The sequence below is a fragment of the Crotalus tigris genome, unplaced genomic scaffold, assembly GCF_016545835.1.
Source record: "Crotalus tigris isolate CLP2741 ecotype Arizona unplaced genomic scaffold, ASM1654583v1 scf7180000017975.10810073628:1450386, whole genome shotgun sequence".
Taxonomy (NCBI): Eukaryota; Metazoa; Chordata; class Lepidosauria; order Squamata; family Viperidae; genus Crotalus; species Crotalus tigris.
Window position 1 is genome coordinate 191,950 of NW_024096754.1, and position 69,572 is coordinate 261,521.

Sequence of the window (69,572 nt, forward strand, 5' to 3'; positions counted from 1 at the left end):
GAATAGAATGTAGAATAGAATAGAAAACAGAATAGAGAATAGAACAGAATTACAGAACAGAGAATAGAATAGAATAGAATAAGAATAATGAAGACTAGAATAGACTAGACTAGACTAGACTAGAATAGAATAGGAATAATGAAGAATAGAATAAAATAATAGAATAGAATAGAAGAGAAGAGAATAATAGAAGAGAATAGAATAATAGAAGAGAATAGAAATACAGAATAGAATAGAAATAGAATAGAATAGGAATAATGAAGAATAGAATAGAATAGAATAGAATAGAATAGAATAGGAATAATGAAGAATAGAATAGAATAATAGAATAGAATAGAAGAATAGAATAGAATAGAAATACAGAAAGGAAATACAGAATAGAATAGGAATAGAACAGAATAGGAATAATGAAGAATAGAAGAGAATAATAGAATAGAACAGAATAATAGAATAGGAATAGGAATATGGAGTAGAACAGAACAGAATAACAGAGTTGGAAGAGACCTTAAAAGTCATCTAGTCCAACCCCTGAGTGTCAGCTTCAGCTCACATTCAGCCAAGTGCATCTCTTACCCCAATCGCTCCTTGCTCTCCTCGGGAGTCAGCTGGTCAAAGGTCTTGGCCTCGTCCGCCCCCAGGAACGCATCATGGTCGTAGTCAAAGTTCTGGCCGTCGTCGTGGACCTTGTCGCTCAGCTGAGCATCGTGGTGGACACGCTCCTTCTTCTCGGTGGGTTTGCCCTGAGCGCAGAGGGCCCACAGGGCCAGGTACCCCACAACTTGCTGAACGCCCAGCACCATGGCTCAGGCCCTGTGGGATTCAAACAGCAGGAATGGAGTGGGAGGATTTGGGGCCCACGAAGGCGGTGGCTCAAACGGACGAGGAGAGATGTTCCCCCGTCCCCAAAGGCCGGAACCGAAGGTCACCTGGCAATATTGAAGACATCGTAAGAACCAGGACGGACCAAAGTTAATATCTAAGTCGGAGGGTCCAAAACCAGGGCCACTTTTAAGGAGTTGTGGACTTCAACTCCCAGAATTCCCCAGCCAGCCATGGGGAATTTGGGGAGTTGATTCCACCCATCCCAAGGCATGTTGGCTGGGGGATTCTGGGAGTTGAAGTCTACCCATCTCAAAAGCATGCAGTCTGGGGAATTCTGGGTGCTGAAGACCGGCCATCTTAAAGCAGGCTGGCTGGGGAATTCTGGGAGTTGAAGCCCAGCCATCTTAACGCAAACTGGCTGGGGAATTCTAGGAATTGAAGTCCACCCATCTCAAAGCATGCAGTCTGAGGAATTCTGGGAGTTGATTCCACCCATCTCAAAGCATGCCGGATGAGGAATTCTGGGAGCTGAAGTCCACCCATCTCAAAGCATGCCAGATGGGGAATTCTGGAATTATCCAAGGACTTCCACGCATTTCCCCAGATCCGGACCACGCTGTTCGCATTCCAGCCTACGGATCTATTTATACCCTCTCCGATCCTTTGAGATTTCTGCAGGGATCTCTTTTTTTCCCGCAGAAGCCAACTTATATATTTCCACCAGCCCCTCAGGACAAGGGACAGCCCCCCCAACACACACCCACAAACACACAGCCACAATGCCCAAAGAAAACCTTGGACAATTGACGTTTTGCTGCCCAACGGATCCCAAATTGTGACTGCAAATGTCACAGATCTTTCCGAAGACCTTTGAGGACCGTGGATTGTTGTCGTTCCACGCTGTGCTATTTTCGGGATCCCAGATCCAGCTGCTACCATCAAGATAGGTCAAGATGAGAGAAAGGGGAGGGAGATCTGTCCCTGGAACAGCCCCTTTTATAGGATCCTCCAGCAAAGGTCCTAGGACTTTGGTTTGTTTAATACAGGTGGTCCTCAACTTACGACAGCAACCGAGCCCAGAATTTATGTTGCTGCAGTGAGAAATTTGTTAGGTGAGTTTTCCCCCCATTTTATGATCTGGCTTGCCACGGTTGTTAAATGAATCCTTGCAGCTGTTAAGTTCGTCACATGGTCGTTAAGTGAATCCGGCTCTCCCCTTTCACTTTGCTTGTCCAAAGGTCACAAAAAGGGGATCACGTGACCACGGGGGGCGGGGGGGGAAATACCGCAACGGCCATGCGAAAAACGGTCCTGTCCCTTTTTTCAGTGCCGTTGTAACTTCGAACGGTCACTAAACAAAACTTTTGTAAGTCGAGGACCACCTGTGTAGTCCTGTTCATCTCAAGACCTATGACAAACCTGGGTAGCGCCAAACGATAAAAATGCAGAAAGCAACACACATACACACACAAAAAACCAACACAAAAGCCGTGAAAACCAGTAAAACCGTCAGATGGGCAGCTCACGAAGTTAAAAGAGGTTGAAAACAGTACAAAATTGTGTAATCCACGACTTACAACGGTCCATTTAGCGACTGAAGTTACAAGGGCACTCAAAAAAGTGACATGTCCATTTTCCACATTTACAACCTTTGCAATGGTCATGTGATCATAACTCATAGGTTTGACAACTGGCATGTATTTATGACAATTGCAGCGTCCCGGGGCCATGTGATTTATTTATTTTTGTCATATTTATGAAGTGTATATCATAGGTGGTGACCCTTTGAGAGCTGAATGCAACGAATTTTCATTTTAATGTATGCCAATTATTGTACAAAGTGACAATAAAGTTATTATTCTATTCTATTCTAGTCCCTAGTTTCTAATTATTCTATTCATTCCCTATTTTCTATTCTATTCTATTCATTCCATATTTTTATTCTATTCTATTCATTCCCTATTTTCTATTCTATTCATTCCATATTTTTATTCTATTCTATTCATTCCATATTTTCTATTCTATTCATTCCATATTTTTTATTCTATTCTATTCATTCCATATTTTCTATTCTATTCTATTCATTCCATATTTTTTATTCTATTCTATTCATTCCATATTTTCTATTCTATTCTATTCATTCCCTATTTTCTATTCTATTCATTCCATATTTTTATTCTATTCTATTCATTCCATATTTTCTATTCTATTCTATTCATTCCATGTTTTCTATTCTATTCTATTCATTCCATATTTTCTATTCTATTCTATTCATTCCATGTTTTCTATTCTATTCATTCCATGTTTTCTATTCTATTCATTCCATATTTTCTATTTTCTATTCTATTCATTCCATATTTTCTATTCTATTCATTCCATATTTTCTATTCTATTCTATTCATTCCATATTTTCTATTCTATTCATTCCATATTTTCTATTCTATTCATTCCATATTTTCTATTCTATTCTATTCATTCCATATTTTCTATTCTATTCTATTCATTCCATATTTTCTATTCTATTCTATTCATTCCATATTTTCTATTCTATTCATTCCATATTTTCTATTCTATTCATTCCATGTTTTCTATTCTATTCATTCCATGTTTTCTATTCTATTCTATTCATTCCATATTTTCTATTCTATTCATTCCATATTTTCTATTCTATTCATTCCATATTTTCTATTCTATTCTATTCATTCCATATTTTCTATTCTATTCTATTCATTCCATATTTTCTATTCTATTCATTCCATATTTTCTATTCTATTCATTCCATGTTTTCTATTCTATTCTATTCATTCCATATTTTCTATTCTGTTCATTCCCTATTTTCTATTCTATTCTATTCATTCCATGTTTTCTATTCTATACTATTCATTCCATATTTTCTATTTTATTCATTCCATATTTTCTATTCTATTCTATTCATTCCATGTTTTCTATTCTATTCTATTCATTCCATGTTTTCTATTCTATTCTATTCATTCCATATTTTCTATTCTATTCAGTCCATATTTTCTATTCTATTCTATTCATTCCATGTTTTCTATTCTATTCAGTCCATATTTTCTATTCTATTCATTCCATATTTTCTATTCTATTTGTTCTCTATTTTGTATTCCATTCTATTCTCTAGTTTCTATTTTATTCATTCCATATTTTCTATTCTATTCATTCCCTAGTTTCTATTCTATATTCTATTCTATAAAATAAAATAAAGAACATAATCAACAGAGAGCAGCATCCACGTTGCTCAAGGCGCAACCACTAAGCAAGCTTTCCACCAAGGACACAGGTGGTTAGAAATGTGAATGGATTTTATTACGGTGAGTTATTGAACCCAGGCCCTGCCTGAGAATTCGTGGAAAGGAAGCCACCATTAAGCCGGGCATTTGATCCATGGACCTGGGGATGGCATCTTGTTCACTCATTAACAAGAGGCACAAACTGGGAACAGATAAGGAATTATCTTTACTTCCGCAACAGCTGGGGAAGAGCTGAACATTCAGCCCGTATTCCCGAATATACAGGCAGTCCTCAAATTACATGCGTTCGTTTAGTGACCGTTCACACGACACGGGAAAAAGTGACCAATGACCGGTTCTCACACACTTACGACCGTTGCAGCAGCCGATGGGCACACGTTTAAAATTCAGACACTTGGCAAGTGTTTATTTGTGACAGTCGCAGTGTCCTGGGGTCCTGTCCCCTTTTGCCACCTTCCAACAAGCAAAATCAACGGGGGAAACCAGATTCACTTCACAACCCTGTGACTAACTGAACAGCTGCAGTGTTTTACTTAACGACTGTAAAAGAAAGGTCGTAAAATGGGGCAAAACTCACTTAGCAGCTGTCCTGTTTAGCACAGGAAATCTGGGCTCAGTTGTGGTGATATATGCAGGACAACTGTCTATAATAAAACATTTTGGTTTCCTTTTTTGTGGTGAGGCGCCACTAACCAGCCTGGGAAGGTAGAATCAGGTGAGCCCGGCTGGGGGATTCTGGGAGTTGAAGTCCACAAGCCTTTAAAAAGTTGCCAAGTTTGGAGAGACCCCTCCCTCCCAACCTACACAAACACACAGCTGTAAAACAGAAGCTCTGCTTCCCCCAGGGAACAAGCCAGTTCTGGCTGACCATGGGCACAATCTGGCCAGTAGGGCTTGTTGGGGAATTCTGGGAGTTGAAGTCCACAAGTCTTAATGTTACCTTTTTATAAGCGTAAAATAAAAGCTCGCCTTGAGAACGGGGCTCATACTGGTTCCGGCTGACCACAGGGACAATTGGACCTAAGGGGGGGGGTCCATGCTGGCCTCCCTCTGAGCAGGGATCAGGGCAAACCCCCCACCCCCCCACCCCCCCCACCCCAAAAAAGGTCCAACTTCCTTCTGGGGAAAGCAGATCCACTCCCAATGTCAGTCACAGCTGGAGAGGACGCAAGAGGCTACTCAGGACCCTCATCTTTGCCCCCAGGCCGGGCTAAGGCTGTCCTCAGATTCAGGGGTCAGCAGGCCCTCCTGGGACCCCTCCCCAAACCTTTCCCGGCATGCCCCACTAGGGGGGGACCTCCCAGAAGACCCCAGATGTGACCCCCCCCTTCCGGCTGCTATGGAACCCTCAGGTTCAGCTCGACCCTCTTTGGCTCCACCTGATCTGGAGCGGACGCAAAGGAGACCCCTCGCCGAGGGAGATCAACTCCCCACCCCCCCAGACCCCTCCCCAAATGGACAGGGGGGGTCCACCTCTCCATCACACACCCCCCGCCCCGCAGCCTGGCTGTCCCCTTCTGCCTAACCTTTCCAACCGGCTCTTTCCAAACAGGAAGGCTGCGGGCCACCCACCCACCCCCCACTCTCACCCCGCCCGCTGGGGACGATGGGGCCGGGAGTCCAGGCAGCCGGAGAGACTTCGCAGCTGGAACCCGGCCAGGCTGGTGAGTTGGCCGAGGGAGGGAGGGAGGGAAGGAAGCGCTGCCCGAGAGAGCCCTGCTGCCTGAACGGGCTGGGAGAGGAGGGATGGGGGAGGACTACAATGCCCATGCGCCGCAGCCGCGGGCGGGGAGCATGGGAGGTGTAGTACCCCCCCCCCGTCCTCAAGGCCGGGACAAGAGAGCGGGGGCTGTCTCCTTCGTTCCTCCCCCGGCTCCACTAAGCCGAAATCGCTGCCCGGTGCCCCCCCCCCGGTCCCCGCTTACCGTCCGCGGCAACGACGGAGAAGAAACGGCAGCGCGACTCGCCGGCGGACGACGGAGGAGAAGGGGGAGGAGCCGCGCAGGCGCAGCGACGCCCGCGGGCGCCCACGTGACGGCGGCCCAGGCCAACGCGGGCGAGCGCCGACGTCAGCCACGGCCGTCCGATTGGCTGCCAGAGGACCGAGGGTCCCGCCCCTCCCGGGAGCGGAGTATAAAAGAGCGATCGCTGGCCACGGCCCCGCAGTTGCCGCCGTGGCAGCGGCGCGGAAGCGGGGTGGGGTCACGCTTGGTGGGTGGGAGGAGTTTTGTGGCGCGGACGTGGGGAGACGATCTGAGGAAGCGCCGCGTAGCCATCCCGCCTCCGTCATGGGAATGAACACCTGGAGGAGTAGCTGATGTGAGACCCTCTAGCGGGCTAGCCCAGTCCCTGTTGTGATGCGCGTAGATTGTGTGGTTGTGTTGCGGGACTACTCTACAGGGGCTTTTTAGGTGTCCTGACGCCCTTCTGCAGCTAGACTAGTGTGCTTCCCTCCCTCTGTGCATCTAGGATGCCCTCGGGGGTGCATTTTTTTAGTTTTTTAGAGAACTATAACAAAGTTGCTGAGACTCTAGAACAGTAGTTCTCAACCTTTTTAATGCCGCGACCCCCAACCGGTTGTAAGTCGAGGACTACTCAACCGGTCGTAAGTCGAGGGCTACTCAAGTGGTGCAGCCCCGTTTGCAGAATGGGACTTTTGGCGGGCTCAGCAGGGCAGAGACAGCCTGGACAGTTCCTATTGGCTTTGGAAAGCCAATAGAATTAGACTCTATTCAAGAGAGTCTCTTCTATTGGCTTTCAAAAGCCAATAGAATAAAAGGGAGTAGCACAGCTAAGGAAAAGGGGGAAAAAATGGTGGACTGCGTTGTTTGGCAACCCCCGTGAAATGGTCGTTCGACCCCAAATGGGGTCCTGACCCACAGGTGGAGAACTGCTGCTCTAGAAAGAGTACAGAGAAGAGCAACAAAGATGATCAGGGGACTGGAGGCTAAAGCATATAAGGAGCAGTTGCTGGAATTGGGCATGTCTAGTTTAAGGAAGAGAAGGATGATAGCAGTGTTCCAATATCTCAGGGGCTGCCCCAAAGAAGAGGGAGTCAAGCTATTCTCCAAAGCGCCTGAAGGCAGAACAAGACGCAACGGATGGAAACTAATCAAGGAGAGAAGCAACCTGGAACTAAGGAGAAATTTCCTGACAGTGAGGACAATTAACCGGTGGAACAACCTGCCTCCAGAAGCGGTGGAGGCTCCACCACCACCACTGGAAGTTTTTAAGAGGAGACTGGACAGCCATTTTTCCTGAAATGGTGTAGGGTTTCCTGCCTGAGCGGGGGGGGGGTTGGACTAGATGACCTCCAAGGTCCCTTCCAACTTTTTTATTATTATTACCCCCAAACTACACCCATAATACAATTTAAAATAAAACCTGTAAGTTATCAAAGTGAACTGAACATAATACAGATCGTCCTTGACTTATGACAGCTCATTAAGTGACCATTCACAGTTATGACACTGAGAAAGGTGACTTAGGACCATTTTTCACACAACCGTTGCAACAACCACGTAGTCACACATGATCAAAATTCAGATGCTCTGCAACCGATTCACATTTATGACGGTTGCAGTGTTCCAAGGAGGAGACTCCCTGTATTTAGCAAAAAAATAAAAATGTACGAAGTATAATTGACAGATAAAAGGGGAACCTATTGAACCCAGGTCCATGGGTAAATCGTTTTACCGGAAGCTCAGCAAGGGCAGAGGTAAATATCAAAAGATTATATAATTTTTTTTTAACCATAATTACTGGGGTACCAATACTACGATACTGTATACTTCGTTTGATTGGTCAGTTGGTCTCAGAGCAAGAGCACCAGCCGTAATAAAATAGAATAAAATGAGAAATTGAAGTAAGATAAAATAGCTCCTTGGGGATTAAATGGGATAAAATATAGTAGGTAAGATAAAGTAAAGATAAAAGAAGATGGAGGAGGAGGAGAAAAGGAGCAGGAGCAAGAGAAGCAAGAAGGGAGAGGGGAGGAGCAGGAGAAAAAAGGCAGGAGGGAGAAGAGAAGAGGAGGAGCAGGAGTGAAGGGAAGGGAGGAGGAAGAGAAAGGAGAGCAGGAGCTAGGGGGAGGAGCAGGAAGAGCAGGAGAAAAGAGGAGAAAGGGGAGAGGAGGAAGAAGAGGATGAGCAGGAGCGAAAAGGGACGGGAGAAGGAGGAGAAGATGAGAGCGAGGGGGAGGATCAAGAAGAGCAGGAGAAAAGGGGAGAGGAGGAAGAGGAGGAGCAGGAGCGAAAAGGGACAGGAGGAGAAGAGAGCAAGAGGGGGAAGAGCAGGAGAGGGGAGGAGGAGCAGGTGAAAGGAGGAGCAGGAGCGAGAGGGGAGGAGAAAGAAGAAGACGAAAAGGAGGAGAAAAGGAGGAGAGGCAGGAGCAAGAGGGGAGGGAGGGAGGAGCAGGAAGAGCAGGAGAAAAAATGAGTGGGAGAAAGAGGAGAGGGAAGGAGGAGCAAGAGGGGAGGAGGAGGAGGAGGAAGAATCAAGCACCAGCAGATGAGCATCAGTCCCGGCCTTGGAAGCAACTGGGGAGCAACTGGGAAGAATCAATCACCAGCAGACGGAGGGCCCTGAGCGCGAATGGCGGGCGGGGGGGGGGCGACTTTGAGGCCACAAGAGACCCTGAGTTCTAAATATAAGTAATTAAACGGCCTTACGTCCCGTTTCTCCATGCAGCTCAGTGCTGCATTCCCTCAGAACTCAAGATTCTCCCACCCTTCTCACCCGGAGCTCAGCCTGGGACGTTCACCCACCAGTGTGTTTCCCATTTCGTGCTCAGCCGCTAAGCTGTCCGCCTCTCTTTCAGCCCGACATATATTTTAGCCCAGGCAGTCATAACGGGACCTGAAACTTTCCCTTTTCTGCACTTCACAGGTCGGGACCCCTTCCGTTCACATCGACAACATCCTTCCCCTTTCTCTTAGTTTCATGCCCAAAGATATTTGAGTTTTTTTTTACTTTCACGCTAAACGGCTAATTATTGCTCTTGGTCATCTGCATGCTTCTCTCCTGGATTGGTTTCCATCCGTTGCTTCTTGTCCTGCCTTCGGGCGCTTTGGAGAATAGCTTGACTCCCTCTTCTTTATGGCAGCCCCTGAGATACTGGAAGACTGCTATCCTGTCCCCCCTCGTCCTTCTCTTCCTTAAACTAGACATCCCCAATTCCAGCAGCCGTTTCTCATATGTTTTAGCCTCCAGTCCCCTGATCCTCTTTGTTCCTCTTCTCTGCACTCTTTCTAGAGCAGTGGTTCTCAACCTTTTTAATGCCGTACCCCCCAACCGGTCGTAAGTCGAGGACTACTCAACTGGTGCAGCACCGTTTGCAGACTGGGGCTTTTGGCGGGCTCAGCAGGGCAGAGACAGCCTGGACAATTCCGATTGGCTTTGGAAAGCCAATAGAATTAGACTCTATTCAAGAGAGTCTATTCTATTGGCTTTCAAAAGCCAATAAAAGAAAAGGGAGTAGCACAGCGAAGGAAAAGGGGGAAAAAATGGCGGACTGCGTTGTTTGGCGACCCCCGTAAGATGGCTGCTCGACCCCAAATGGGGTCCCGACCCACAGGTGGAGAACCACTGTTCTAGAGTCTCAGCATCTTTTTTTACATCGTGGTGACCAAAACTGGATGCAGCGTTTCAAGTGTGGCCTTACCAAGGCCTTGTAAAGTGGTATTAACCCTTCACGTAATCGTGATTCTATCCCTCTGTTAACACGGCCCAGGATTGCATTGGCCTTTTCGGCTGCTGGCCGATCACCAGGAGACGGTGAGTTCTAGTCCTGCCTTAGACGTGAAAGCAGGTTGTGTGACTCTGGGCCAATCACCAGGAGACGGTGAATTCTACTCCCGCCTTAGGCATGAAAACTGGTTGGCTGGCTTCGGGCCAATCCCTCTCTCTGAGCCCAGCACACCTGGCAAGATTGTTGTTTGGGGGGGGGGAAGCAGCAGGAGAGTGTAAGGGGTATCTTCACCCTCTTGAGCTACTTATAAAAAATAACAAGGGCAGCAGGATAACAATCTAATAAATAAACATTAGCACACCCATGTTCAGGGGTAGGCAACCTTGGCTCTTTTATGACTCATGGACTTCAACCCTCTGCCCACGTTCCTTCTCCCAGCCCTCCCATCTTCCGTTTTGACCAATCAAAAGCATCACCCAAAGCTCCTGATTTCTTTCGGTTCCTCTTCCAGTTCTGCTTCCGGACTTTGTGGCCGTTTCCTCCGCTTCGCCCACATCAACCAGATTTTCTTTTTCTGGCTCTTAAACCCCCAAGTTGGTGGGGATTATTTACTTTCCCCCCCCCAGAAACGGGAGGGCAACAGGAACCAGCCTTTTTCATTTCATCTTGCCTACGAAGAACGAAATACAGGCAGTCCTCGCTTTACGACGACTCGTTTAGTGACCGTCCGAAGTTACAACGGCGCTCAAAAAAAGGAACCTATGACTGTTTTTAACGACCGATGCAGCGTCCCCACGGGATCAACATTCACAGGCTGGGCAACCGGTTCGTATTTATGACGGTCGCAGTCTCCCGCCGGGGTCACGTGATCCCCCTGTTGCGACCTTACGACAAGTCAAGTCAACGGGGAAGCCAGATTCACTTAACAACCGTGTTGCTAATTTAACCCCTGCAGCGATTCACTTAACAACATCAAAATAAAGTCGTCAACTGGGGCAAAACTCACTTAACAATTTCTCACTTAACAACACAAACAGTTTCGTGGGAATTGAGAGCGCAACTGGACAGCCATTTGTCTAAAATAGTATAGGATTTCCTGCCTGAGCAGGGAGTTGGACTAGATGACCACCAAGGTCCCTTCCAACTCTATTATTATTATTATTAACTCCAGGTTGTTCTGCTCAGACCAGAATTCTGTCTTCACAGAATGGCAGTACCACGTGCCACTCTTAATTTTCCTATCTCTATGGGCCATGCTGGGTGGCACATGGATCAAGAGGAAACTAGCCACTTCGCTCTTTGCTTTCTGATTGGTGGGCCTCTCCTCACTCAAATCTCACTGGCCCGTAGGCATTGCTGCATGCCACCAATCGCATGGAGGGCGGAGCTGGGTGGGAGGAAGGGAAGGCGTGGCCAGCCCTTAAAGGGCCAGGCACCCTGGCAGTGATTGATGTACGAATTTATCAAGGGCTCGGCTCCAAGTGATTATAAGCATTGTACAAAATGCCACAGCAGACGCAAAGCCCTAGAATAACATATCTGTGTTTGTGTTACAAAATGTCATTGAACAACTGCAGTTGTTCAATTAGTAACACGGCTCCCCCCCCCCTTAACTTTGCTTGTGTCAGAAGATCACAGAAAGGGGATCACGTGACCCCGGGACACTGCGACCGTCATAAATATGAGTCAGTGGCCAAGTATCCGAATGTAAATCACCTGACCGCGGGGATGCTTCAACGGTCATAAGTGTGGAAAACGGTCCTAAGTCACTTTTTAAAGTGCCGTTGTAACTTTGAACAGTCCCTAAACAGTTCTAAGTCTAAGACTACCTGCATTTATTACGTTGTTGTTTTTTTTAGAAATGTTTTATTGATTTTTTTACAGTGACAATCCTTAGTGCCTAGTGTACAGCATGTATTTTAAAAAAAAAACAATAATTTAACAGTCAATAATAATTAATTTTTGTAATTCCATAATTTATATATTAATAGTGTATTTCTTTGATCTTCCCTTTTCCCAATAATATACTCCTTCTTCAACCTTAAACAAATATCATTCTTAATATTTTCAGTGCATACATGGTTAAATATAAACATTTTTTATGTTTGTACATATAACATCCACGTATGACATTTTTTCTTATCAACGTGTTATTTTTCTAAAAATCATCTTATTAGTTCACCATATATCCTATTCTTATCTAAGCTTAATTTCCCCTTAATATTCAAACCATTCTTATCCGTCATAATTTGCTCAATATTAATCCTCTAAATATCCAGGTTTTCCATTTAGATACACCATCCCACTGTTTTCCGTTGTAAAAATACGTTGTAAAAATACCATGCTGCTTATCTGTCTTATGACATCTACCTATAACATCTTCTCTGATCAATTTATGTTTCACTTATATTTGTAAAAGTTAATCTGTTAAATCACTATATATCTTATTTTCCAACTTCTTATTTAAGCTTAATTTCCCTAGTGCTTCAGTCACTTAGTCCTGATTCTCTTCAGCCTAATTCACCTTTAAATTTCAAACTTTTCATTCACATACATCAGTGTTTCTCAACCTTGACAATTTTAAGGCATGTGGACTTCAATTTAAGGCATTGCTGGCTGTGGAATTCTGGGAGTTGAAGTTCACATGCCTTAAAATTGTCAAGGTTGAGAAACACTGACATACATCATCCCAATATTTTTACATTTCTACCCCTCTTTCATTCTGTCAGGAGGGGTAGAAAACTGAGTTTCTAAGGGCTGCTGATGTCTTCTCCTTTTGACAGGTAGCCATCCAATCGGTAAAGCTTCTCCCTCCCTAAATTCGCAAGGAGCAACATAATTCAGCTCAGATTTATCAACGTTTCAAAGATCGAAATGAAGGTGGTTTCCGGTCAGCTTCCGCTTTTGCAAGAATTTGCCGGTCCTTCTACTCTCCTAAGAGATCTCTTAGTGGTCTCCCATCCCAACCACCAACCATCTCCGTTTTTTCTGCTTAGTTTTGGGGATCCGGCCGTGCCGGTTCTGTGTTGCCTCCCGAGGTCATATTCAGCTCCTTGGGACATCACAGCCGCCGTGTGGATTTTCCTTGTTTTCATGTTGTCTCGTTCTCGTTTGCTTTTTTTCCATTTTCCAATGCAGCCCACCGATTCGGGGGCCAAACCGGCTCCTGTTTTTTTGAGCTTTTTTTTTTTCAAAATCGGCCCGACAAAGTCTGATCCTTTTACATCCCACAATCTCATGCAGCCAAAGGTGAGAATTAAAACCTCAAAGATCGGCCTGTTTCATTCAGTCCAGGAAGTGTGATCTCGGTTGTGGAAACTACACACCCGCCTTGTCCTTCTGTGCCAGCCGCTTCCGGATTAGGATGACTACCCAAGTGTAAACTTTGTGGTTTCCTTGCCAGGGCCCTTCTCTTGAGAAAGAGCAGCTGGCATTCCCCTTTCTCTTCCAAAGCTAGTTCTCGACTTAACGGCGCTTTGTTTAGTGACCGTTGAAAGCTACGATGTTTTTCACACTTAGCAACCTGCCACATCCCCAGGGTCAGGCGATCAAAATTGGGACCCTTGGCAAACTGGTTCTTATTCCTGACGGTTGCAGAGTCTGGGAGGGGGGGTGTCACGTGATCCCCTTTTTCGACCTTCCAGCAAGTCAGTGGGCAAGCCGGACTCACTTAACGACCAAGTTGTTTAACTTACGAAATTCTATGATTCGTTTAACAACGGTGGCAAAAAAGCTCGTAAAATGGGGCAAAGTTCACTTAACCACTGACTTGCTTAGCAACAGAAACTTTGGGGCTCAGCCGAGGTCCTAAGTCCTAAAATTGGAAGGCAACCCAGAGATCATCTAGCCTATCCCCCCCCCTTGCTCAGACCAGGAATCCTGGTAAAAGCCTCAAGTGGCCTCTGCTTGAACATGTTCAGGAGTTGGATTACAAAACTGCTCATAAGAATTGGTAAATGTAAAAAAGAATTTAAATTCTAATGATCTCTGTGATTAAGATGAATGGTAACTTCTTAAGCAGGAGGGTATTAATAGATTTACTTAGGGGTGGGAAAAAAGCAAATAGCCAAGTTTATCGAATTTAAGTTTGTTGGTTGGGTTATACTGGAAGGAAAATTTTATGTTTATTATGGATGAATGGTTGTTTAAAAGAAATATACACCTCAGCGTGGAAAAGAGGGATAAATTATATGTAGAGTAAATAGAGTTGATATGGGATTAAAAAGTGTTATTTAGATTATGAATAATTTTTAGTTTTTTAATTTGGAATTGCTTATATTGTTTATATATATATATATATATATATATATATATATATATATATATATATATTATTTGCTTAAATTTGTTTTGTATTCGAGTTAAAGTACATTACTGATTTTGTTATTTGTATAGTTGGATAAGTTTATTTAGAATTTGTTTGTTTATTTGTAACCTTGTAACCAGCTCTGGGAAGTGAGTGGGGGGGAGGGAGGGAGGGGGTTATTTTAGGGGGGGATATTGTTAAAAACTTGTATAAAACTTTTCAATAAAAAAAAACTGCTCATAAGAATTTAGTTGCATCCCAAATTTGGGTCCAGCTTCAGCCTGGGTGACCTTGGGCCAATGAACAGGAGATGGTGAGTTCTAGTCCTAATTGTTCCATCAAAGCTGGCTTAGATATAAAAAAAAGCTGGCTGGGCAACTTTGGGTCAATCAGTGGAAGACGGTGAGTTCTAGTTCAGGCGTGAAAAGCCAGCTGAGTGACTTTGGTCCAGCCACCAGGAGACGGTGAATTCTAGTGTCACCTTAGGTATGAAAGCCGACTGGATGACTTTGGGCCAATCCCCAGGAGAGAGTGAGTTCTAGTCCTGACTCAGGCATCAAAGCTGGCTTAGGTATAAAAAAGCTGGCTGGGGGACTTTGAGTCAATCACCAGGAGACAGTGAGTTCTAGTTCTGCCTTAAGGCCTGAAAACTGGCTTGGTGACTTTGCATCAATAACCAGGAGACCGTGAGTTCTAGTCTCACCTTAGGTACGCAAGCCGGCTGGGCGATGGGCCAATTCCTCTCTCTCTCTCAGCCCAAGCCACCTCACAGGGTCGTTGTTGTAAGGAACAGAAAGAGGTGGAGGAAGGTACGTTGGGTATGATTATTGGGCTATTTGTAAAAATAAAAAAAGGGATACCAATAAATAAAATCAATAAACAATGCAACTTTTTTGCAAACTGAGATCTGCTCCTCTTGACGTTCCAGGTCCATCCAGTGACATTTTAAGGGCAAGAATATCAAATATCAATTCTGATATATTTATGCATTTATAAAACACGTCAGTCCAGGTGACTGAGCATTGCAGAAAAGCAGCCCCCCCGCACTTCCTTCCTCCACGGTGGGAGAGAATCAGTCAATCAACCCAGAGGTTTTGCTCTGGGGGGGGCTGCCTTGGGCTCCTGCCTGCTTCCCCCCTCCTCTTTTAATATAGCAACTTGCTTGGGTCAGCTATGAGAAGCTTTTGAGGCCATTTCCCAGTGCCTGGAGCCATGTCGCTCAAGCTTGGCAACTTTGGATGGTGGACAGCAAGGTGGCAGGGGAATTCTGGGAGTTAAGTCCGCCCCTCTTAAAGCATGCAGACCAGGGAATTCTGGGAGTTGAAATCCACCCCTCTTAAAGCATGTTGGCAGGGGAATTCTGGGAGTTAAGTCCACTCCTCTTAAAGCATGTTGGCAGGGGAATTCTGGGAGTTACGTCCACCCCTCTTAAAGCATGCTGACAGGGGAATTCTGGGAGTTAAGTCCACCCCTCTTAAAGCATGCTGGCAGGGGAATTCTGGGAGTTGAAGTCCACTCCTCTTAAAGCAGGCTGGCAGGGGAATTCTGGGAGTTAAGTCCACCCCTCTTAAAGCATGCTGGCAGGGGAATTCTGGGAGTTACGTCCGCCCCTCTTAAAGCATGCTGGCAGGGGAATTCTGGGAGTTACGTCCGCCCCTCTTAAAGCATGTTGGCAGGGGAATTCTGGGAGTTAGGTCCGCCCCTCTTAAAGCATGTTGGCAGGGGAATTCTGGGAGTTACGTCCGCCCCTCTTAAAGCATGCTGGCAGGGGAATTCTGGGAGTTAAGTCCGCCCCTCTTAAAGCATGCAGACCAGGGAATTCTGGGAGTTGAAATCCACTCCTCTTAAAGCATGCTGGCAGGGGAATTCTGGGAGTTGACGTCCACCCACCTGAAAGTTACCAAGCTGGAGAGACCCCTCCCCTCCGGAGGTTCCCCGTCCCGGTGGAGGGGAACCCGGATCTAAGCCGGGTTGTCTTTCTCCTGCGCCCGAGCTGGGACGCCCTGCCTCCCGCTCCGCAGCCCCAGCCGGGCTTCCCGGCCCCAGAGGCGCAGCTGCCGCCCCCCCCCCGAGCCCCGGCAGCGTCCCGCGACCCCCGCAGGGCTCCCCGGCTGCGCTCCGCAGCGCTCCGCGGCACCGCCCGGCCCGGAAGGGAGGCACCTGCCGGCCCGTCGTCGGGGGCGGTCCGGCGCGACTCCTCCCTGCGGAAGCTCGGCGGCCCGGCTGGCCGATCAGGTGAGTGAGCGACGGCTCGGTTGGGCTAGACGGCGCCCCTGCCCGGTCCGGTCCCGGCTCCGTCCCGACCCGGCTCCGCTGTCGAGCCCCCCGCGGTGGCGGAGGCGCGGTCGCTCTGCGAGGCTCCAGGTGGGCGCGGGACCCCCGGTCTGGCCGTCGGCGGGGGGAGGGTCTCCATCTGTGGCCCCCCCAGGCTGCCCCCTCCCTCCCCGATCCTCCGAAGCCAGGCCCCCTTTTCCCTAGCTTCCCCCCCCCGTCCCATCAGCCGGCGTGATGCATTGGGGGGGTGGAATTGGGGGAAGGGGGTCCCCCTCTTGGCGGGGCGGGGGTCCCCCTCTTGGCCCCAGCTGGCCCCTCCCTCACTCACCCCCCCTCCTTCGAAGCCAGCCGCCCCTTCCTCTTCCCTAGCTTCCCTCCCCCCGTCCCATCAGCCGGCGTGATGCATTTAGGGGGGTGGAATTGAGGGACGGGGCGGGGGTCTCCATTTTGCCCCCTCCCTCGCTCCCCCCCTCCTTCGCAGCCACCCCCCCCCTTTCTTCTTCCCTAGCTTCCCGCCCCGTCCCTTCAGCCGGCGTAATGTGTTTGGGGGGGGGGTTGGGTGGAATTGAGGGACGGGGCGGGGGTCTCCCTCTTGCCCCCTCCCTCGCTCACCCCCCCTTCTTCGAAGCCAGCCGCCCCTTCCTCTTTCCTAGCTTCCCGCCCCGTCCCATCAGCCGGCTAATGTGTTTGGGGGGGTGGGGGGGTGGAATTGAGGGACGGGGCGGGGGTCTCCATCTTGCCCCCTCCCTCGCTCACCCCCCTTCCTTCGAAGCCAGCCTCCCCTTCCTCTTTCCTGCCTTCCCGCCTCGTTCCAGCGGGGGGGGGGCACGCGCCCCGTCTGTTTGGGGGTGGTGGGATTGAGGGACGGGGCGCCCCCCCATGTCCCCCTCCCTCGCTCCAGGCCCCATGCTTGGGACCCAGTCTGCCTTCCCTCTTCCTTGCCTGCTTGTCCCATCAGTTTGGGGGGGGGTGGAATGGAGGGACGGGGCGGGGGTCCCCATCTGGGGCCCCCGATGCCCCCCTCCCTCGCTCCCGGCCCGATGCCTGGAAGCCAGCCCCCCTTTCCTCCTGCCTTCCCGTCCCATCGTTTGTTTGGGGGGGGGGAGATGTGAAAGAAGGGGCGGGGGTCCTTATTTGGGTCCCGGCTGCCCCTCCCTCCGTCCCGGCCCGATCCTTCCGACCCAGACGCCCTTTCTTCTTTCCTCCCCCCACCCTCGTCCCATCAGCCGGCATCGTCGGTTTGCCGGCGGGGGGGGGGGTGGGCATTGAGGGACCAGGCAGGGGGGCCCCACCTAAGTGAACCCCGAGTTTCGCACCCCCTCGGACCCCGTCTTCGCGCAACAGGGCTATCCAACCCGGTAGAGGGAAGCACTCCGTCGGGTGCTACTGGGGGGGTGGGGGGGCTGGCCGGGGCGATGGGAGTTGTAGTCCCGCGGAGGAAGAGGGGGGCACCAGGTCGTAAGGGGGGAGGAGGAAGAGGGCGGCCGTGCGCGTCCTTCCAGCGGGGTCTCCCGACGGGGCGCTTCTTCCAAGGAGACAAGCCACACACACACACACACACGCACACGCGCGCACACACACACACACACACACACACACGCGGGATTGCCTGGAAAAGTGGGCGGGGCAAAGAACAGAGGGGCAGAAGGGTCCCCGGGACGTCCCCGCTGCGCGCCCTCGCTCTGGCCAGGCGCCCTTCGCAAAGTGGCTTTGCGCGGGATCCTATGCACCTCCCCACTTGGGGCAACTGCGCAGCTTGGATGGCTCGGCCGGGGTTGCTCTCTTCGCTGCCTGCTTTGCGTTTGATCTACATAAGCTGGTTCGGACGAGGGGGGGGGGGTAAGGGGAAAAGCCAACATTTGGATGAACAGATCCGGGGCAAGCTCCATCGCGGTTACATGAAGGTTTGTTGACCTGCAGCCCTGGGAATGCGGATTGTCTGTCGTTTGAGTTTTGCAAAGCTGATCCTCACTGCCACAGTGTGCGTGTGTGTGGTTAAAATTATTCTCTTTTTCTACAACGAGAGAGGCTCCTTGTGCCCCCCCCCCCAGGGCAAAAAATATTCGTAGCTGGACCCGGGTTAGCTGAGTTCTCACAAGCCAATGTGATTTCTTTTGGGGGGAAAAAGAACATTAACTGGAATGCACAAAGGCTGGTTTGAATGTGGCCCTTTCCAAACTAGAAGCTCTGCTGTGTTGTTAAACTATTGTTTTGCGGTACCGATTGTGTTTTTATCCTGTGCTTGTTTGGAGCACAGCGAGAAATCAATGAGTGCCTTGGCTTCCGTTAACATTGATTTGTTTACTTATTAATTTGATAGGTGGGATGTTGAACGAGGACATTTTCGGGGTCTAATTTGCAAGAAGTTGTTGTTTAATCAGCAGGGACACAAAACGCTAAAGGCCTTTTGTGGATCAGGGTTCGAGTGATGGGTCCTGGGTGCTCTCTGAGCTGGGCTGGGAACCCAACGAGGAGACATCATCGGAGGAGGAGGAGGAGGAGGAGGAGGAGGAGGTGGTACTTGGTGCTCTCTGGCTTCCTGGCTGACGTTTCATGACCCAACTAGGTAACTTCATCAGTGCAAGGAGGGAGGGAGTTTGTGGAAAGGAGGAGGGGGAGGAGGGTTCTTGGTGTGTCTTGAGCTTGGTATGTCTTTTGCAGACGTTTCATGACTCAAGTAGTTAACATCATCAGTGCTAGAGGGAAGTAGGGCTTGTTCAATCCCTTGTAGCACTGATGATGTCACCTAGTTGGGTAATTAAACGTCTGCAAGAAAACTACCCAGCTCAGAGAGCACCAAGGACCTCACAGTCCTCCTCCTCCTCCTCTTCCTCCTCCTTCTCTTCCTCCTCCTCCTCCTCCTCCTCCTCAGCAAACCCCCTCCCTTCTAGCACTGACTGTATCACTTAGTTGGGTCATGAAACGTCTGCAAGAAAACTACCCAGCTCAGAGAGCACCAAGGACCCCACAGTCTTAGTCCTCCTCCTCCTCCTCCTCTTCCTCCTCCTCCTCCTCCTTTCAGCAACCCCCCTAGCACTGACTGTATCACCTAGTTGGGTCATGAAATGTCTGCAGGAAAACCACCCAGCTCAGAGAGCACCAAGGACCCCATAGTTCTCCTTCCTTCCTTCCTTCCTTCCTTCCTTCCTTCCTTCCTTCCTTCCTTCCTTCCTTCCTTCCTTCCTTCCTTCCTTCTTTCCTTCCTTCACCTCCTTTCTCCTCCTTTCTAGCATTGATGATGTTCCCTAGTTGGGTCATGAAACGTCTGCAAGAAAACTACCCAACTCAGAGAGCACCAAGGACCCCACAGTCGTCGTCGTCGTCCTCCTCCTCCTCCTCCTCCTTTCAGCAAACCCCCTAGCACTGACTGTATCACCTAGTTGGGTCATGAAACGTCTGCAAGAAAACCACCCAGCTCCGAGAGCACCAAGGACCCCACAGTAGCTCTCCTCCTCCTCCTCCTCCTCCTCCTTTCCCCAAACACTCTCCCTTCTAACCCTGACTATATCACCTAGTTGGGTCATGAAACGTCTGCAGAAAGCCCCCAAAGCTCAGAGACCACCCAGCGCCCATAAAGCCTTTTGATTCATTTGTTTATTTGAAAGTCATATCTTTGCACCCGGTTCTCCTGCTTGGGGGGGGGGGGAGAGAACCAACTTGAAAAGAAGATCAGGTCACCTTTGCAAGGCCTTGGATGTTGCCTATAACTCCAGCCCTGTTCGGTTTTTCTGCATCTGATCTCTTCCGACGGGTATGCAGGCCACCTCATTTCCCCCCCCCACTTCCTTCCTCTCCCTCCCCACCCCCAAGTGTCTTTGCCTTTGATTAGGTGTGTGAATACGTGTGGATTTCTTGATTTAATCCGGGATTCTTATCGCCTCCCAGTTGGAAAGACAAACTTTCAAAAGTTGTGGGTTTATTTGCGGTTTCACTCTATTCTTTCTCGGGTTTTGATAAGGGGCTGGGGGGGAGGGGGCTGGGGGGTTGATGGGGGGGAGGAGGGAGGGGTCAGGACAGTGTCAAGTCATTGGTGGCAGGCCTCAGGCTGCAAAAGGCGGTGCTTTCAGGAACCAAACCTTAGCGGGCAAGCTCCGTGTTCAAGAGCAGTCTACCCTTGAAAAGTCACGGTGAGGATGGGCGACTTGCAGGTTATGTGGCCAGACAGGTTTTTCAATCTTGCTTTGGGGTTTTTTTGGGGGGGGGGGCTGGGGGCTTCAGGGCCTTTTTCCTAGGTTGGGGTTACTTTAGCCTGGGAAAGTAAGAGACGCGTTCCCAGATTCTGGAACTTTCTCTGGGAAGATCAGGCAAACGATCTATTCTGTTTCTTCCCACAGGTCAAAACATGCTTTATTAGGCAGGTTTATTAGGATGATTTAGCTTGATGTTGACAAGTGGAAGCTTTCTCTTCTTTTTTCCTTCTGTCTCCTTCCTTCCTTCCTTCTGTCCTTCCTTTTCTTTTTCTCTCCCTCTCTTTCAGTTTTTTCTTTCCTTTTCCTTTCTCTTTCTCTTACTTTCCTTTCTTTCTCTCCCTTTCTTTCATTCTTTCTCTCACTTTTCATTTCTTTTTCTTTCTTTTCTTTTCCTTTTCCTTTCTCTTTCTCCTTTTCTCTTTTCTCTGTTTTTCTTTCTCTTTCTCACTTTTCATTTCTTTTTCTTTTTCTTTCCTTTCTTTCTCTTTCTCTTTTCCTTTTTTCTCTTTCTCTTATTTTCCTTTCTTTCTCTCCCTTTCTTTCTTTTCTCTCTCTCTCTTTCATTCTCTCTCTCACTTTTCATTTCTTTTTCTTTCTCTTTCCTTTCTCTTTCTCTTTTCCTTTTTTTCTCTTTTCTTATGTTCGGTTTCTCTCCCTTTCTCTTTTCTGTTTTTCTTTCTCTCTCGCTTTCTCTCACTTTCCATTTCTTTTCCTTTCTCTTTCTTTTTTCCCTTTCTCTTTCTTTTCTTTCTTACCTACGGGAAGCAAAACTCAGGGATTTTGGAAGCAAAATTGAAATCTTGTGTTTGTACTTGATAACATGAAATGCCTGTTTTATTTTTGTGGCATAAAACTTGCTCTATTCAACACATTTTATAAAAAGTGTAATCGTTTCTCCGAGCTGTTGCCTTTAATAAAAAATTGTGGGAAAAGGTGCTACTAGACCCCTTTTGATTCTAGGTTTTAAGTAAGTGACCCTTTTTAATCTTTTTAATCTGGGGTGAATTATCACTTGTACAAATCCCAATAAGATCACCACGTGCAGCAGGAGAGGAGGATACAGGAAGGAAGGAAGGAAGGAAGGAAGGAAGGAAGGAAGGAAGGAAGGAAGGAAGGAAGGAGAGAGAAAGAAAGAAAGAAAGAAAGGGAATGAGCGAGTGAGGGAGAAAGACAGACAGAAAGAAAGAAAGAAAGGAAGGAAGGAAGGACGGAAAGGAAGGAAGGAAGAAAGGAAGGAAGGAAGGGAAAAATAGGGAGGGAGGGAGGGAGGGGGAGAGAAAAAGAAGGAAATATGGAAACAGGGAAGGAAGGAAGCAGAAAGGAAGGAAGGAAGGAAGGAAGGAAGGAAGGAAGGAAGAATGAGGGAGTGAGGGAAAAAGACAGACAGAAAGAAAAGAAGGAAAAGAAGGAAGCAGAAAGGAAGGAAGGAAGGAAGGAAGGAAGGAAGGAAGGAAGGAAGGGAGAAAGAATGAGGGAGTGAGGGAAAAAGACAGACAGAAAGAAAAGAAGGAAAAGAAGGAAGGAAGGAAGGGAGGAAGGAAGGAAGGAAGGAAAAAGAGGGAGGGAGGGAGGGGGAGAGAAAAAGAAGGAAATATGGAAACAGGGAAGGAAGGAAGCAGAAAGAAAGAAGGAAAGAAGGAAGGAAGGGAATGAGGGAGTGAGGGAGAAAGACAGAAAGAAAGAAAGAAAAGAAGGAAAGAAAGAAAGAAAGAAAGAAAGAAAGAAAGAAAGAAAGAAAGAAAGAAAAAGAAAGAAAGAAATCTCCCAGAGCAAAAAAACTGAAACGCAACCAAAGAACAAATGGAAAAGTGAAGTGGCGACCCGTTTTTTATTTTGGACAACAACCTGTGGATGTGGTTGTGTTTTGGGGGTTCGGCCCGGCTCTCGCAGACTTTGAGATACCGAGAAGGAGAAGTGGGCAGAAGAAAGAGAAGCGAGCACTTTTCTCAGGCAGGGCAAGGGGGGGGGGGTTTCTGGTCTGGAAAAAGAGAAGAGACTTTGCCCCCGTTTTGCCCGCGCCGGAAGGAGGGCAGGGAGCCCGCTGGGCCCACGCCTGAGTGGAAGCCGGCCTGGTGGCACGAAGCAGCAGGGGGTGCCTTCCCGACCTGGCTCTGGAGAAGTAGGGGAGCCTGGAGAAGAGGAAGAAGGGAGCGGCTTTTTTGGAATCCAAAAGTAAGAGTGATTATTATAAATGGGCTCCTGTTTCTGAAGAGGAAGAAGAAGAAATTGGAAGTCTCCTTTTTTTCTCTTTCTTTTTCATTCTCTCTTTCTGCACTTTTTAACCTTTCTCCCTTTCTCTTCTTTCTTTTTCTTTCTTTATCTCCATTTTTTCTCTCCCTTCCTTCCTTCTTTTCTTTCTTTTTCTTTCTTATATCGATCTTCATTTTTTCTCTATCCCCTTTCTCTTTCTTTCTTTCTTTCTTCCTCCCTTCCCTTTCTTTCTTTTTTCCCTCTTTCTCTTTCTTTCTTACATTTATCTCCATTTTTTCTCTTTGTCTCCCTTCCTTCCTTCCTTCCTTCTTTCTTTTTTTCTTTTTCTTTCTTATATCGATCTTCATTTTTTCTCTGTCCCCTTTCTTTCTCTCCTTTCTTTCTTTCTTTTGTCCTCCCTCCCTCCCTTCCCTTTCTTTCTTTCTTTTCCTTTCCTCTCTTTCTTTCTTACATTTATCTCCATTTTTTCTTTGTCTCCCTTCCTTCCTTTGTTTCTTCCATCTTTCTTTCTTTATTTTCTTTTTCTCTTATATCAATCTTAATTTTTTCTGTCCCCTTTCTTTCTCTTCTTTCTTTCTTTCTTTCTTTCTCCCTCCCTCCCCTTTCTTTCTTTTTTCTTTCTTTCTTCTTTCTCTTTCTTACATTTATCTCCATTTTTTCTCTGTCCCCTTCCTTCCTTCCTTCCTTCCTTCCTTCCTTCCTTCCTTCCTTCCTTCCTTCCTCTCATTCTCCTTCCTTCCTCTTTCTCTTCTTTCTTCCTTCCTTCCTTCCTTCCTTCCTTCCTTCCTTCCTTCCTTCCTCTCATTCTCCTTCCTTCCTCTTTCTCTTCTTCCTTCCTTCCTTCCTTCCTTCCTTCCTTCCTTCCTTCCTTCCTCTCATTCTCCTTCCTTCCTCTTTCTCTTCTTTCTTCCTTCCTTCCTTCCTTCCTTCCATCTATCTTCTCTTTCCTTCTTTCTTTCATTTCTTTGCTTCTTTCACTCTTTATTAGTTTGCGTTCATTTTTAGTTCCTTTCTAAACCACTTCAGAACATTTATTTTAAGGGGCAGTTAAGAAAAGGGAACTGGACGGGGGGGGGGCAGCATGGGGAGCCTGCAGGCTCTCTTTACTAACCCCTCCTGCCCCTGCAGGGGAAAGATTTTTTTTCCTGGGCAAGCAGACTCCTTTCCCAAAATAATCATAATAAAAAAAAACCGGGTGACTCTCTGGCTGTTCCGCTGGTTGTTTTGTTGTCTTTTCTGTTTGGGTGGCACCCCCACCTCCTGTTTCGGGAGGGCCTCCACCCTGGCTGCTGCTGGCCGTGACTCATGGGCTCGGTCATCGCTCCGAAATTAAGAGGAGGGCAGCCAAAGGGGCTGACTCACGCAGAGAGGCACCGGTGTCCTCCCAGGGATGGAGAAGTCTGGGCTGCGCCTGCATTTATCTGATGGAATCTCAGATAAAGACTCCGCCGTCGTCTTTGCCACCCTTTGCCCGACCTTATTACAGCTGCCGTTCGAAGTTACGACTGAAAAAAATAGTGACTTATGACGGGGTTTCACCCTTACGACCGTTGCTCCATCCCCATTCGAATGCTGGGCAACTGGCTTGTACTTATGACTGTTGCAGAGTCCCAGAAGGTCACGTGATTCCCCCCCCCCCCGCTGCCTTTTGCGACCTTCTGGCAAGCAAAGCCTACGAGGGAAGCAGGATTCGCTTAACAACCGTGTGACCGAGCAGGAGGGCTTGCCATTCAAGTAGGTTTACAACGGTTCGTTTAGCGACCGTTCGAAGTCACAGCGGCGCTGGGAAAGGGGACTTGTGAATGTTAGTCATATTTAAAAAAAATGATCACAAACTAATAAAGAGTGAAAGAAGCGAAGAAATGAAAGAAAGAAGGAAAGAGGAGATGAAAGGAAGGAAGGAAAGAGGGAGGGGAAAGAAGAAAGAAAGAAAGAAAGAAAGAAAGAAAGAAAGAAAGAAAGAAAGAAAGAAAGAAAGAAAGAAAGAAAAAGAAAGAAGAAAGAAAAGGAAGGAAGGAAGAGAAGGGAGGGAGGAAAGAAGAAAGAAAGAAAGAAAGAAAGAAAGAAAGAAAGAAAGAAAGAAAGAAAGAAAGAAGGAAAGAGGAGATGAAAGGAAGGAAGGAAAGAGGGAGGGGAAAGAAGAAAGAAAGAAAGAAAGAAAGAAAGAAAGAAAGAAAGAAAGAAAGAAGAAAGAAAAGGAAGGAAGGAAGAGAAGGGAGGGAGGAAAGAAGAAAGAAAGAAAGAAAGAAAGAAAGAAAGAAAGAAAGAAAGAAAGAAGGAAGAGAAAGAAAGGAAGGAAGAAAAGGAAAGAAAGGGAGGGAGGGGAAAGAAGAAGGAAAGAAAAGAAAGAAAGAAAGAAAGAAAGAAAGAAAGAAAGAAAGAAAGAAAGAGAAAGAAAGAAAAGGAAAGAAAGGGAGGGAGGGAGGGAGGGAGGGGAAAGAAGAAAGAAAGAAAGAAAGGGAAAAAGGAAGGAAGGAAGAGAAAGAAAGGAAGGAAGGAAGAAAAAGAAAGAAAGAAAGAAAGAAAGAGGAAGGAAGGAAGGAAGGAAGGAAGGAGAAAGAGTGGAAGGAAGGAAGGAAGGAAGGAAGGAAGGAAGGAAGGAAGGAAGGAAAGAAGGAAGGGGACAGAAAAAAATGGAGATAGATGTAAGAAAGAAAGAGAAAGGAGAGAAAGAAAGAAAGAAAGAAAGAAAGAAAGAAAGGGAAAAAGGAAGGAAGGAAGAGAAAGAAAGGAAGGAAGGAAGAAAAAGAAAGAAAGAAAGAAAGAAAGAAAGAAAGAAAGAAAGAAAGAAAGAAAGAAAGAAAGAAAGAGGAAGGAAGGAAGGAAGGAAGGAAGGAAGGAGAAAGACTGGAAGGAAGGAAGGAAGGAAGGAAGGAAGGAAGGAAGGGGACAGAAAAAAATGGAGATAGATGTAAGAAAGAAAGAGAAAGGAGAGAAAGAAAGAAAAGAAAGAAAGAAAAGAAAGAAAGAAAGAAAGAAAGGGGACGGAGAGAAAAAATGAAAAACCATGTAAGAAAGAAAAAGAAAGAAAGAAACAAAGAAAGAAAGAAAGAAAGAAAGAAAGAAAGAAAGAGAAAAAGAAAAGGAAGGAAGGAGGGGAAGGGAGGGAGGAAAGAAGAAAGAAAGAAAGAAAGAAAGAAAGAAGGAAGAGAAAGAAAGGAAGGAAGAAAAGGAAAGAAAGGGAGGGAGGGGAAAGAAGAAAGAAAGAAAGAAAGAAAGAAAGAAAGAGAGAGAGAGAAAGAAAGGGAAAAAGGAAGGAAGGAAGAGGAAGGAAGGAAGGAAGGAAGGAAGGAAAGAAGAAAGAAAGAAAGAAAGAAGGAAGGAAGAGAAAGAAAGGAAGGAAGAAAAGGAAAGAAAGGGAGGGAGGGGAAAGAAGAAGGAAAGAAAGAAAGAAAGAAAGAAAGAAAGAAAGAAAGAAAGAAAGAAAGAAAGGAAGGAAGAAAGAAAGAGAGAGAGAAAGAAAGGGAAAAAGGAAGGAAGGAAGAGAAAGGAAGGAAGGAAGGAAGGAAGGAAAGAAGAAAGAAAGAAAGAAAGAAAGAAAGAAAGAAAGAAAGAAAGAAAGAAAGAAGAGAAAGAAAGGAAGGAAGAAAAGGAAAGAAAGGGAGGGAGGGGAAAGAAGAAGGAAAGAAAGAAAGAAAGGAAGAAAGAAAGAGAGAGAGAAAGAAAGGGAAAAAGGAAGGAAGGAAGAGGAAGGAAGGAAGGAAGGAAGGAAGGAAAGAAGAAAGAAAGAAAGAAGGAAGAGAAAGAAAGGAAGGAAGAAAAGGAAAGAAAGGGAGGGAGGGGAAAGAAGAAGGAAGGAAAGAAAGAAAGAAAGAAAGAAAGAAAGAAAGAAAGAAAGAAAGAAAGAAAGAAAAGGAAGGAAGAAAGAAAAGGAAAGAAAGGGAGGGAGGGAGGGGAAAGAAGAAAGAAAGAAAGAAAGAAAGAAAGAAAGAAAGAAAGAAAGAAAGAAAGAGAGAGAAAGAAAGGGAAAAAGGAAGGAAGGAAGAGAAAGGAAGGAAGGAAGGAAGGAAGGAAGGAAGGAAGAAAAAGAAAGAAAGAAAGAAAGGAAGGAAGGAAGGAAGGAAGGAAGGAGAAAGAGTGGAAGGAAGGAAGGAAGGGGACAGAAAAAAATGGAGATAGATGTAAGAAAGAAAGAGAAAGGAGAGAAAGAAAGAAAAAGAAAGAAAGAAAGAAAGAAAGAAAGAAAGAAAGAAAGAAAGAAAGAAAGAAAGAAAGAAAGAAAGAAAGAAAGAAAGAAAGAAAGAAAAAGAGAAAAACCTTGCCACATTCCCCAGGGGTCACGTGATCAAAATGTAGAAGCACGGCAACCGGCTTGTACTTATGATGGTCGCAGCATCCCGAGGGTGGGTCACGCGATCCCCTTTTGCGAACTTCTGACAAGCAAAGCCAACGGGAGGGGGAGCTGGATTCACTTAATGACCGTGATTACTAACTGAACCGCTGCAGTGATTCGCTTAACGCCCGCCACAAAAACAGGTCATCCAATGGGGCAAAACTCACTGAACCAAGGTCTGGCTTGGCTGCAGGGACGTTGGCCTCACCGGTTGTTGAGGACTACCTGCATTTTGTGATTGTGCAGACGTGCGACAGAGTTGCGGGGCAGAGGCATCTCTCCCTCCTACGTGGCCTTAAAAATTAAATAAAAAATAAATAAAAAGCGAAGTGAATTTACGCAGTGGGGAAATATTACTTTTCAGAACCGTTCCAAGGAAAGAACTTTCTCAGAAAGCTACCGAAGGTTCCTAAATTGTTGGAAAAAAAATAAAATAAGGCCCAAAGAAAAGCAGATGTGCACACTTAGTTCCCTAATCTTGCACAAGGCACGCAAAACAGGGGCCCGTGTGTGTGTGTGTGTGTGTGTGTGTGTGTGTGTGTGCAGCTCACACCGGTTGTGGCCTGCTGAGCCCCGGAATTGAAAATGCAGAAAGAAGCTTTGTGGGATAGAATGACAGAGCCGGATGGGACCCCGGAGGTCTTCTAGTCCAACCCATACCCGTGGCAAGAGTCCTTATCCAGGTAGTCCTTGACTTACAACAACATTTAGTGGCCCCTTCAAAGCGACAGCAGCACTGTCAAAAAGCAACTGAGGACTATTTTTCACACTTAACGACCGTTGGCAGCGTCCCCCCCATGGTCACGTGATCAAAACTCAAGACACTTGGCAATTGACTCACATTTATATCGTTGCGGCGTCCCCGGTGTGGCGTGATCCCCTTTTGTGACCTTTTCACAAGCAAAGTCAAATCTCTTCTTAAAAATTTGCAGTGTTGGAGCATCCACAACTTCTTGAGGCAGGTAGTTCCACTGGCTGATTGTTCTAACTGTCTGGAAATTTCTCCTTAGTTCCAGGTTGCTTCTCTCCCTGATTAGTTTCCATCCGTTGCTTCTTCTCCTGCCTTCAGGGGCTTTGGAGAGTAAATCCACCCCGTCTTCCCTGAGGCAGCCCTACAGATATTGGAAGACAGCTGTCATTTTGTAATTTGCATTTTTATTGCCCTTGGATATATGTGACTTTTACTCTTGTAAGCTGCCCAGAGCGAGAAGGGCGGCAAATAAATTTAATAAACAAATAAATTTAATAATAAAGAAAAAAAAATCAGGTCTCCCCTAAACCTTCTTTTTGACAGACTAAACAAAACTGTAAGCTGCCCAGAGGTCAGTGACTTAAGATGGACAGCCGTAGAAATTGAATAGATTAACAAGCAAACATATCTGGTTCCCTTAGCTGTTTGTCATATGTTTTATCCTCCAGCCCCCCAATCATTTATAGAATAGAATAGAATAGAATAGAATAGAATAGAATAGAATAGAATAGAATAGAGTAATACAATACAGAATAGAATAGAATTACAGAACAGAACAGAATAGAATAGAATAACAGAATTGGATGGGACTTTGGAGGTCTTCTAGTCCAACCCCCTGCTCAGGCAGGAAACCCTATAGGCCTTCCTGCCCGAGCAAGAGGTTGGACTAGATGACCTCCAAGGTCCCTTCCAACTTTATTAGTAGTAGTAGTAGTAACACGGCGGTTGAGTGAATCCGGCCTCCCCCATGGGCTTTGCTTGTCAGAAGATCATCAAAGGGGGGACAGGGAACCCCCTCATCTTGTTCGCCTGTCTTTCCATTCTCTTGGCAGCTTGTTGATTCTTTCTTTCTTTCTTTCTTTTTCTTTCTTTCTTTCTTTCTCTTTCTTTCTTTTTCTTTCTTCTTTCTTTCTTTCTCTTTCTTTTTCTTTCTTTCTTCTTTCTTTCTTTTTCTTTCTTCTTTCTTTCTTTCCTTCCTTTCTTTCCTTCCTTTCTTTCTTTCTTTCTTTCTTCTTTCTCTTTCTTTCTTTCTTTTTCTTTCTTTCTTCTTTCTTTCTTTTTCTTCTTTCTCTTTCTTTCTTTCTTTCTTTCTTCTTTCTTTTTCTTTCTTTTTCTTTCTTTCTTCTTTCTTTTTTCTTTTTCTTTCTTTCTTTCCTTTCTTTCTCTTTCTTTCTCTTTCTTTCTTTCTCTTTCTTCTTTCTTTTTTCTTTTTCTTTCTTTCTTTCCTTTCTTTCTCTTTCTTTCTTTTTCTTTCTTTCTCTTTCTTTTTCTTTCTTTCTTCTTTCTTTTTCTTTCTTTCTTTCCTTCCTTTCTTTCTTTCTTTCCTTCTTTTCTTTCCTTTCTTTCTCTTTCTTTCTTTCTTTCTTTCTTTCTTCTTTTTCTTTCTTTCTTTCTCTTTCTTTCTTTCTTTCTTTCTTTCTTTCTTTCTTTCTTTCTTTCTTTCTTTCAAAGCAAAAGCTTCCCTATTGAAAGATGAAAACTCTCGGGCTGACTGGGATACCGGACGTTTCCCACACTCTTTTCCAAAACTTTTAAACTGAATTTTCTGAGAGAGAGAGACAGAGAGGAGAAAGTCCATGGGAAGCGCAAGGAAGAAAGAGAGAGAGGGGTGAAAAAAAAGTCACAGGGGATTGACTTCCTCCTAGCCAGCTGCTCTGCTGCCTCTCTTGCATAATGGCTCTCAAATTTCTTTCCGTTGAATTGGGTAACATCTGATCCTTTGCAGAAAGCAGATTGCAGAGGGGGGGGGGAAAGTGATTTATTTATTTATTTATTTATTATTATTATTATTATTTTTCCGAAAGGAAAAAAGATCTCTTCGCAAGGGAAATCTCCCCGCGGGCCCATATCCCATCTTTCAATCGCGAACAGTTCCATTTCTCTTTGTAAAATGCTATTTATCGTATTGTTGCATTGGCTGGAAAAATTGCGGGTGATCCTTGATTTATGACCACAGTGGAGCCCAGGGCTAGGCAACCTTGGCTCTTTTATGACCCGTGGACTTCAACTCCCAGAATTCCTGGCTGACTGGGTAGGGTTAGGCAACCTTGCCTCTTTTATGACTGGTGGACTTCAACTCCCTGAATTCCTGAGCCAGCCACGCTGAGGGGAAATGGAGAGGTTTCCAAGCTGAGCCAGGCTGGCTCAGGAATTCTGGGAGTTGAAGTCCATGAGTCATGAAGGGCCATAGTTCCCTCATGCTGGCTCAGGAATTCTGGGAGTTGAAGTCCATGAGTCATGAGGGGGCCATAGTTCCCTCATGCTGGCTCAGGAATTCTGGGAGTTGAAGTCCACGAATCATGAGGGGGCCATAGTTCCCTCATGCTGGCTCAGGAATTCTGGGAGTTGAAGTCCGCAAGTCATGAGGAGACCATAGTTCCCCCATGCTGGCTCAGGAATTCTGGGAGTTGAAGTCCACCAGTCATAAAAGAGCCAAGGTTGCCTACCCCTGGCCTAGGCCTAGGCCGCTTTATGACTTGTGGACTTCAACTCCCAGAATTCTTGAGCCAGCCATGCTGAGGGGAAAGGGAGAGGTTTCCCATCTCCTGTTGGCTGAGGAATTCTGGGAGTTGAAGTCCACAAGTCATGAGGGGGGCCATAGTTCCCCCATGCTGGCTGAAGAATTCTGGGAGTTGAAGTCCATGAGTCATAAAAGAGCTAAGGTTGCCTACCCCTGAGCTAGCCCAAAACTTTTTATTGCTAAGCAAGAGAGTTCTTAAGTCAGTTTTGCCCCCTTTTGCGACCTTTCTTGCGATCGTTGTTAAGTGAAGCAATGCGGTTGTTAAATTAGTAGCACGCTCGTTAAGTGAATCTGACTTTCCCTGGTGTTTTTGCTTATCAGAAGTTCACAAAAGGGGGATCGCGTGAACCCCTCGGGGATGCTGTGAACGTCATAAATGTGAGTCACTGGTCAAGCATCCAGATTTTGATCACGTGACCAGGGGAACGCTGCGAGGGTCATCTGAAAAACCGTCGTAAGTCGCTTTTTTTTCCAGGACCATTGTTGACTCGGAACGGTCTCTAAGTCGTAAGTCGAGGACTCTCTGCAACCGCTGGCTGGCAGGAGACAAATCACCCTGTCTTTTTCAGCAGGTTTTGGGAAAAGGAGGAAAATTAGCCAAACCAAATTTCTTCCTGCTTTGAGTTTGACCCACAGCCAACCTTGCAACCTCGTGGGAGATATTTTTAAAAGCCAGCTTTCGTTTCACCAAATGGAAAATTGCACGGGTGAGGTTGTCTCCTCTTGTTGTCTCTTTTGGTGTCTTGCTACAAATAAATCTTTCCATCCCAGAAAGGAAAAACACACACACACACACACACAGTTGAAACGGTGATATTCCAGCGTGACCGATTCACATGACCCTAAAGCCGTTCCAGTTTGAATAGAAATAAAATTGAAATACTGGCGTAACCCCCAATTTTTTTAAAAAAAAAATCAGGAGCTTGCTGCGTCAGGAAGTGTTGCAAATATGGGGATCTCTAAGAGAAACTCTTAATTTTGCACCCAAGATCAATGCAAGATCATTTCTACGCTGGAATTCCTGTATTCTGGATCAGGTGGGACTTGGGAAACCGTGTGTGCAGTTGAGGCTTGGGAAGAAAATGCAGCCTGGCCAAATATTTGTTTTATTTTCTGCTTGTTTCCCCTTGTAGCCTCTGCTTTTTCTCTCTGTGTTTTCTCAATGGACAAAGTGAACTAATGGGAAACGGCAGAGCAGATCTTGAGAAATAAACAAAATAAATATTAATAGTAGAGAGTCTCTATAGCTCAGGGTTGGACTGTGGGGATCCTGACTGCTCTCTGAGCTGGGTGGCTTTCTGGCAGACGTTTTGTGACCCAACTAGGGAACATCATCAGTGTTAGAAGGAAGGGGATTTGGTAAATGGAAAAGGAGGAGGAGGACTGTGGGGTCCTTGGTACTCTCTGTACTTGGTTGTTTTCTTGCAGACGTTTCATGACCCAACTAGGTAACATCATCAGGGCAGGAGGGAGTGGGGTTTATGGAGAAGAGGAGGAAGAGGAGGAGGAGAACTGTGGGGTCCTTGTTGCTCTCTGAGTTTGGTGGTTTCCTTGCAGACGTTTCATGACCCAACTAGGGAACAGCATCTATACTAGAAGGGAGGGGAGTTTGCTCTCTGTTTATGTACTAGTGGCTTGCCCTGAAAGCGTTTGTCGGAGTGTTGTTTTCTTCTTGTTAGTTCCCTCGTTGGGGTAGTGATTATTGCTTGATTATTAGTCTGGAATTAATCTGGGTGTTATCCCCTGCTTATCTGGGTGTTGATTGCTGCACAGAGGTGTTGTGATGTTTGTGTTTTAAACAGACAAGTGACATTGGATAGAATGGAGTGATTGTCCAGAGCAGTGTCTCTCAAGCTCAGCAATTTGAAGATGGGTGGACCTCAACTCCCAGAATTCCCCAGCCAGGGCTGAAAGTGGACGTGGAAGGGATTCAAAATCTGGTGTGGGAGTCAGCATCGTTTTTCCTGCAAAATTGGCTTATAGACTCTCAAGTCACCCAGCCGGCTTTCGTGCCTAGGGCGGGACTAGAACTCACCGTCTCCTGGTGATTGGCCCAAAGTCACCCAGTCAGCTTTCAGGTCTGAAGCAAGACTAGAACGCACCGTCTCCTGGTGATTGGCCCAAAGTCACCCAGCCAGCTTACATGCCTAAGGCGGAACTAGAACTCACCGTCTCCTGGTGATTGGCCCAAAGTCACCCAGTCAGCTTTCAGGTCTGAAGCAAGACTAGAACTTACTGTCTCCTGGTGATTGGCCCAACGTCACCCAGCGATTGGCTCAAAGTCACCCAGTCAGCTTTCAGGTCTAAAGCAAGACTAGAACTCACCGTCTCCTGGTGATTCGCCCAAAGTCACCCAGCTAGCTTTCATGCCTATGGCGGAACTAGAACTCACCGTCTCCTGGTGATTGGCCCAAAATCACCCAGCCAGCTTACATGCCTAAGGCGAGACTAGAACTCACTGTCTCCTGGTGATTGGCCCAAAGTCACCCAGTCAGCTTTCATGTCTAAAGCAAGACTAGAACTTACTGTCTCCTGGTGATTGGCCCAAAGTCACCCAGCGATTGGCTCAAAGTCACCCAGTCAGCTTTCATGCCTAAGGTGAGACTAGAACTCTCTGTCTCCTGGTGATTGGTGAAAAGTCACCCAATTGGCTTCCATGCCTAAGGTGGGACTAGAACTCACCGTCTCCTGGTGATTGGCCCAAAGTCACCCAGTCAGCTTTCATGTCTAAAGCAGGACTAGAACTCACCATTTCCCGCTTTCTAGCCTGATGCCTTCACCACAAGACCAAACCGGCTAATAACAAACAAAGCAAAATTTAAGACAGAGTTATCATACATTTATAAAACAACCCAAACTCAGAATTAAATTAAGTCTGGTGGAAAAAACAGAAGGCCCGGTGAAGAGGGGAAGGGGCTTCCTAAGAACCGGGTGAGATAAAGGGGCAGTCGGGGATCCGGAAGGCACCGTCGCCAGATGCCCAGGGACAAAACGCAGAAGGGAAGCGAGACACGCAACGGATGCGCCAGGGAGGGCGTCTGGGTCCTCAAAGTGTGAATGAACAACCAGCAGATTGCACAACGAGGAAGGCCTTTTGCGAGAAAGGGGGAAGTTCGCGAAAGTTGCGGGCCGACGAAGCATTTTGGGACTCCTGAAATGGCAGAAGTGAAAACCATCAAGGGTGAAAAGGGGCAGATCGGACGACACGGCACGAGGGAGCCATTGAAAAACAGGGAAACAACAACAACAAAAAATTGTTGGAAGTTGTTTTCAGGCGAACCTGATGGGGTGTTTTCTCCCCCCCCCTCGTCTCTTTATGTCTTTCTTTCTTTTCAGGGAGTTTCCAACTTAAAACCACTCGTTTAGCGACCGTTACAACAGCGGTGAACAAAGCAACTGACGACCATTTTTCACACAACTGTTGCAGTACACACACACGCACGCACGCACGCGCGCAATCACATGATCATAATTCAGCCGCTTGACAACTGACTCGTACTTATGTCAGTTTTGCAGCGTCTTGGGAGACACGTGATCCACTTTTGTGACCTTTTGACCCGCAAAGTCGACGAGGAAAGCCAGGTTCACTTAACAACGTGTGACTCATTTAACATCCGCAGCGATTCACTTAACGGTGGAGAGCGAGGTCATTAAACGGGGCGAAAATAACTGAACAACGGGTTTTCCTTAGCCACAGAAATGTTTGGCTCAATTGTGGTTGTAAATCGAGGACTCGGTGTATTTGGGGGGGGGTATTTTTCTGCACATTGCATCCACTTCACTTCCACTTTTCGGTAAGTCTGCCAAAAGGTTTGTTCATCTTGTTTATTTTACAGCCAGTCCTTACTTACCGCCACAATTCAGCCCGACATTTCTGTTGCTAGGTGAGACAGTTCTGAGGTAAATTTGGCCCCGTTTTACGACCTTTCTCACCACGGCTGTTAGGCGAATCGCTGCAGTTAACTTAGCAATCCGGTCTTTAAGTGAAACCTGGCTTCCCCCACTGACTTTACTTGTCAAAAGGTTGCAAAAGTGGATCGTGTGACTCCCCTCCCCGGACGCTGCAACCGTCGTAAATGTGAGTCGGTGTCCGAGCGACCGAATTTTGATCGCGTGACCGCAGGCGAGGCTGCAACGGTCATTCAAAAGTGTGAAAAAGAGTCTTAAAGTCACTTTTCTCAGGGCCGTTGTAAGTTCGAACGGTCACTAAACGAACGGTTGTAAGTTGAGGACCGACTGCATTTATTTGTGATATTTAGGAACCACCGCGGTCTCTTTTAAGGCAGCTCTCGGTGGGGATGGCACCGCCTTGGCACGGGACCAGGTGAAGAAGAGCTTTCGACGGGCGGCTGCATCACACGTCCGTCTCGTGGGTTCCCCGATTTCTCCAGCAGCATCGCGCCAGCCCCCCTGCCCCCGCCATTTTGAGGGACGCTGGGTTTCGTTTCTCTTTCCTCTTTTTGAGAAAGACATCACACAATAACTCACATCGGCAGGAAAAAAAATCCGCCTGGCTGGATTTTTTCACTTCCTGGAAGTGAACAAGTAGATTTTTCAGTCCCCGGTCGTAATTCGTAGAGGAAACCCGAATAACCGTGAAGAGGCGAAGGGAAGAAGCATGTGAGAAGGCACTTATTGCTTTGCAGAGCGTCGGGAACGTCTCCCGTTTCTGGAGGACAAAAATGCCGTTTTCTTTGGAGGGGGTGAAGGATAGTAGTAGTAATAGTAGCGATGATGATGATGATGATGATGATGATGATGATGATGATAATAATAATAATAATAAGAGACAGCAGAATAGACGAGAAAGAACTGGAGAAGATAACAAAATACAAAGACCTACAAATAGAAATAGAAAGACTGTGGCAAAAGCAAGCAAGGGTAGTACCAATAGTCATAGGCTCCTTGGGTGCAATCCCAAAACAACTGGAGCACCACTTGAACACCATCGGCATTGACAAATTCGCTATTAATCAATTGCAAAAGACGGCCTTACTAGGAACTGCTTCCATCCTGCGACGAGATCAGTAATACCCTCAAACATCCACATCCGCCTATCCCAAGTCCTGGGTAAGGACTCGATAGGTAGACAAAATGCCAAATCCAGTCTGAGCATCTGGCTGACTGTGTGATGATCAATAATAATAATAATAATAATAATAGTCCACTGCTGAAGAAACAGTGGACCACTTGGTAAGCTGTTGCAAGAAGATTGCACAGACTGACTACAAGCAGCGGCATGACAAAGTAGCAACAATGGTGCATTGGAAGATGTGCAAAAAATATCATTTGCCTGTAAGCAAAAACTGGTGGGATCATAAAATAGAGAAAGTCATAGAAAATGATAAAATTAAACTGCTCTGGGACTTCAGAATTCAAACAGACAAGCACCTGCAACATAACACCCCAGACTTAACAATTGTCGATAAGAAAGACAAAAAAGTCTGGATAGTGGACGTGGCAGTGCCTGGAGACAGCAGAATAGAAGAGAAAGAACTGGAGAAGATAACAAAATACAAAGACCTACAAATAGAAATAGAAAGACTGTGGCAAAAGCAACCAAGGGTACTACCAATAGTAATAGGCTCCTTGGGTGCAATCCCAAAACAACTGGAGCACCACTTGAACACCATTGGCATTGACAAATTCGCTATTAGTCAATTGCAAAAGGCGGTCTTATTAGGAACTGCTTCCATCCTGCGACGATACCTGTAATACCATCAAACATCCACATCTGCCTATCCTAGGTCCTGGGTAAGGACTCGATAGGTAGACAAAATGCCAAATCCAGTCTGAACATCTGGCTGACTGTCGATGATCCATAATAATAATAAAGTTGGAAGGGACCTCGGAGATCAACCCCCTGCTCAGGCAGGAAACCCTACACCAGTAGTGGCAAACCTATGGCATGCGTGCCAGAGGCGGCACTCAGAGCCCTCTCTGTGGACACGTGTGCCGTGCCCCAGAAATGGCGAGGGCCTGGCCCCTGCCGCTCTGGCCTCACCTACCCAGTCTGCCGTGACCACATGGCCACGCTCACCCAGCACCTGGTGATAAATAAGTGGGTTTGGGGTTGCAGCTTGGGCACTGGGTCTCTAAAAGTTTCGCCATCACTGCCCTACACCATTTCGGACAAATGGCTGTCCAGTCTCTTCTTAAAAACCTCCAGTGTTGGAGCAGTCACAGCTTCTGGAGGCAGGTAGTTCCACTGGTTAATTGTTCGAACTGTCAGGAAATTTCTCCTTAGTTCCAGGTTGCTTCTCTCCTTGATGAGTTTCCATCCGTTGCTTCTTGTCCTGCCTTCAGGCGCTTTGGAGAAAAGCTTGATTGCCTCTTCTTTAGGGCAGCCCCTGAGATACTGGAAGGCTGCTATCCTGTCCCCCCTCGTCCTTCTCTTCATTGAACTAGACATGCCCAATTCCAGCAACCGTTCCTTACATGTTTTAGCCTCCAGTCCCCTGATCGTCTTTGTTGCTCTTCTCTGCACTCTTTCTAGAGTCTCCGCATCTTTTTTACATGTAGGATGTAGGATAAGGAATGGCAGAATCCAGGGGCGGCGTCAAAAGGGGAATCAGCCTAGCATCCCTACATAGCCACAAGCGAACGAAGTCCAAGCTCCCTTGAATTCCATTGAGCCTTCTTTGACTTGAAGCAGCTGCCGGCCATTCGTTGATAAGATTCCTGCGTGTAGGCGTTTAGCAATGAAGCTGTTTAATTGGACTTCACGTGCGGACCTGGTCTTTTGCGCCTGACCTTCATCTTGCTTTCTGAGTGTCGGGCAATGGCCCACCCCAAACCCCAAAAACTTTATCGTGTGTTGTTGTCAGCGGCCCGGAATCGCCCGAGAGTGAGGTGGGCGGCAAATATAAATTGGATAAATAAATAACGAACAAATGTACCGTACAGTCCAAAGAAATGGAGCCCTGGAAGAAGCTGCTGGTTGGAAGGACACCCTTGCAGTGCTTCACCCACAGATAAACTAGAGGCTTCATCACACCCAGGGCTGTTATTAAACTGAGCCTGGAGTTGTCAAACTGGCTTGGTCTCCTGTGCGCCCAAAGTGATGAAGTCAACCTTTGCGGGAAGTGTGTCTTATTGCACACTGCCAACAACTCCCTGTTTTTCCATCCTGGCTTGCTTGCTGCCTTTGCTTGTTTACTGGCTTGTTTCCTCCCTTTATTAATAGCTCAGATGCAATACACCGTCCTCTGCCTATTTTGCCCATGACGACAACCCTGTGAGGAGGGTTGGGCTGAGAGAGAGGGACTGGCCCAAAGTTACTCAGCTGAGTTTCGTACATATGGTGGGACGAGAACTCACAATCTCCTGGGGAGTGGCCCAGAGTCACCCAGTCGGCTTCCATGCCTAAGGCGGGACTAGAACTCACCGTCTCCTGGTAACTGGCCCAAAGTCACCAGCTAGTTTTTCATGCCGAAGGTGGGACTAGAACTCACCGTCTCCTGGTGATTGGTCAAAACTCACCCAATTGGCTTCCATGCCTAAGGCGGGACTAGAACTCACCGTCTCCTGGTGATTGGTCAAAACTCACCCAATTGGCTTCCATGCCTAAGGCGGGACTAGAACTCACTGTCTCCTCGTGATTGGTCAAAACTCACCCAATTGGCTTCCATGCCTAAGGTGGGACTAGAACTCACTGTCTCCTGGTGATTGGCCCATAGTCACTCAGCTGCTTTTCATGCCTAAGGCGGAACTAGAACTCACCGTCTCCTGGTGATTGGCCCAAAGTCACCCAGCCAGCTTCCATGCCTAAGGTGGGACTAGAACTCACCGTCCCCTGGTGATTGGCTCAAAGTCACCCAGCTGGCTTTCATGCCTAAGGCGGGACTAGAACTCACCATCTCCTGGTGATTCGCCCCAAATCACCATAACCCTCTGACGTCCTTTTCAACTCTACAATCCCAATTCCTTCCCATTTGAGAACTGGATTTGTATTGATGTGGCCAAAAGCTGGATTTGCCTTCTGCAGCCACATCCCACTCCTGTCTCAGGTCTGTTTTTGCAACCTAGTCCTGTTTCCTTCGGTTCCTTTCAGCCCATTTGTCTAATCCAGCAAATTTTGAACTTGTTCTTCTATGCCCAGAATTGCTTCCTCGCCCTGACATAAGATCCGGTCAGTTTCAAATAGAACAGATTGATTCCTTTCAATACTCTGTGCCGCCACATCCTTTTTTTGTCCTAAAGAAGTACAAAAAAAATAAATAAATAGTAATAATAATTTTTTTTACACTCTTTTGAATCTTTGCTTCAGGGTTTCCATTCTGAGTCAAGATCTCCCCCCCCCCAGGGCAGTCCCTTGTTGGTGTGTTTGTGCGTGTATTTGAAGACAGTTGTGGGAGCCACAGTTCGTAACTGTAAGGAGGAGAAAGCAAGTTGATGGTGGAAAAAACCCAGTTCTGTATAATTAGCTGCAGTATCAGTCGAACCTGTAACTACATTTCAAGGTTAAGTAATTCTTGGCTGATCCCGGCGCGTTTGCTGCATCTCTTAGACCGGCTTTTTTCGTAGTTGCTGAACCTGAATTTTGGGTTCCGGCAAAATTTCCCCTTTCTGCTCGCGGGGACACATTTTTTTTCTGTCGTAGCCGAGTTAAGAACAAGATTTGAATCATGCCGCGTTTCTTTGCAAAGACCAGCTATTGGTTTGGCCCCATGTTCGTGAAACTTGGGGATTTGAAGATGAGAGGACTTCAACTCCCAGAATTCCTTAGCCAGCTTGTTTTAAAATGGATGATCTTCAACTCCCAGAATTCCCTAGCCAGCATGCTTTAAGATGGGTGGACTGGGGGATTCTGGGAGTTGAAGATCAGCCACTTTAAACCAAGCTGGTTAAGGAGTTCTGGGAGCTGAAGTCCAGCCATCTTAAAGTAGGCCAGCTGGGGTATTCTGGGAGTTGAAGTCCAGCCATCTTAAAGCAGGCCAGCTGGGGGATTCTGGGAGTTGGTCCAGCCATCTTAAAGCAGGCCGGCTGGGGAGTTCTGGGAGCTGAAATCCACCCATCTTAAAGCAAGCTGGCTGGGGGATTCTGGGAGTTGAAGTCCAGCCATCTTAAAGCAGGCCAGCTGGGGAATTCTGGGAGTTGAAATCCACCCATCTTATAGCATGGTTTAAGAGGAGATCAGCCTATTCTCCAAAGCACTGGAGGGCAATAAGCAACAGATAGAAACTGATCAAGGAGAGAAGCAACCTGAAACTAAGGAGAAATTTCCTGACAGTGAAAACAAGTAATCAGTGGAACTGCTTGCCACCAGAAGTTGTGAATGCTCCAACACTGGAAGTGTTTAAGAAGACACTGGACAGCCATTTGTCTGAAATGGCATAGGGTCTCCTGCACGAGCAGGGGGTTAGACTAGAAGACCTCCAAGATCCCTCCGAAGTCTGTGTTCTCTGTTCAATCCAAGAGGCACTCTTTGCAGCCGAGGTTAGTCAGCTGCAAAAGCCGGTCCCCTATGGCTTTGCGAGCGTGGCTGAGACAGGTGAGTGGGCAGCCAAGCGCCCAAAGGAAGCTTTCATGGATGCATCTTTGGAAGACGGTGCTCCCAGGCTGAGCATCCCGTTGCATCTGGCTGGGTTTGCGACGGAGCAGTGAAGGACTGGCCCTGCCCCACTGACTCGTGGGTGGCGTGGTCCCACCCATGGAACCAGAATCGGAGGCTTTGCAACATCCAGGGCGATCAGTCATCGCCACATCAAAGAAAATGGGTGGATGCTTTTTATTTATTTATCTGTCTATCTGAAAATGGCCGCCCATCTCAGCCAAAAGAGACTCTGGGCAGCGTCGAGCCGTGGAGGAAAACAATAAATATATTAAAAGCAGTCGTGGTTAAGAAATAGGAAAACAACCCTTATTAAAAGTAATTTAAAATTGCAAAAGGGGAATCACATGACCTGGGGACACTGCGACTGTCATAAATAATAATAATAATAATAATAATAATAATAATAATAATAATAATAATAATAAGAAGAAGAAGAAGAAGAAGAAGAAGAAGAAGAAGAAGAAGAAGAAGAAGAAGAAGTAGTAGTAGTAGTAGTAGTAGTAGTAGTAGTAGTAGTAGTAGTAGTGCCTGGAGACACCAGAATAGACGAGAAACAACTGGAGAAGATCACAAAATACAAAGACCTACAAATAGAAATAGAAAGACTGTGGCAAAAGCAAGCAGGGGTAGTACCAATAGTCATAGGCTCCTTGGGTGCAATCCCAAAACAACTGAGCACCACTTGAACACCATTGGCATTGACAAATTCCCTATTAGTCAATTGCAAAAGGCGGCCTTACTAGGAACTGCTTCTATCCTGCGACGATATCTGTAATACCATCAAACATCCACATCTGCCTATCCCAGGTCCTGGGTAAGGACTCGATAGGTAGACAAAATGCCAAATCCAGTCTGAACATCTGGCTGACTGTGCGATGCTCCATAATAATAATAATAATAATAACAACAACAACAACCATTACCTGCTTACCAACAACTTTCAATTACCTGCTTACCAACAACTTTCAAATTACTAACTGGTGTGGTAGCTGATGCAGTACAACAGCATCTAGTTGAAAACAATCTCTTTCCATCTGAGCAGAAAGGAAACCACCCCAATATCAGAGGAACAAAAAATCAACTCCTAATAGACAAAATGATCTTGGAAAACTGCAAGAAAAGGAAGACAACCTGAATGTGGCATGGATTGACTACAAAAAGGCATTTGACTCTCTGCCACATGACTGGATAATCAAGTGCCTAGAAATAACAGGAGTCAGTAGAAACATCAGAAAATTTGTGCAAAGATCGATGGCACAATGGAACACACAGTTGCAGATCAATGGTGAGAGACTGGGAGAGGTTAATATTTATTTATTTATTTATTTATTTATTTATTAATAAAATTTATATGCCGCCCAATCCCTACGACTCAGGGCGGCGTACAAAATTAAAACAATAAATATAACAATAAAACAGTAAAATAAGTGCATTCATACAGCATGTCCCAATCGTATCCCAGCCCCCCTGGGGGCATCAACCCCAGGCCTGCCGGAACAGGAGAGTTTTAATGGCTTTCTTAAAGGCCGGCAAGGTGGGAGTAGTTCGAATCTCGGGGGGAAGTTGATTCCACCAGGTCGGAGCCACCACAGAAAAGGCCCTTCCCCGAGGGCCCGCCAGCCGACATTGTCTGGCCGACGGGACCTGAAGGAGGCCCAATCTGTGGGATCTCACCAGTCTCTGGGAACTATGCGGCAGTATGCGGTCCTGGTTACTATCAAGAGAGGAATATTTCAAGGAGATTCATTGTCACCATTACTATTTGTTATTGCACTGTTTCCTCTGTCAACAATACTGAATAACTCAGGACATGGCTATCAAACATCAAAAACATCTACCAGACTATCCCATCTCCTTTACATGGATGATCTGAAGCTGTATGGAAAAACATCATCTGAAATAGAATCGCTGCTCAACACTGTCCGTATATATAGCCAAGATATTGTTATGGAGTTTGGCTTGGACAAATGTGCCACACTTACTATCAAACAAGGAAAAGTAGTGAAAACTGAAGGAATCAAAATGCCCCACGAAAATAACATTAAGAGTCTGGATGAGGAAGATTACTACAAATACTTGGGTATCCTTCAAGGTGACAACATCAAGCACACTGAAGTCAAGAAAAAGATTAGAGGTGAATACATCAAGAGAGTGAAGAAGATCTTAAAGTCCAAACTCAATGGAGGAAATATCATAAAGGCAATCAACACCTGGGCAATTCCCAGTCATTAGGTACATAGCTGGAATAGTGGACTGGACTCAAGCAGAACTAAAAGCAATGGATAGGAAGACCAGAAAAATAATTACAATGAATCATGCCCTTCATCCACGCAGTGACATTGACAGACTTTATCTACCAAGGCAAATAGGTGGGCGTGGAATGCTACAAGTACATCAGATGGTTGAAGAAGAAAAAAATGGCTTTGGAAGAATATCTGAAGAACAATGATGAAGATGCACTGAAATTAGTATATCAGGAAGGCTTACTAACTACTGGAGAGACCAAACTGGCCTACAAGAAAGACCAAATGAAGAACAGAATAGAGGCATGGGAAGACAAAGCACTACATGGCCAATACATGAAAAAAATAGCTGGGAAAGCAGATAATAATAAAACCTGGCAATGGCTAAGAGCAGGAAAATTGAAGAAAGAGACCGAGGGACTAATTCTGGCTGCACAAGACCAAGCCTTAAGGACAAATGCATACAAAGTCAAAATTGAGAAGACAGCAAAAGACAGTAAGTGCCGCCTATGCAAAGAAGCTGAAGAAACAGTGGACCACTTGGTAAGCTGTTGCAAGAAGATTGCACAGACTGATTACAAGCAGCGGCATGACAAAGTAGCAACAATGGTGCATTGGAAGATCTGCAAAAAATATCATTTGCCTGTAAGCAAAAACTGGTGGGATCATAAAATAGAGAAAGTCATAGAAAATGATAAAATTAAACTGCTCTGGGACTTCAGAATTCAAACAGACAAGCACCTGCAACATAACACCCCAGACTTAACAATTGTCGATAAGAAAGACAAAAAAGTCTGGATAGTGGACGTGGCAGTGCCTGGAGATAGCAGAATAGAAGAGAAAGAACTGGAGAAGATAACAAAATACAAAGACCTACAAATAGAAATAGAAAGACTGTGGCAAAAGCAAGCAAGGGTAGTACCAATAGTCATAGGCTCCTTGGGTGCAATCCCAAAACAACTGGAGCACCACTTGAACACCATTGGCATTGACAAATTCGCTATTAGTCAATTGCAAAAGGCGGCCTTACTGGGAACTGCTTCCATCCTGCGACGATATCTGTAATACCATCAAACATCCACATCTGCCTATCCCAGGTCCTGGGTAAGGACTCGATAGGTAGACAAAATGCCAAATCCAGTCTGAACATCTGGCTGACTGTGCGATGATCCATAATAATAATAATAACAATAGTAGTAGTAGTAGTAGTAGTAGTAATAATAATAATAGTAATAATAATAATAATAATAATAATAATAATAATAATAATAAAGTTGGAAGGGACCTTGGAGGGACCTTGGAGGTCTTCTAGTCCAACCCCCTGCTCAGGCAGGAAATCCTATACCATTTCAGATGAATGGCTGTCCAGTCTCTTCTTAAAAACTTCCAGTGTTGGCGCATTCACCGCTTCTGGAGGCAAGGAGTTCCACTGGTTCATTGTTCTAACTGTCAGGAAATTTCCCCTTACATGCCAGTTGCCAAGTGTCCGAATTTTTGATCAAGTGGCCCTAGGGACGCTTCAACGGCCGTTAAGTGCAAAACCTGGCCGTAAGTCACATTTTTCAGCGCCCTTGTAACTTTGGTTACTAAACCGCCTGTATTCCTTTCCTAGCCTCTAGGAAGCAGGAGCCATGTGAGCGAGTTGGGCGGGGGGGCTCAATTTGGAAAGAGTTGTAGCAGAAAATATTATGTTTGCTTGTCCGTTTATCGTCATCCACCCTCCTCATTCTAGCCATTGTTTAACCACAGCAGGATGAAGGCTTCTTCCGCCTGTCTCCAACCAATAACGGCCCCGGGCTTTCTTTTCCCAATTGGACCTCGCCATATTTGGCTGCTGTGGTCACTCCGTCTCGTTTTGGGTCTCTTTCGTGGCCACTTTTGATCAAGTGGGATCCGTTTTATGACGGCCTCAGTCTGCTAGGAGACCAGCCCGTTTCCCTTGCAATTCTTTGACTCAGTTGATGGCCTTGTATATTTTCCTTTCTCCTCTAATCCAGAGGTTCCCGATTTTTGGACACCAGGGATCACCGGTTCTGTGGAGAGAGTTTTTTCCGCAGACCGGAGGGTGTGTAGTTTTGTGTGCTGCCTCCATCCCACGGATGAGGCTTTGCTTGTTTGTGCGGACTGGTTGCTGGCGTGCCGCGGCCCGGTACAAGTCCATGGACCAGGTGTTGGGTCTTTCTATCTCAGTGGTTCTCAACCTGTGGGTCGGGACCCCATTTGGGGTCGAACGACCATTTCACGGGGGTCGCCAAACAAGGCTGTCCGCCATTTTTTCCCCCTTTTCTTTGGCCATGCCCCTGGCACCCGGTGATGTATAAGTGGTTGGGGGTCACCACAACATGGGGAACTGTATTATGGGGTCGCGGCATTAGAAAGGTTGAGAACCACTGTTCTATCTTGTCTTGTGATGCCGATCAGGCCTCTTTCCGTGGCTCTTTGTGACACACGTAGCTTTTGCTACGATTGTGAGGTTAGTGTCCATGTTTCGTCGGCATATGTAGAGAGTAGGTAGCACCACACTGATCGAAAACTTTTTGGGCTTCAGGGGAGGCTGTTCTTGACTACAACATCTAGCTTGCCGCATGCCTGCCAACCACATTTAACACGCTGTTCAGTTTCCTGATTGTATCACCTTCCCCCGAGATCCGTTGGCTGAGCGTATATGTAGCAGTCTACTACGTCGAGTTCAGCGGTTCTCAACCTGTGGGTCGGGACCCCATTTGGGGTCGAACGGCCATTTCACGGGGGTCGCCAAACAACGCAGTCCACCATTTTTTCCCCCCTTTTCCTTAGCTGTGCTCCTCCCTTTTATTCTATTGGCTTTTGAAAGCCAACAGAATAGACTCTCTTGAATAGAGTCTAATTCTATTGGCTTTCAAAAGCCAATAGGAATTGTCCAGGCTATCTCTGCCCTGCTGAGCCCGCCAAAAGTCCCATTCTGCAAACAGTGCTGCAAGTTGTCTGCAGCAAAGGCGAGCAGTCTGGAAGTTTCCACCCCTCCCTGCTGAGCAACTACTAAAAATGTAAGGAAAAGAGGGCCAGGGGTGGGAGATGGGAGGCCGGCGGGTGCAGGGAGGGTTGCTGGCACGCCTGGGGCCCGGCGGATGCCTTACCTCCCTTGGGCTGGGCCAGCTGGTGGCCCAGCCGGTGGTCGCCCTGCGCCGTCTCTGCCCCTTGCCAGCTATGCCTCGGCCGGTGCAGGGGGCGGCACCACACATGCATGGGGCTCCCAGGCAGGGAAAGTCCTCGACTTACGACCAGTTGGGTAGTTCTCGACTTACAACCGGTTGGGAAGTCCTCGACTTATGACCGGTTGGGGGTTGCGGCATTAAAAAGGTTGAGAACCACTGGTCTAGTTCTTCTCCAGATATAAATTTTTCTTTCTTTCTTTAATGAATTGATTAAACATGACCTGGCCTCTTTTTCAGGTGTATTTATTAAGCCCAAGGGTTATCCTGCTTTGCACTGTTCTTGTGTCTTTGTAGCTCTCGTGAGAAGAGAACAACGTCATCCGCCAATCTTAAGTGGTTCGTTTCTCAAACTTTTCCAAACGCTGGAGGGTGGGTGGGTGTGTGTGTGTGCATTGGGTGCTTTTAATTTGCTTGGTCGTCTTCCGTAGAGGAGCAAATTTTGTGGGTGCTGCAGGTCATGGGTCACTTGAACAAAAAGGAGGGAATTTGCCGCTCATTCCCGCAGCTGGGTCAACCTACGATCCAAACCATGGTCCCATCGTGGCTTCCTTCCCTCCTTCCTTCCAAGCGTCCAGGCGATTGAGGTTCTCCTGGGTCCCGATGGATGGAGACTCCCCCAAACCAGCCCCTTGAAATCTCACCCATTGTTGGAGGGGTGGGGGAGGCAGCTGAGCGCAGCAGCTGGACTGCAGCCTCTGAACCCTTCGGGACCGCCCCTGGCCGGTGTGTTCCTTGGAAGACACTATTTGCTGCTTCCAGATTTTGGTTCCAGTTTCTAATTACTTCTTGGTTTCTCCTTCCAGGCCAGGCCCTTTGACGGGGGAGTTGGGGGGGGGGCTGAAGCATGAACCCCCACCCGCGGCGCATCCGCCTGAAGCCCTGGCTGGTGGCCCAGGTGAACAGCGGCCAGTATCCGGGTCTGCGCTGGGTAGACGCGGAGCAGAAGCGGTTTTGCATCCCCTGGCGCCACGCCACTCGGCACGTGCCCTGCCAGGATGACGAGAACACCATCTTTAAGGTGACCCCAGGGGGAAAGAGGGCAGGCTGGGGTTCAAGTTGGCTGGGCACAACTTTGGCGGGGGGGGGTGTGTGGCGTGGAAGAGGAACTGCCAAGGTTTAAGTTGACTCCTTGGGTCATCTTTTGTGAGGAAGGGAGACAGAAGTGGTGAGAGTGGAGATTTTCATGACATTTTAGACTGGCCAAGAATCACAACAACACAATGACAGAAGGACTTCAACTTTCTTTCTCACACGGACAGGCCTGGGCCAAAGAGACGGGCAAATACAACGAGGGCGTGGACGAGCCGGATCCGGCCAAGTGGAAGGCCAACCTGCGTTGCGCCCTCAACAAAAGCCGGGAGTTCAGCCTGATCTACGACGGGACCAAGGACACGCCCATGCAGCCCTACAAGATTTACGAGGTCTGCGATGCACCCCTGCCCAACGGAGGTACCCGCTGCTTTTGCCATTTCGTGGCTTTGTCCCCCAACTGGGCGTATATGGGGACCCGTGGATTCTACGCTGCCCCACCACAAGAGGTCCTCTCCACCCACACACCCAAAAGGTTGCAGAGATTCCTGCATGGAAGTTATGCTCATAGCACACACACATACCGCCTCTCTCCTCTCTTCTCTCTTCTCCTCTCCTCTCTTTTCCTTCTCCTCTCCTTCACCTCCTTTCTCTGTCTTCCTCCCTCCCTCCCTCCCTTCCAGCCCTCTTCCTTCCTTCCTTCCTTCCTTCCTTTCTTCCCTCCCTTTTCTTCCCTTTCCTATTCTCTTCTCCCTTTCTCTTCCCTCTTTCTTCCCCCTTCTCCTTCTTTTCCTTCTCTCCTTCCTCCCTTCTTTTTTCTCCTTCCTTCCTCCCTCCCTCCCTTCCTCCCTCTTCCTTCCTTCCTTCTTTCTTCCTTTTCTTTTTTCTTTCTTCCTTTTTCTTTCTTTTTTTCTTTCCTTTCTTTTTCTTCTTTCCTTTCTCTCTTCCTTCCTTCTTCCTTCCTTCCTTCCTTCCTTCCTTTCTTTTTCTTTCTTTTTTTCTTTTCTTCTCTTTTCTTCTTTCCTTTCTTTCTTTTCTTCTTTCCTTTCTTTCTTCTCTTCTCTCTTTCCTCCTCCTCCTCTCTCCTCTGCTCATTATTGTCTGCTCAGACACGTTGGGCAAGTTCTGAAAGAGCTATGAAACCTGCCAGGCCTTCTTCTTCCTCTTTCGGCTTGATCCAGGCTCTCCAATAGAGGCGCAGGCCGTTCTCCTTCCCGACCGCTTCGGCCTCTCCCATCCCCTGCAGCCTTTCAGAAATCAAAACAGACAAAATGGCTGCCGCAAAACTCCCACCCAGGGATTCCCTCTCGGTCTAACACAGTGTTTCTCAACCTTGACCATTTTAAGGCCTGTGGACTTCAACTCCCAGAATTCCACAGCCAGCATTGCTGGCTGTGGAATTCTGGGAGTTGAAGTCCACAGGCCTTAAAATGGTCAAGGTTGAGAAACACTGGTCTAACATTCCTTTCCTCCCTTCCTTTCCTTTCTGGACTGGAAACCAGGCAGCATTTTATTATCCACGGCCCAATCGAAGGGCTGATTCAGTTAGTCCTCAACTTACAACCGTTCGTTTAGTGACCGTTCAGAGTTACAACGGTACCGGGAAAAAAGGGGACACGACTGTTCCTCACACATACGGCCTTTGCGGCGTTCCCCAGAGTCACGTGATGCAACTGACTCATCTTTATGACGGTCCCGGAGTCACGTGATCCCCTTTTGCGACCTCCCGATGAGCAAAGTCAACGGGGAAGCCCAATTCGCTTTACGACGGCGTTAGTAACTTAACAACTGCAGTGATTCACCTCACAGCCGTGGCAGGAAAGGTCGTAAAACGGGGCAAAACTCACTTAGCCGTCGTCTCAGCTCAATTGTGGTCGTACGTAAAAAAGAGGGCTAAACCCCCTCTCAAAAGGGGCAGTTATTTGGGCTCTTTCTAAATTCATGTTCAAAAGAGGATCGAGGAGCAGCTGAGCTGAGGGGGGGGGGCACTTTTACTTCTTGTTTTTTTCTGTGTCCTTTCACCGGGGTGCATCTTCCGTGCAAAATCCTCGCCCGAAGTCAGAGGTGAGCTGCGACAGGTGGGTCAGCCCACCTGTGTTCACAGCCACTTCCCCAAAGTGCTTTTTCTTAAAGGCAGCTGGACTCTCTTGGTTTTTATTTTTGCCTTGAAGGGGTCTCACTTCTCATCCGAAAAGCTTCTTTAGTTCTGCTGGGCTGCATCAACAGAGGGATAGAATCAAGATCACGTGAAGTGTTAATACCACTTTACAAGGCCTTGGTAAGCCACACTTGGAATTCGACATCCAGTTTTGGTCACCACGATGTAAAAAAGATGCTGAGACTCTAGAAAGAGTGCAGAGAAGAGCTACAAAGAGGATCAGGGGACTGGAGGCTAAAACATATAAAGAATTGGGTATATCTAGTTTAATGAAGGACGAGGGGGGACATGATAGCAGTGTTCCAATATCTCAGGGGCTGCCCCAAAGAAGAGGCAGTCAAGCTATTCTCCAAAGCGCCTGAAGGCAGGACAAGAAGCAACGGGTGGAATCTAATCAAGGAGAGAAGCAACCTAGAATTAAGGAGAAACTTCCTGACAGTTAGAACAATTAACCAGTGGAACTACCTGCCTCCAGAAGCGGTGAATGCTCCAACACTGGAGGGTTTTAAGAAGAGACTGGACAGTCATTTGTCTGAAATGGTATAGAGCAGGGGGTAGGCAGCCTTGGCTCTTTTATGTCTTATGGACTTCAACTCCCAGAATTCCTGAGCCAGCCATGCTGAGGGGAAAGGAAGAGGTTTCCAAGCTGAGCCATGCTGGCTCAGAAATTCTGGGAGTTGAAGTCCACGAGTCATGAAGGGGCCATAGTTCCCTCATGCTGGCTCAGGAATTCTGGGAGTTGAAGTCCACGAGTCATAAAAGAGCCAAGGTTGCCTACCCCTGGTATAGGGTTTCCTGCCTGAGCAGGGGGTTGGACTAGATGACCTCCAAGGTCCCTTCCAACTTTATTATTGTTGTTGTTGTTGTTGTTATTCTGCACAAACTGCTAGAACTGAAGAGGCTTCTTGGATGAGAAGCGAAAGCTGTTCAAGAGAAAACCAAACCACGTCCAGTTGCCTTGGGGGGGGGGAAGCACCTGGCCACTTGTTAAAACTCGCCTCATCCTTCATCTGGGATTCCGGGTTCGAGAGAGGCCTTGGGGGCTGTTCTCATGCTGGCTGGTGATGTGGGGAGGAAGGGAGGGACTGTCAGACCTGCCACAACCCAAATCTCTAAATAGGAACGATCCTTGGCCCCGTGTGTTGAGCTATGGAAGTTTAGTTTATTAGAGGTCACGTGTGTTGCAGCGTTGCACAACCAGAACTGAGAATCGCGTGCCGAAATCCCCAAGTTCGACTTTTCCCTCCCTTCACTTTCTCACCTTGTCTGCCTCGCTGTAACCAACCAGGATCAGGCAAAATGTCTCCATTGCGGTCAGTCCAAGCGTGCTGTTTGGTATGCGGCGCCTTCCTTCTCCCAGCCGGGAGGCCTTGAGGCAGCATCTCGAGCCGATACAGCATTTACTTCCGTTTCCCCAAGTATCCCGCCCTTCCTTCTCGCTCCCCACAGTTCGTGGCAGCCTGTCACCGCATAGCTGCGAAGCCCAGGCAAGCATCAGGTGGCAACTAACCGGGAAACCACGTGGGGAAGTCTCCAGTCCTTGTCCTTAACGTTTGTGAGGACCCCTGGGCTCAGGAGACAACACACCTGCAACCCTTACGACAATGTCAAACTCGGAAGAACGCTCCGTAATCCTCTGTTTTTGTCTTCAGAGAGCTTTGCTGGAGAAGAGCTGGTGGGATGTGAAGAAGAGGAAGAGGTGAGATCTGGGGTCTTCCTAGCCTTCTTTGGGGCAGATCTATGGGGGTTGGGTTTTGTTTTTTGCACTCCGTGTGGAAAATAGCACAAGAATATAGATGGGCGTCCATTAGATGTGCGGGTAGGATCTTCTGTGCCGGGCTCGGCTGGTGTCACGAGAGGAAAGATTCCCCGGTTGGGTTCCTGCTGTGTTTAGCACTCTGCAAACCACCTTCAAACCAGCATGCTTAAGAGTTCCCCTCTGTTGTTGGAGCTAAACTCCAGGTCGCCTGGGTTTGGCTCTAATCTTGGATCTGTTTTTTTTTATTTATTTATTTAGTATTATATTTTTGTACACCGCCCAGAATCCCTCTGTGCGGGAAACGGGTGGTTCCAAAATGAGAGAGAGAGAGATGATATAGATCAAGATTGAGGGAGGGAGGGAGGGAGGGAGGGAGGGAGGGAGGATCCATAGAGAGGCTGGAGAGAGGGTGATGGAGATGGAGATTAGAGAGAGAGGGAGGGAGAGAGAGAGGATAAATACATAGGCTGGATCAGTAGGTAAATAGAGACGGACAGCTAGAAAGATAGAGGTAGATAAATGCATTTATTTGAATTTATTTATTTAAATAGTTACAAATTTTTATTTCAATAAAAATACATTTAAATGAACGGATTTATCTGCTAGAAATGGGAAGCCAGAGTTGAAAGACATGAAGTTTGATGTACCGTATATGCCGGCGTATAAGGCGACTTCCGCAAGCGTTAAAATCGGCGCCAAAGACGGGGATCGTCTTATACGCCGGAAATACTGGTAGTTTCCGGCGTATAAGATGACGTTCTAGGAATGCGACTCAGCGACAAAGACGGGGGTCGTCTTATACGCCGGGTCGCCTTGTACGACATATACGGTAGTCCTTTGGCCGATTTAGAAACCTCTCTCTCCCTCTCGCCCTCCCTCCCTCTCCTTATTCCCCCTCTCTCCCTCTCCCTCCCTCCCTTCCTCCCTCGCTCCCTCCCTTTCTCTCTCCTTTTCTCTCCCTCTCCCTCCCTCCCTCTCCCTCCCTCCTCCCTTTCTCTCCCTCTCCCTCCCTCCCTCCCTCCCCTTCCCTCTCTCTCTCTTCTTCCTTCCTCCCCTCTCTCCCTTTCTCCCTCCTTCCCTTTCTTCCTTCCTCTCCCTCCTTCCCTCCCTCTCCCTCCCTCTCTCCTTCCTCCCTCTCCCTCCTTCCCTCTCTCTATCTCTCCTCTCCTCTCGCCCTCCCTCCCTCTCCTTATTCCCCTCTCTCCCTCTCCCCCTCCCTTCCTCGCTCCCTCCCTTTCTCTCCCTTTCTTTCCCTCTCCCTCCCTCCCTCCCTCCCCTTCCCTCTCTCTCTTCTTCCTTCCTCCCCTCTCTCCCTTTCTCCCTCCTTCCCTTTCTTCCTTCCTCTCCCTCCTTCCCTCCCTCTCCCTCCTTCCCTCTCTCTATCTCTCCTCCCCTCTCGCCCTCCCTCCCTCCCCCCCCCGTCTCTCATCTAATCCCATTGGGGAATGCATTCATAAATGTATAAATAAAAATTGGGAAATAATATAAAGAAATGTACTTACATTTATATTTTACTTAAAATTTAAATAATTTGATTTAAATTATTTTTTTAATTTTTTACTTATACATTAATCAATGCCTTCCCAAATGGGATGGATAGATGAGGGAGGGGGGGGGCAGAGGGAGAGAGATGGGTTGATTTCTAAATTGGCAAAAGGCCCCTCACCCCACCGCAGCTTTCCTCCCTCAGCATGGTAGACCTATCTTGTGCATGGGTGCTCCATTCCAGGGCTAAGAAGTGGAGCAGCCCCTTTGCTTTGCCTTCAGCCCCTGCCTGGGTCAGGCGCTCTGCCCCGCCAGCTCGACCGCTTCTCCAGGTGGGACGTCTTCCGTTTCCCGTCACTGATTTTGCTTTTTCCTTTGATTGCAGCTGCAGAAAATGATGCCCACCTTGAGAATCGCAGGTGGGTTCTTGGCGGCCCCCAGAAGAGGGCGGGGGGGCAGCCTGGAGGGAGGGGCAGGGCTCCAACGTCTTTCTAAAGAAGAGCCAGTTTCGTGTAGTGGTTAGGATGCTGGCCTAGAAACCAGGAGACGGTGAGTTCTAGTCCCACTTTAAGCATGAAAGCTACCTAGGTGACTTTGGGCCAATCACCAGGACACCGCGAGTTCTAGTGCCGCCTTAGACATGAAAGCTGACTGGGTGACTTTGGGCCAATCACCAGGCGACGGTGAGTTCTAGTCCCACTTTAGACATGAAAGCCGGCTGGGTGACTTTGGGCCAATTCACCAGGAGACAGTGAATTCTAGTCCCACTTTAGACATGAAAGCTGACTGGGTGACTTTGGGCCAATCACCAGGCGACGGTGAGTTCTAGTCCCGCCTTTGGAATGAAAGTCAGCTGGGTGACTTTGGGACAATCACCAGGCGACGGGGAGTTCTAGTCCCAAGTTTGGAATGAAAGTCAGCTGGGTGACTTTGGGACAATCACCAGGCGACGGTGAGTTCTAGTCCCGCCTTTGGAATGAAAGTCAGCTGGGTGACTTTGGGACAATCACCAGGCGACGGGGAGTTCTAGTCCCAAGTTTGGAATGAAAGTCAGCTGGGTGACTTTAGGACAATCACCAGGCGACAGTGAGTTCTAGTCCCAAGTTTGGAATGAAAGTCAGCTGGGTGACTTTGGGACAATCACCAGGCGACAGTGAGTTCTAGTCCCAAGTTTGGAATGAAAATCAGCTGGGTGACTTTGGGACAATCACCAGGCGACAGTGAGTTCTAGTCCCAAGTTTGGAATGAAAGTCAGCTGGGTGACTTTGGGACAATCACCAGGCGACGGTGAGTTCTAGTCCTGCCTTAGGCATGAAAGCTGACTGGGTGACTTTGGGCCAATCACCAGGAGACGGCGATTTCTAGTCCTGCCTTAGGCGTGAAAACCAGCTAGGTGATTTGGTCCAGTTCCTTTCTCCCAGACCAGCCTACCTCATAGGGTCGTTGTTAAGGGGAAAACAGGAAAAAGAATTAACGTATGTTGAGTTCCTCATATAGTAACAAAGATGGGATATAAATCACGCCAAAAAAGAGAGCTGCCTTCGGACCGCCCCGCCCCCATTATGGAAACGACCCCCTTGCAATCCTTCCCTTTTGACCCAGTTTCCTACAGTGTCCGGTTCTCTCCTTCCAGATCCGTCGCACGTGGCAGAACCCCTGCCCCCCTACCCGTGGCTCAAGCAAGAGAACCTCTACGCCAACCCGTGCGCCAAGGGGACCTTCCCTCACTTGGAGGTGGGGCCTGTACCCCCGGCACCGGCGCCCGTGGGGGCCTTCGCAGTAGGAGGGGAGCCTCCGGTGCCCAGCTTTGCCGAATCTGCGAGCCGGATGTCGCTGGTGCCGGAGAACATGTCCATGCCAGGCGGCCTGGCGCCTCTGCCCCCGGGGGAGTGTCCGGTAGCGCCCGTGGAGCAGTTCATCCCGAATTTATTGATCAGCCCTCACATGCTGCCACGTAAGCACTTTTAGGGGCGTGCACCATGGGAATGGGGAGATGGGAGATGGGAAGTGGGGTGCTCTGTTGCCTGCATTCACATGACCCACTTCAGCTGTCACATTTGCACCAAATGCCGCCTCTTCCCCCGCCAGTGACCGACCTGGAGATCAAATTCCAGTACCGCGGACGTCCGGTGGGGGCCCTGACCATCAGCAACCCCCAGGGCTGCCGCCTCTTCCACAGCCACCTGGAGCCCACCCAGGAGCAGGTAGAACTCTTCGGCCCGGTGACGCTGGAGCAGGTCCGCTTCCCCAGCGCCGAGGCCGTCCCCAACGAGAAGCAGCGCTACTACACCCACCAGCTACTCGACGTCCTGGACCGGGGTCTGATCCTGGAGCTGCAAGGCCAGGACATTTACGCCATCCGCTTGTGCCAATGCAAAGTCTTCTGGACCGGCCCGTGTGCCGGACAGCTGCCCGGGCCCAACCCTATCGAGCGGGAGAAGAAGGTCAAGCTTTTCAGCCTGGAGAATTTCCTCAACGGTGAGACGAGGGTCTTCATCCGGGTGTCGGGGCTGCTGGGAAGAGGAGGATGGGCTTTGTAGTTTCACCCCACCTCGGAGACAGTCAGGAGGGAGAGTTGGGGAATGGAGATTCTCCTTCAGGGTGGAGAAGATGTTGGTTTTGCGTTGACAGGCTTTCAAGAGTCGTAGACAAGACCGTGTGGTGTTAGAACGGTGTTTCATACCTGGGTGACTTTTAAGACTTGTGGACTTCAACTCCCAGAATCCCCCAGCCCGCATGGAATGGCTGAGGAATCCTGGGAGTTGAAGTCCACAAGTCTTAAAGTAGCCAGGTGTCTTTCAACCTTGGGAACTTTGAATTCTTGTGGACTTCAACTCCCAGAATCCCCCAGCCTGCATGGAATGGCTGAGGAATCCTGGGAGTTGAAGTCCACAAGTCCAATTTCAGCCAGCTCTCTGCGATGGAATCATGACTCTCCGTGTCAAAATTTCACAGTTAGGAAGCACATTTTTCCCCCCAATTTTTTTCCCCAATTTTGCCTTCTGTTTCCCCCCCCCCTTTCTCACTGGGACATGTTTTTAAATTTTAATTTTTCCCTTCCTGCAGGACTCATTCTGTTCCAGAAAGGCCAGAGCCCGACACCGCCTCCCTACGAGATATTCTTCTGCTTTGGGGAAGAATGGCCCGATCGGAAGCCCAAGGAGAAAAAACTCATCACGGTCCAGGTGGGTTTATTTTGCGAGACCTGCGTTAGGTAAAAAGTCCGAAGTCCGCTGGCATTTTGGCAAGTTTACGGTTACAGGCAGTCCTTGACTTACAACAGTTCATTTAGTGACCGTTCCAAGTTACGACGGTGGTGAAAAAGTGACTTAACATGTTTCACACTTAGGACCGTTGCAGCATCCCCCAAGGGCCACATGATCAAAATTCCGACGCTTGGCTGACGGTCGCAGTGTCCCCGGGGGGGTCACGCGATCCCCTTTTGCGACTTTCTGACCAGCTGAGTCGATGGGGGAAGCAGGATTCGCTTAACGACCGTGTTACTGAGTTAACATCTTAAGAACTGCGGTGTTTCCACAACTGAAGCAAGCAAGGTTGTAAAACAGGGCACTAAATGAACCGTCGTAAAGTCGAGGACTGCCTGAAGTAGACTTGAGCAAATGGGAAGAGAGGAACTGAGCTGTCATTCACAACATTGGCTGCCTTTTAATCAAATCCGCCGGCTGAAAAAAGGCCCTGGCAGACTCGAGGCCAGATGTGTAACTCGAACACACTTGCGGCAGGGCTAGGCAACCATGGCTCTTTTATGACTGGTGGACTTCAACTCCCAGAATTCCTGAGTCAGCCCTGCTCAGGGGAAAGGGAGAGGTTTCCAAGCTGAGCCATGCTGGCTCAGGAATTCTGGGAGTTGAAGTCCACAAGTCATGAGGGGGCCAAAGTTTCCCTCATGCTGGCTCAGGAATTCTGGGAATTGAAGTCCACGTCATAAAAGAGCTGACCCCTGGTTTAGGAGGCTCACCACTTAGAAGAGGAGGACTTAGGACAGGGGCAGGCAACCTTGGCTCTTTTATGACTCGTGGACTTCAATTCCCAGAATTCCTGAGCCAGCCACGCTGAGGGGAAAGGGAGAGGTTTCCAAGCTGAGCCATGCTGGCTCAGGAATTCTGGAAGTTGAAGTCCACAAGTCTTAAAGTTGCCAAGGTTGAAGACCCCTCCCTTGGGGCATCAAAATCTTTAAGCGCAATACTTTTCAGACTCGGCTGCTTTAAAGGGTTTGAACTTCCAACTCCCAGAATCCTCCTGGCTGGGGGGGATTCTGGGGTTGCGGAGAACGCCAGCTGAGAAAAGCTCTCCTCCCCGTCTCCCCCACAGGTGGTCCCCGTAGCCGCCCGGCTCCTTTTGGAAATGTTTTCCGGAGAGTTGTCCTGGTCGGCCGACAGCGTCCGCCTGCAGATCTCGCACCCGGACCTCAAGGACAAGATGGTTTCGCAATTCAAAGAACTGCATCAGCTCTGGCAAAACCAGCAAGGCATGCAGGTCGCCCAGCTGGAGCCGGGGGGACCCAGCAGCTGGGAAATGCAGACCGGGGGCAACAGCATGCAGCAGTGAGACGCCAGCGGACCAGCCCCTCCCCTTCCTCAAAGACCCCATCCGGTGGGATTTGGACAGCCAGGACCGTCTCTAATCGGCCTGACGGGAAGGGGTCGCAAACCCCTTCCAAGGAAATGGCTCCCCGTGACACGCGGAGCCTGTTTTAGGGAAGTCCATGGGCACCCCAGAGGTCACTTAGAAGAGGAGGAGGGCTGGGCAGTCTCTCCTGCTGCAAAAAAGGAGAGAAGCCAGGAGTCGTCGTTTGGGGTCAACATGGAAAGAAAAACTTGAACTCTGAACCAAACCTGGCTTCGGTTCGGAAGAAACGCGCTCCCGCTTTCTCGCCAGGACTGACGGCTAGAAGACCGGGATTAAGAGTTTTGGGGTCCCTGCTGGTTTGTAGGTTTGGGCCCCGGAGAAGGAAAAAAACCTGGCAGCCGAAATGAGGACCGTCTCCCACCCCTCCTTATTCTCGGCCCTTCCGCCATTGTGTCCATCGCAACGAAACACAGAAGCCTTCACGACTCAAAATGTTTTATCTTTTTAAGCGGAAAATATCCTCAACGGAGAAGTTGGCACAAGGACAAGGCAACTTTGAAAAGAAAGAGGACCGTGGTTTAAAAATTCCCAGGATCCAGAACCCCAGAGCCTTTCAAGGCTGTGGCTGCGTTTTTTAAGTTCCCTCTTAGAAGGTGTTCCATAAAATCCTAGGGCTGGGAGGGACCTCAGAGGCCTTCTAGTCCAACCCCCTGCTCAAGCAGACCCTGCGCCATCGTGTCCTCCTGACTCATCCCTATTTTGGAACCCTTTCCCCTAGAGCAGTGTTTCTCAACCTTGACAATTTTAAGGCATGTGGACTTCAACTCCCAGAATTCCACAGCCAGCATTGCTGGCTGTGGAATTCTGGGAGTTGAAGTTCACATGCCTTAAAATTGTCAAGGTTGAGAAACACTGCCCTAGAGGTTCCGGTTTAAGAGCAACCATCTAGTTCAGGGGTAGGCAACCTTGGCTCTTTTATGACTGGTGGACTTCAACTCCCAGAATTCCTGAGCCAGCCGTGCTGAGGGGAAAGGGAGAGGTTTCCAAGCTGAGCCATGCTGGCTGAGGAATTCTGGGAGTTGAAGTCCACGAGTCATGAGGGGGCCATAGTTCCCTCATGCTGGCTGAGGAATTCTGGGAGTTGAAGTCCGTGAGTCATGAAGGGGGCATAGTTCCCTCATGCTGGCTCAGGAATTCTGGGAGTTGAAGTCCACCAGTCATGAGGGGGCCATAGTTCTCCCATGCTGGCTCAGGAATTCTGGGAGTTGAAGTCCACAAGTCATGAGGGGGTCATAGGTCCCCCATGCTGGCTCAGGAATTCTGGGAGTTGAAGTCCGCAAGTCATGATGGGGCCATAGTTCCCTCATGGTGGCTCAGGAATTCTGGGAGTTGAAGTCCAGAGTCATGAGGGGGCCATAGTTCCCCCACGCTGGCTCAGGAATTCTGGGAGTTGAAGTCCACGAATAATAAAAGAACCAAGGTTGTCTATCCCTGGTCTAGTTGGTATGATGGTTAGGATATAACTGAGCCCAACATTTGTTGCTAAGCGAGACAAACCAAGTGAGGTTTGCCTCATTTTGCAACCATTTTTTGCCCCGGTTGTTAAGCGAATCACTGCAGCTGTTAACTTAGTAACCCTGTTATAAAGTGAATCCGGCTTCCTCCCCATTTGACTTGGCTTGTCAGAAAGTTGCAAAAGAGGATCACGTGACCCTCTGGGGCGCGGCAACCGACAGAAGTACACGCCAGTTGCCGAGCCTCCGAATTTTGATCACGTGACCCCCGGGGGTGCCGCTACTGGTCACAGGTGCAAAAAAACAGTTGTCGTCGCTCTTCTCCATGTTGATGTAACTTTGAATGGTCACTAAACAAACTGCTGTAAGTCCGAGGACTACCCGGAGATTGTTAAGAGGAGCAAGTCAATTTGGCAGCCCCTTTTTCCGACAGGAGGAATTTTTGAGTTTTTTTATTCTTTTCATTCCGGCAGGGCAATTCCCTGTAGCCTCTTCCCTAAAGCGGGAGCTTCCCAAAACTTGAAAATCCCCCACCCCCAAATGGAGTAAAAGTGGTTTCATTTGAGCCCATCCCACCCCTTTTCTCTGTACCCCCAAATCGTCCTTTGGTTTGGAAGGAAGGAAATGGGAATAGACCGAAGATTCCCAAGTCCCCAAGGAATTGTTGGGCGAATCGTTTTAAGCGGAATATTTGAATAAAAAGCTTTATCCAACCAGTGTGTCAAAGGCCGATTCTTTCATCGGTGGGATCCAGGGTTTGGCGCTGGGTGCAAAACAGTGCCCGTGATCTCAGAAGGATCCCGAGACAAGAGTTTGGCTGGCTGATTCCGTTGGAAAACCAGGAGAGTTTGTGAATTGCAGACCGTTCTCGGCTTACAGCCACAATTCAGCCCAAACGTTCTGTCACTAAGTGAGATTCAGTGAGTTTTCTCCCCGCGGTTGTTAAGTGAATCAGTGCAACTGTTAGGCTGTTAAGTGAATCGGGCTTCCCTCACTGCTTATCAGGTCGCCAAAAAGAATCACGTGATCCCGGGAAGCTGCGACCGTCATACCTATGAACCAATGGCCAAGCGGGCGAATTTTGATCACGTGACCACAGGGAGGCTGCCAAGATTGTAACTGTGAACAAGAGTCGTAAGTTGAAGTCCACAAGTCTATATACAGTTGCAAGTTTGGGTCCAGGGTCTCCTGCTTTAGCAGGGGGTTGGACTAGAAGATCTCCAAGGTCCCTTCCGACTCTGCCATTCTAGTTTCCAGCTTGAGGTAACAGCCAAGTTGCTCAAGGTTGAACTATTTCGTCTTCACACTGCTGTCAAGATGTCTTCACTTCCCTGAAGCATCCCAAGGACTTTTTTTTTCTTTTTTTTTTTGTGGGTCAGGGCAGATGGAAACGGAGCAGCCCCGTTGGTGACTGAATCTTTGCGCCAGTGGCGTTTTTCCAGACCTGCAGAGCCCCACCTGCAGTTTCTATCGGATGAGTAAGCCGATAGAAGAATTTTCCAAATTAAAGGAATGGAGGGTCCTGTTTGGAAAGCCTTTCAGAGGTGGCTAAATTCTCGTCTTTATTTCCCAAGGAATGGTGTTTCTGATCCCACTAATGCAGTGGTTCTCAACCTTTTTAATGCTGCGACCCCCCCCAACCGGTCGTAAGTCGAGGACTACCCAACCGGTCATTAAGTCGAGGACTTTCCCTGCCCGGGAGCGCCACGCATGCGTGGTGCCGCCCCCTGCGCCGGCCGAGGCGTAGCTGGCAAGCGGCAGAGACAGTGCAGGCCGACCACCGGCTGGGCCACCAGCTGGCCCAGCCCAAGGGAGCTAAGGCACCCGCGGGGCCCCATGCGCGCCAGCAACCCTCCCTGCGCCCGCCGGCCTCCCACCTCCCACCCCTGGCCCTCTTTTCCTTACATTGTTAGTAGTTGCTCAGCAGGGAGGGGTGGAAGCTTCCAGACAGCTCGCCTTCGCTGCAGACAACTTGCAGCACCGTTTGCAGATGGGACTTTTGGCGGGCTCAGCAGGGCAGAGACAGCCTGGACAATTCCTATTGGCTTTTGAAAGCCAATAGAATTGAGACTCTATTCAAGAGAGTCTATTCTATTGGCTTTCAAAAGCCAATAGAATAAAAGGGAGTAGCACAGCTAAGGAAAAGGGGGAAAAAAATGGCGGACTGCGTTGTTTGGCGACCCCCGTGAAATGGTCGTTCGACCCCAAATGGGGTCCCAATCCACAGGTTGAGAACCGCTGCACTAATGCTTTCTGGTTAAATTGACTTGGTTGATGGAGTATATTTGTGGATTTGGGTTAAAATGTGGACTCCTTGGTGCTCTCTGAGCTGGGTGGTTTTCTTGCAGATGTTTCATGACCCAACTAGGTAACACCATCCACGCCTAGAGTGGGATCTGCTCTGTCTTTCTCTGCAAGTGGCTGGCCCTCTCCGTGTACACGGGAGTCTTTTTGCTGCTTCCTTGATTACACTGTTCTTTACTCTTGGAGCAGGGGAAGCCTCCACCATGCAAACCCCTCTCCCTTCTAGCCCTGATGATGTTACCTAGTTGGGTCACGAAATGCTTCCATCCAGGGCTGAGCCGGAAACCGACTCAGCTACAATGGCTTTTCCAACCTCTCCATCGGGAGCCGTCACTTGACGCAGCCGAGAGAAAGACAAAGACCGCAACCCGAAGCCACAACGATAAAACCGGCAGCCGATCGCGCAAAAGAACCGCAAGAGAAAGTGGAACCCTCTTACCTTTTCACACGGGGGGGGGGGGAACCCGCCCGATCCTGGGCGAGCGCGCGACAAAAAGGTGCCGGAGACGACTAGCGTTCAACTGTTTTGTCCGTTTTTTATTTCTTTTTTTTTTGTTTGGGGGGGGGCTCTTTTCGCCCCTGGTTCTCGAGAAGGCTGCTCTCCTCCTCCCCCCACCAGACAGAACGGGACCCCCCACCCAACCCTCTTCCTGCCTTCGCGTTCGAATCCCGGCGCCGGATCTTTTTCACAAAATAATCTGCCTGCCCCCCTCGCCACAAATCTCTCCGGAAGCCCTTTCCCCCTCCTGCTGTTTAAAAAAAAAAAAAAAAAGTCATCCCCAAACCGATTAAAACCAGATTCTCAGGAAAAAAACAAACAAACAAAAAACAAAACAAAACAACAAAAAAAAAAGAAACACCCAAAACCAAAAATCGGCTGAAAGAAAAGAAATATAGATGTGTGTATGTATGTATGTATATATATATATATAAAATATATATTATAAGAGTTTTCTCGAAAGAAGCCAGCACGTTGATGGGCACGGAAAGACAGCCGGATCTTCCCGTCTTTCCTTCTGGGTGGAAAGGAGGAGAACCGCAGCCTCGTCCTACCCACCCAACCAAAATGGGGAGAGGGTCTTCAGCTTCCGGCTTCTAGCAATCTTTCCTTTTTGGGGGCAGGTGAGGGGGGGGTCTCCTTCCAGCCCTGGGAAATGAACTGGCCCCAAACAAACCAAAGAAGTGTTTCTTGCTACCGACCCTGCAGGGTAGGCCAACTCCCGGTGTGGGTCGCGTTTTAAACCCCACCCCCCTCTCTACGGATTCTTTTTCATTTCACAGAAATTAAATTTTTCGTTGCTCCCCCACTCTCCCTCCTCCTTTTTTTTTATTATTACTGGGGGTTTTGGTGTTTCTCCCCCCCCCCTTGACACTTCTTGTTAGGCCAAGCAAATTAGCTGTGGATGGTTTCGTGTTTGGGTGGACTTTTTTTAAAAAACTTTTTTTTTATTGTTATTATTTTCCTTTTTTTTTCTTCTCATTTTCTTCTCGTTTTCTCTCTCTCTCTCTCTTGGTTTTTTCTTTTCTTTCCTCCAAAGCCAGTCCATTCGGAAAGCTGTTTCTTCCCCCACTCCCCCCTCAACGGCAGCCCTCAAGAGTTGCAGGTTAAACGGCGCTTGGGTTTCCTCTTTTTTTTTTTTTAATTATTATTTTTTTCCCCCCCGTTTTGTTTTGTTTTTTTCTTTTCTTTCTGCCTTTCTCTTTTCTGACTCACAAGCAGGAACTTCACCGACTGATTCTTGCAGCAAAGCGTCTCTTCTGGATTGGCGGGACACACCGGAGCGATTCGGAGCCTTCGGCTGCAGTGAAGTTTGCTGGTTGTGATTTCACCGTCTTGGCTGTTTTATTTCCTCTTCTGAAAATAAGACATTCCTGCGGAAGGAAGGAGGAGGCCAACGTTTCACGGGAAGAACCCGAAAGGGATTCTGGGATTTCTGGGAATGGTGCCCCAAAGGGAGTTGCAAGGCAGCCAGGAGTTGTTAGGTCCTTGTTGCTCTCTGAGCTGGGTGGTTTCCTTGCAGACGTTTCATGACCCAACTAGGGAACAGCATCAGGGCTAGATGGGAGAGGGAGTTAGGGAGTAGGGTTTGTGGAAGGAGGAGGAGGAGGAGGAAGAGGAGGAAGAGGAGGAGGAGGACTCACCAACTCCACTCCCTTCTGGACCAGGCAACCTCGGCTCTTTTATAACTCGTGGATTTCAACTCCCAGAATTCCCGAGCCAGCCATGCTGGCTAAAGAATTCTGGGAATTGAAGACCATCAAACATGCTGGCTGAGGAATTCTGGGACTTGAAGTCCACCCATCTTAAAGGATGCCGGCTAGGGAATTCTGGGACTTGGGGTCCACCCATCTTAAAGCAAGCTGGATGGAGAATTCTGGGAGTTGAAGTCCACTCCTCTTAAACCACGCTGGCTAGGGAATTCTGGGAGTTGAAGTCCACAAGTGATAAAGGGGCCATCCAGCCAGGCTGGCTAAGGAATTCTGGGAGTTGAAGACCATCCAACACGCAGGCTGAGGAATTCTGGGAGTTGAAGTCCACCCCTCTTAAACCATACTGGCTGGGGAATTCTGGGAGTTGAAGTCCACTCCTCTTCAAGCATGCCGGCTAGGGAATTCTGGGAGTTGGGGGTCCACCCATCTTAAAGCAAGCTGGATGGAGAATTCTGGGAGTTGAAGTCCACCCCCTCTTAAAACAAGCTGGCTGGAGAATTCTGGGACTTGGGGTCCACCCATCTTAAAGCATACCGGCTAGGGAATTCTGGGAGTTGAAGTCCACCCCTCTTCAAGCATGCCAGCTAGGGAATTCTGGGACTTGGGGTCCACCCATCTTAAAGCAAGCTGGCTGGAGGATTCTGGGAGTTGAAGTCCACCCCTCTTCAAGCACACTGGCTGGGGAATTCTGGAAGTGGAAGTCCACTCGTCCCACGTTTGGGAAACCCTGATTTAAGGAAAGGCCACCTTCTCTGAGCAGCAGAGGCCTGTGGCCTGCACCCTTGTTTTAAAAGCAGAGAAGGGGGTACACCGCAGCTACTCACCTGGGACAGGCAGAGCGAGAGAGGCCTCAGCTATCGGAAGAGTCTGGTAAAGTCCCTCAAAGCCCAGCAAACTTGCTTGCACTCCTCAGCGCTGCAGGAGAGAAGGAGGGCGAATTTATTGTGAGAAGGGGAAAAACACGACTGCACCATCCCAGGGTCTCCATCGGTCACCGTCCCAGCCGGCGCCCGACCAGCAAAGCCAACGGGGGAAGGCCGGATTCGCTTAAGGACCGTGACAAAAAGTCATGCAATAAAAGACGACTCGCTTCAGAACCGCTTAGCGATGGAAAGGTTGACCCGACTTGTGTCGCAAATCGAGGACGGCCTGTATGGCAGCAACGGGACTTTTTGGTTTTTTTGTTTTCACGTTCTAAAGTTCTATTTTACGTTCACGGGATAATTTTCAAACGGAGGGGGGGGGGAGAACATGCCACAATGTTGGAGTCGGTCCCAGAGGAGACTCAAGGGCAGGGGTCTTCCAACTTGGCAAGTTGGAAGACCCCTGGCTTATATGGTCCATGCTAGCTGAGGAATTCTGGGAGTTGAAGTCCACAAGTCCTAAAAGGGCCAAGCTGGAGGGCCCCTGGCTTATATGGGCCATGCTGGCTGAGGAATTCTGGGAGATGAAGTCCACAAGTCCTAAAAGGGCCAAGTTGGAAGGCCCCTGGCTTATATGGGCCATGCTAGCTGAGGAATTCTGGGAGTTGAAGTCCACCAATCCTCAAAGCGCCAAGTTGGAAGACCCCTGGCTTATATGGCCCATGCTGGCTGAGGAATTCTGGGAGTTGAAGTCCACCAATCCTCAAAGCGCCAAGTTGGAAGACCCCTGCTCAAGGGGCTTCCCGCAGCCCGGCCCCAGACCGGGATCCCAAGGCTACTGGTAGGCTGCCCCCCCCCACCCCTCTCCCCACTCACCTGGTGACTTGCTTGTGGAAGTCCGTCAGCTGCTTGTGGGTCACCTGAACGGCTCCCCCCGTGGTCTCCTTCGGCAACCCTTTCAGGGAGTTCTCCAGCCAGCGGCAGAACGTCTATTGCCAGGATTGGGGGGAAGGGGAGGGAAGTAGAGAGATAGTAAGACCCTCTGAGTGACCCAGTCTCCCTGCCGCCCGCCCCCCCCCACGCCCAGGTCCCTCTGCCAAAAAGGGCATTGGGGTGTTGCAAATGAAGGGGGCAGTTAGAAGGCTCGGTGCAATTCTTTCTGCCTCCTCTGGGCCCATCTTGAAGCCCTTCCCCATCTATCTGCCCATCTGTCTCTCCCTCCCTCCCTCCCTCCCTCCCTCCACCCACCTGTTCATCTGTCTATCCCTCCATCTACCATTCATCTGTTCCTCTGTCCATCCCTCCCTCCCCATTCCTATCATCCATCCATCCATCCATCCATCCATCCATCCATCCATCCATCTATTATCTATCTATATTTGTATCCATCCCTCCATCTACATATCTCTACCTATCCCTCTATCTATCCCTCTATCTGTCTATCTATCCATCCATCCATCTACCATCTATTTACTTATCTATCTACCTACCTATCATCTATCTATCTATCTATCTATCTATCTATCTATCTATCTATCTATCTATCTATCTATCTCTATCCACCCATCTACCATCTATTTACTTATCTACCTATCATCTCTCTCTCTCTCTATCTACCATCTATTTACTTATCTATCTACCTATCATCTATCTACCTACCATCTCTCTATCTATCTATCTATATGCATCCATCCATATCTATCCATCCATCCATCCATCCATTCATCTACCATCTATTTATTTATCTATCTACCTATCATCTATCTATCTCTCTATCTCTCTCTCTATCTATCTATCTATATCCATCCATCCATCCATATCTATCCATCCATCCATCCATCCATTCATCTACCATCTATTTACTTATCTAACTACCTATCATCTATCTACCTACCTACCTATCATCTATCTATCCATCCATCCATTCACCCACCCATCTATCTACCTATTATCCACCAACCCACCCATCTACCTAGAGGGCTGGTCTACTCTGGGGGGGGGGTCTCTTCTCCCCTACCCATGGACAGCTCTTCCTCCATCAGGGAGGGGCAATCCACCTGGAGGGCCCGCACAGCCTCCTACGCCCCTTACCGGCCTGTCGACCTGCATGATCTCCCACAGCACCTCGGCCACGTCTGGTAGGGTGTAAGGCGGCAGGCAGAAACAGCTGGTCTGCAACAGCTGGCTCACCAACTGCTGGCCCAGCTGGGTCATCACCTGCCCGATGAGCTCTTTGCGGGCCTCAAAGTCCTCCTCGTGCTGCAAATGACACGCAATGGAGTGACCTTAGGCATTGGCCAACCCCCTGCCTTCTCCCCGGGCAGCAGATTTAAGAGTCTGGTCCTTGTCTAAAGCCTTGTCTAAAGAGGGGCACATAACTAAGGCAGAATACCAGCAAATAGCCCGAATCTGCAAAGATGAAGTCAGGAAAGCTAAGGCTCAAAAATGAACTAAGACTTGCAACAATAGTCCAAAAAAAAAAAAAAAAAGCTTCTTTCGACACGTAAAAAGAAAAAGAAAAAAGTCAAGGGAACGACTGGTCCACGAATGGGAGAAAACGGCAAGAAGGTGACGAGCAACAGGGAGAAAACAGAAATGCTTCACTCGTTTTTTGCATCTGTCTTTACACAAAAGGGAAAAAACTATCCAACCGACCAAAAACAGTACCGTAAAAAAAAACAGTTTAGGAAGAGTACAAATAGTCCTCAACTTACAACAGTTCGCTTAGTGACCGTTCGAAGTTACAGCAGCACTGAAAAAAGTGACTTATGACCATATTTCACACTTATGACCCTTGAAGCATTCCCCATACAGTCACACGATCAAAATTCAGATGCTTGACAACTGACTCACCTTTATGACTGTTGCTGCGTCCCTGGGTCACATGATTCTGTTTTGCAACATTCTGACAAGCAATGGGGAACCGGATTCGCTTAACAACCATGTTACTAATTGAACTGCTGCAGTGATTCACATTCACAAATGTGGCAAGAAACATTCTAAAACGGGGCAAGACTCACTTAACAAATGTCTCACTTAGCAACATAAATTTTGGACTCAACTGTGGTCGTAAGTTGAGGACTACCTATACAAGTTAAAATAGACGGGAGAATGGTAAGAGAACACCTGTCCACCTTTAGACGACTTCAAATCACCAGGACAAAAAAAAAAAAAAAGGAAAGAGGGACACATAACTAAGGCAGAACATCAGCAAATAGCCCGAATCTGCAAAGATGAAGTCGGGAAAGCAAAGGCTCAGAATGAACGAAGACTTGGTGCAAAGTCAAAGATAATTTAAAAACAAGTTTCTTTCAACATATAAATAATAAGAAAAAAGTCAAGGAAACTGTCGGTGCACTAAAGAGAGAAGACGTCAAGGAAGTAACAGGCAGCAGAGAGAAAGCAGAACTGCTTAACTCATTCTTTGCATCGGTCTTCACGCAAAAAAAAGAAACTATAGCCCAACCTACCAAAAACGTAACCGCAAAAGACAGATTAGAAATAAAAATTAAAACAAGCAAGAAGAGGGTTAGAGAACACCTGTCTGATCTTGATGAATATAAATCACCGGGATCAGATGGGTTGCACCCCAAGGTTCTGAAAGAACTGGCAGACGTGATCTCAGAACCACTGAATTGGACCTTTCAAAGATCCTGGAGCAGCGGGGAACTACCAAAGGACTGAAAAAGAACCGATGTAGTCCCCATCTTCAAAACAAGGGGGGAAAAAAATGGATCCAGGAAACTACAGACCTATCAGCCTGACCTCAATACCTGGGAAGATTCTGGAAAAGATAATCAAAGCGACGGATCTACCTAAGGACCCCTGCAAGTTGGATAAGCAGGCCCGTTTCCAAAACCCGAGGACGGCTGCCGCTGTGCCGGCTTCCCTCCCTGTCACCTACCGGGCGCCCCTGACTCACATCGTTGGACACTCCGGTGTGGATGAGGTCGCGCAAGAACTTCATGACGCTGCAGTTGGCGTCCCGGTGATCCAGGGTGGTGGCGGCGATGGCCCACTGCAGGATGGGGAGGATCACCTGGCTGCGCAGAAGGGTGAGTGGGCTGCGTTGGATGAACCTGTGATGGGGGGGGAGAGAGGGAGTTAGACGTTTCTTGCAGCCCCCCCATGAGGGTTGGGGGCATTGCAAATTAAGGGGGCAATAAGGCGTCTCAGAGGAATTCTTTCTGCTCCCAGCTGAAGCCCTTCTCCACCTATCTGCCTGTCTGTCCATCTGTCTGTCCCGCCCTTCCTCCCTCTGTCTGCCTACCTACCTGTTTTTCTGTCTCTCTCTCTCCATCTCTCTGGATGTCCCTCCATCCATTTGTCCATCTATCCGTTTGTTCGTCTGTCCCCTCCCTCCCTCCCTCCCTCCCTCCCTCTATCTACCTACCTACTTACCCACCTATCATAGGTAGGTAGATAATAGAAGATAGATAGATCTATCTATCCTCTATCTATCTTTTATCTATTATCTATCTATTCCATCTCTCTCCTATCTATCTATTCCATCTTTCCTATCTATCTATCTATCTATCTATCTATCTATCTATCTATCTATCTATCTATCATCTATCTATCTTTCCCATCTCCTACCTACCTACCTACCTATATCATCCATCCATCCATCCATCCATCCATCCATCCATCCATCCATCCATCCATCCATCCATCCAATCATCTATCTATCTATCTATCTATCTATCTATCTATCTATCTATCTATCTATCTATCTATCTATCTATCTATCATCTATCTATCTTTCCCATCTCCTACCTACCTACCTACCTATCCCATCCATCCATCCATCCATCCATCCATCCATCCATCCATCCATCCATCCATCCATCCAATCTATCTATCTATCTATCTATCTATCTATCTATCTATCTATCTATCTATCTATCTATCTATCTATCTATCTCTCCCATCTCCTACCTACCTACCTACCTATCCCATCCATCCATCCATCCATCCATCCATCCATCCAATCTATCTATCTATCTATCTATCTATCTATCTATCTATCTATCTATCTATCTATCTATCTATCTATCTATCTATCTATCTATCTATCTATCTATCTATCTATCTATCTCTCCCATCTCCTACCTACCTACCTACCTATCCCATCCATCCATCCATCCATCCATCCATCCATCCATCCATCCATCCATCCTATCTATCTATCTATCTATCTATCTATCTATCTATCTATCTATCTATCTATCTATCTATCTATCTATCTATCTATTCCATCTCTCATCTATCTTTCTATCCCGCTATCCCTATCTATCCCTCTATGTATTTTTCTCTATCTAGCTACCTACCTCTCTGCTCGTCCATCCACTCACCCACCCATCCTTCCCTCCATCTCTTCTATATATCCATCTACCATTCGTCTATCACCCATCTATCATTTATCATCTATCTTCATATCTATCCCTCCACCCACCTCTGTCTCTCTCTGTTGCTCTATCCCTCTGTCTATTCCTCTTTTTCTATCCCTCTATTTCATACGCTGCACAAGAGACTCCCCCAGGCCTCTTCCATCTGCCTCCACCAGTCTCCGATTCAAAGAGGTTTGCGCCACCCGACAGCCTAAAATCCAAGCCACCCAGGAGGGGGTCCATTTAGAACAGGCAGGCATGGGCCACTACAGGCCGAGGTGGGAGTACCTGGTGGCCAGCCGGAAGAGGTCATCCACAGTGTCCGGGTGGTTCTGGAGGCCGTTGGGTTGCTCAAGCAGCCGGAAAGTGGGGACACACAGCGCCTGGGACGAAGCGACAAGGAGACGGCTCAGCAGGACAGCTGGAGCGTGTCTCTTCCCACAGGAAAAGCCCCAAGAAAGCCATCTTCTCCTCCCATCCCTCTCTAGGTCCCTCCCCCAAGGCAAAGCCTCGTTCAGGACTGGGAACATGAGATGCCCTGGCCCCTCCCAACCCTACAGCAGGCTAGGCTGAAAGGGGGGACGGCCATTTATTCATTTTTATTTGTATCCTGCCTTTATTATGGTTACAAATAACCCGAGGCGGCAAACATACCCCACCTACCTTCCTCCTCCTATTTTCCTCACCA

The 69,572-nt window shown here is 47.9% G+C and overlaps 3 protein-coding genes across 8 annotated transcripts in view; 1 reads left to right on the forward strand and 2 right to left on the reverse strand.

Annotated features, from left to right (window-relative positions):
- The window catches only part of CALU (calumenin), a 17,113-nt gene extending 10,944 nt beyond the window's left edge, over positions 1-6,169 (reverse strand). The window contains exons 1-2 of one of the 3 annotated variants that reach the window (XM_039345709.1): positions 6,020-6,169; positions 574-810 (exon numbers count right to left, since the gene is read on the reverse strand). In XM_039345709.1, coding sequence (XP_039201643.1) covers positions 574-800 — 227 coding nt within the window. In that variant the 5' untranslated portion in view covers positions 801-810; positions 6,020-6,169. Of the gene's footprint in view, positions 1-573; positions 927-6,019 lie in introns of all 3 variants that reach the window. The other 2 variants (XM_039345712.1, XM_039345708.1) reach the window with 2 other exon arrangements.
- A 10,071-nt stretch (positions 6,170-16,240) lies between these two features.
- Positions 16,241-57,665, forward strand: IRF5 (interferon regulatory factor 5). Of its 2 annotated transcripts, none has more exons than XM_039345714.1 (9): positions 16,241-16,324; positions 46,385-46,599; positions 46,841-47,030; positions 50,421-50,467; positions 52,398-52,431; positions 53,646-53,966; positions 54,101-54,490; positions 55,079-55,197; positions 56,345-57,665. In XM_039345714.1, exons 2-9 carry the CDS (start codon positions 46,426-46,428, stop codon positions 56,579-56,581), a joined length of 1,512 nt encoding a protein of 503 aa, XP_039201648.1. In that variant the 5' UTR covers positions 16,241-16,324; positions 46,385-46,425; the 3' UTR covers positions 56,582-57,665. The 2 variants fall into 2 exon arrangements, with proteins under 2 accessions (XP_039201648.1, XP_039201647.1); XM_039345713.1 differs by having other exon boundaries at positions 16,324-16,453.
- Positions 57,666-61,740: 4,075 nt separating this feature from the next.
- Positions 61,741-69,572, reverse strand: part of TNPO3 (transportin 3) — a 43,261-nt gene continuing 35,429 nt past the window's right edge. For all 3 annotated transcript variants that reach the window (XM_039345716.1, XM_039345717.1, XM_039345715.1), the window contains exons 18-23: positions 69,173-69,267; positions 67,417-67,573; positions 65,586-65,753; positions 64,371-64,483; positions 63,456-63,546; positions 61,741-62,292 (exon numbers count right to left, since the gene is read on the reverse strand). In XM_039345716.1, coding sequence (XP_039201650.1) covers positions 63,486-63,546; positions 64,371-64,483; positions 65,586-65,753; positions 67,417-67,573; positions 69,173-69,267 — 594 coding nt within the window. In that variant the 3' untranslated portion in view covers positions 61,741-62,292; positions 63,456-63,485. The remainder of the gene's footprint in view (positions 62,293-63,455; positions 63,547-64,370; positions 64,484-65,585; positions 65,754-67,416; positions 67,574-69,172; positions 69,268-69,572) is intronic.

Coding starts and splice junctions, on each gene's coding strand:
- IRF5 (XM_039345714.1), top strand. CDS start 46,426: ATGAACCCCCACCCGCGGCGCATCCGCCTGAAGCCCTGGCTGGTGGCC. Junction 53,967..54,100: donor CAGCCCTCACATGCTGCCAC/GTAAGCACTTTT, acceptor TTCCCCCGCCAG/TGACCGACCTGGAGATCAAA. Junction 54,491..55,078: donor CCTGGAGAATTTCCTCAACG/GTGAGACGAGGG, acceptor CCCTTCCTGCAG/GACTCATTCTGTTCCAGAAA.